Source organism: Centruroides sculpturatus, unplaced genomic scaffold, assembly GCF_000671375.1.
Source record: "Centruroides sculpturatus isolate CEXI.00-Female unplaced genomic scaffold, Cexi_2.0 scaffold728, whole genome shotgun sequence".
Taxonomy (NCBI): domain Eukaryota; kingdom Metazoa; phylum Arthropoda; class Arachnida; order Scorpiones; family Buthidae; genus Centruroides; species Centruroides sculpturatus.
In genome coordinates, this window is record NW_019384847.1 from 1 (window position 1) to 72,089 (window position 72,089).

The window sequence follows — 72,089 nt, forward strand, 5'->3', positions numbered from 1 at the left end:
CTGAGTAGACTTCCTGATGAGACGGCACCTGGTGGCGAACGTTTGAAGTATCACCACATTTCTAACGGTCAAACAATAGTAGCAGTATCACCTGTACAGTAGACCCCCCTATAACACGGTAAATACGTTCCGTGTTTTATGAAATTCATGTTGTACGAGTCCTTAAATACACGAGCCAATAACAGCCCGTCACGTGTGCAGTTTATGAACTACGGCTGTTTGAAAGGTTTTCTTCCATAAAATTAATCGATTCTAGACTAATTTGGCTCATCGTTTCCAAAACACGTATAATTTTTTTTGGGGAATAATTCGTATAAACGATGCTATAAACAAAAAATTATAGAATTACTTACCGAGTGTGCATCGTTCGGCGACGCCATTGCTTAAGCTTGTTTTCGTCGTGGAGCGTCGCATCGAACGGCGGGTGCGTGTTTTTCTGCAAAAAATTTGTTGNGATTCGTGGCATTTTCGTCTAAATGGAAATTATTGTATATTTCTAAGCCTTTTTCTCCGATAATATGGAGCAGGATAGCTCTCTGCTGCGGAATACTTTTTGCAGGTAAATCTATAGCCGTTGCATAAATACCAAATCGTTGCTTCCATAGACTCCAATTTTCTGGATTCGACGTGTCCATGGAAAATGGTTCCGGAGGAGTTAAACTATTCATCTCGCTTTCTTTCTTTTTTTTTTTTTCTGGTACTTTAAAGTAATCGTTATATTACTATATAAAGGAGACTGTCTGTCTGCCGCAGCGTCAACCTTTGAACGAAGTTTCTAATTACTTGTATAGTTAAGCAGGCGCATGTTCGTTAAGCCTCGTTTCCTTTACTGGCTTAATTATCCGCTGCCACCATGTTTTATATGGTTTTCTTTGTGTTTCCACGCCGTCCGTGACGCACTTAAGACCCCCAGTAAGACAGGAACGCAAACACTTACTCTGAATACTTTATTCAGGGTTTATTCGGAACGGACGATCTACACTCGCATACATTAAACATGGCCGTCTGTCTTGCACGTGCCGCGCTCTCTCTGGTGTTGCCAGATCTTACCGTAACAAACTCAACGGTTTGTGCAATATCTGCTATTGGTCTAGATTCGAACAATCCTGTCGCGTCACGAGTCGACGATGTCGTTTTACCGAATTATAGGAGTTTTTTAGCATGTTTGTACGAATACTGTCGCAATTTTTTCGCCGTTATATACGAATCCATATTATATAAAGACGTTTTATAGGGGGCCTACTGTACATTTTCTCCCTAAATTTCCCTCCGTCTTGATGATTTCCCTCCAAATTTAGGAGGAAAACCCTTAAGTTATCATTATGTTAAGGGATAATAAATTTTAAATATCTAAATTAAATTAATTATTTATTATTTATTAATAAAATATTTAAATTATTATTAACCTGAATCATTATATATCTTGAAATTTCTTAACGTCACTACCTGATAATAATTGTTTATCTGGCAACACTTGAGAGTTTGTTTATGAAATTTATATGCCATGCTGTCTCCGAGATTCCCGAAAATGAGTTGATCATGCCTCTGCCAATTCACAATACTCTCCATTTGGATTGTAAACAAGGAGCTGTTCGGGCTGTTAGATTTAATGGTATGTTTGTTTATTCGTTAGATCTAAATGATATTTAAAAATCAGCTTCAACCAATTGATCTTGCTAACCTATCCTATTAAAATGCATATCGCACCGTAATAGCCACAAATACTAATGAGTATAGGCTCATTCATTCACTATTTACCAAGAGGCTGTATGTTACAAGTAATGAGCTTATGTAGATGACAGAATGAGCAGAAAGATGCATTATGTATCTACTTTCATTATACAGTAGGATGCAAACTGTAGACTGTTTTTATATTATATAGTAAATATATGTAAATTTTTCATTTCATTGTAATAGATAGATATAGAACTGTGAATAACGGTAAGATGTGAACTCTGGATGAGAGATTTACCATTCCCAGAGTTATAGTCTCCCTGTACGAACAAAACGTCAATGGAACCATACCTGTAAGTGCGACCCTTTGCGAGATATTTTCTTCCAAAAGTCAGTTTTTACCAAGAACTGGAACTACTGCTCATTTCCCGTGTGCCATGTCGGTCAAAGCAAATGTTAGCAGTCCTGGAATGATGCCCTGTATGTAGTTGTGCATTTTGGTGCTCGCTGACACTCGCACCTCAGTGCTGCATGAGGGTGAGCCCCCACACCCCCTAAAACTATATAATATCAAGTACTTCACAAACATTCGAGTGGGCTACTAAAGCTGCCGTAATCATGTGAGCTAAATAGTTAAACGTGATAGTCTGATTGGAGTGATGCAACTCCTGATCAGACTATCAGATTACTCCCAACCCAGAAGTAGGCTGCTTTGTGGGGCTATATCTGGCTAAGGGTCACCTGTATGGTTCCTTTGACTTTTTGCTCCTATGGGTATGGTCTACAGCTCTGATAAGGACTCGACTGTTTCATTCAGAGATGTAATTGTACCAATTTATTGATACCCTTCCCATTTTAAAACTGTGAGCTGCATTCAAGATGGCAGCTGCAAAAGTCACCCTCGTCGAAAAGTAGATCCCACCCAATTACTGTCATTGCTCAAGATAAAAGGATTTGCCTCACCCTGTATATAAGAAGTATATGTTAATAAATTAATCAATTGGCTGCAGTTTAATGACATAAAAAAATTAATATACAGTTATTTGAAATATTTATTGTCTGAAATATATTAGATTTCAATGAAAAATGAATAGTTAATTTATAATAAATCTTAAAAAGAATTGAAAATTATACTCTTATAATTTAAAAGTTTTCTCTTTTTAGTTGACGGCAATTATTCTTTGACTTGCGGTAGCGATAAGACGCTTAAATTATGGAATCCCTTTACGGGAACTCTTCTGCAGTCGTATTCGGGTCACGGATATGAAGTTTTAGATGCCCAAGGATCATGTGACAATGCACAGATTGCCTCCGGGGGAATGGACAAATTGATATTTTTATGGGACGTTGCAAAATCGGTAGCAGTCAGAAAATTCCGAGGCCATGCAGGTAAGATCTAGTCTGAGAATAACTTCAAATTAATTTTGTTCTAAAACCAGTTTACAAATAGACAAATAAACAATGTTTAATGTAAATATTTTCCAAATACAACAGCGATTCAACTTCTGTCTGGAATTTCAATAATAGCAATTGAACCATGTTACATAATCTTAATTTATGTTTATTTCTCTAGGTACTTTCCTTCCACACATTGACATTTCCATCATTTCGGCAATGATACTATGCCTGGAGAATGATACTATGTCTTTTAGCAAATGTCATAGCATGGTCCTGGGCATGGTGGGGCAATTAATGGATTTGATTGGAAAATTCTGGATCACCCAGCTTACAGTCTTGATCTGTCACCATGTGATTGTCATCATTTGGGATACAAAACATTAATCCAGAAACTGTCAAGTCAGAGTTTGTCATGCAGTGAATCCAAAAGAATTTCTATCATTGCTAAAACAATGGGAGAAATTTTATCATGTGGAGAAGGAGTATCGAGAAAAAGAAGCCTAAATTAGGACCAGGTAACACATACAGTTCCATACTGAAATCCCAGACATAAGTCGAACAGTTCTTGTATAATTTAGATATTTTTTTGGGGGGAAAGTGTGAATTTGTATTACAGAAAAAGTATACTTATACAGCTTTATTTCTGTTACTAATTAAGGATTTATAATGAAACAAATCCTCAAAAATTCATTACTTCCCTTATTATATCCTAAAATTCATTATTAATTTTATATATGAGTTTTGTACCAGTACAATTTTAAAAAGTTTTGAAAGGTCTTAATTATTTAAGTTGTACCTAAAGTTAGGTAAAATACACATTAGAAAATTTTATCTCCTTAAATGAAAGAAACTGAATAATTGTTTGATGGGAGTATAAGAGCATATGTTAAAGGAGTATGAGCAATGGAAAAAGGGCAGTAAGAATCATCGATTTATCGTTAATCATAAATGTAAGATGAACATAATTAGTCTGATTATGTTCAGTTTTAAATTAGAATTCCAATCTGAAGATAATCAGATAAATTTATATAGTTCAAAATGTTTGTGTTTATAGATATAAAGGCTTTCTGTCTTATAAGTATTAAAAGAGTCTATTTTTAGACTTGTTATGGGTACTACTATTAAAATGTATGAACTCGTGCATCACAATATTTTCTCTTTCTCTATATAATTATATTACTAAATGGGTAATTAATTTAGGTCAAGTAAATGCAGTTAAATTCAATGAAGAATCGAGTGTCATTCTGTCGGCTTCGTTGGACTGTACAGTTCGAGCTTGGGATTGTAGAAGTCATAGCAGAGATCCAATACAGGTTATATTTGTTACAATAATTAAATCGACGATTATATTAAAATATTTGTTTATATCAAAAGTAATATTTTTAGATAATGGATGAAGCGAAAGATAACGTTACTTCTTTACATGTGTCTGATCACGAAATATTAACGGGCTCTCTGGATCAACACGTACGAAGATACGATCTACGTAAAGGAGAAATGTATAGCGATCATTTAGGAAGTAAGTAAAATAAAATACTGTAATGTAGATAGAGTTATTATAAAAGAATGTTAATGTTTAACATTCTTTTATAATAACTCCACTTGTTGTAATCACTTTTTTAATCCACTTGTTGTAATCACTTTAGGACTTACCTAAAATGATAGCATTAAGTAGGGTAAATAAGGATATAATCAGTGGAAATTCTGTTTTCATTGAATCCGACATTAAAAGGGTTAAAATCTTAAAATAACTCAAAATATATAATTTTAAGCTTTATTAATTAATTAAAATTATTAGTAATTCATACAGTGTTATTTGCCTGCTGATTTTTTTCAGTATCATCTTTAACAATGGCTAACATATAACTGAAGTAAGAAATGCTAGAAATTTAATTATAATACTGCAAGCAAATTATTACAATGATTAACTTTTGAATGTTTAAATCAACAGTTAAAACTGATGATAATTGCATGTTATCAACTACACATTGAGCAAGTAAAGACAGCTTAAAATTGTCTATTTTTCTGAAGATAGTAACTGGAACTGAATTCTGATCACGCTAAGCAAAGTTATATAAATGTGTTTTAAATTATGTTTTCAAGGTTTGTTATTTCTGATAACATTAAACTAGGTTTGCTCATGTGGGCCAGATACCTTGCCTGTAGACTTAACATTTTAAACTTTGACATTTTATATCTCTAGTTACAGATCAACTTTTAAAATTCTATTTGTGTCAGGATGTAGACCAAGATAGATTCTATTTGTATCCATGGTGGCTAAACTGTGGCTTGCAAGCCACATGTGGCTCTTCTAGTCCCTTACTGCATTATATATCATAGCCAAACCAGTGTTTTATAACTTATATTAAATACAGTTTTAATAGTGAATGTGCTGCTTGTATTTTTCATAGGCAATATATGGTTCCTGTCATGGCAACATTTGGCCAGCCTTGGTATATGTATATAATTATAGTACACACACTTAATTATCTGCTAATGTGATTGCCTATTCTCCTATACATTTTCATTTCCAAGAAAATGATAGTCATGTTTTACTTTATATGTCTCATTTTCTGTTTACTCACATTTCATTTCTGTATATATCAGGTATATATTATTTATTGCATATCAGTAACACTGTATTGTTTTCTCCTGCCTCCAAAAGGAATAGGTACTGTACCACAGGGCAACAGATTATTTCATTCATTGCCTTTAGGAAGGTTATACACTTTCAATAATCCAGCACTCTTGCTAATCTGGTGCCTCTCCATGCAAGGAACAGACAGATTAGCAAGAGTCTAGTGTTTTAAGAAGTAATAAAGTCATGTTGATAAATTTTGAATGAATTTGAAGTTTTTAGATTAATAAAACACGAATTTAATGTATGCAATGATATCAAAATACACTAATCCCTAATCCGTTGTATTCAATTTACACTATATCAAGTGTATAAATAGTATTTTAATCAAAAATATATTAATCAAAACATAATGATTCATAAATTATTTATATACAATTTCAGAATCTGTCACTTGTGTTAATTTTACTAAGGACGGTCAGTGCATTTTGGTCAGTTGTTTAGATAATACATTGAAACTTCTTGATAAAGAAACTGGAGAAATGCTAGCGGAGTAAGTAAAATATTTTATCTTAATTTCTTAAAATATAAAATGTATCTAAACTATAATAGATGTGTGAGAAACAATATGGATACGTTCTTAAATTTGACTTAGGAAATTTCAAATTAATTAAGTGTTTAAATGGATTACCAGATGGCTAAGCAGTTTAGGCAGAAGCTTATCCAGAATTGAATCCAAATGAGTCACAAACTCCAGGAATTTTTGAGGGGGTGGCTGTCTGACCCCATTCCTGCCTCATTGATGACCTAACCAAACTCATAATGGGCTTGTTGAAAAGGCCATCTTAGTGCCCACAGAGAGTTAAAAGCAATAAATAAAAGTAAAAAGGGAGAGAACACCCTCAGTTACCAAAAATAGAATATTAAATATAGAACTTAAAATGAAATAAATATAAAAAAATAAAAATTAACGGAAAATGCCCTAGTGGACGAATTAAAGAAAAATTAATAAACAAACAAAATAAATAGTAAAAAATTAATAATTGTAAAAGGACCTCCATGCAGTAGACAATGAGTCTACATCTCTTTGGTTTACACAACCGGTTCCCATTTGCACCTTATAGATTTCCAATCTCTCAAGATGTTTGATTGTTTGCCTATTAGTTGTCTTTTTTTAATTGTCGTCTGATCCCATTGCATGTTAACATCCTGTTACCTTGCATATGATGTTAACGCAGTGTTATCAAGGTTCCTATTGATTGTATATTTGTGTTCCTTGCGCCTTTGTTTTAAACTGCGCATCATCACACCCACGTAAACCAGCTTGGAATTGAAATGTTGGTCATGTAAAGGCACCAAATATATACCGGTTGTTGAATTCTGATCCTCTTTCTTTTTATTGTTTGTTAAAAGTTTGAAAATAGTGGGATTACGTTGGTATACAATGCGAAAGTTATTAGACCTGGCAGTAGATCTATGTATCTTTTTAAAAAATGGGATGTAATTAAGCACTATTTGTTTATTACAGTCAACCCTGGGAGAATGCCGTGCTATGGATTGGAAGGATGAAATAAGGCCCTCTATCTCTTTCTTTTGGTAACCGTGTAGTTGGGCTATCTTAAGAATGTACTCTAGCTCTCTTATCGTGTCATAGAAGCTTGTACAATATGTATAAGCATGTTTAATCCATGCTCTGAAAACTGCCAACTTGATGTGCTTGGGATCGACTGATTGGCGTGGGATGAGAATGGGTTGAAAGCAGGGTTTACGGTAAATATCAGTCCAGATCTCTCCTTGTTTGCACATAATGGAAATGTCCAGGAAGTTAACGTTGGAGTTGCTCTTTTGGTCAAGCTGTAATGTTAAACCATAAGGGTTATTGTTGATCTTGTTTAAAAAATATTGCAGGTTAGATTCCTCATGCCAAAGTATGAAAATGTCATCAACGTATCTAGCATACGAAACGATTTGTTGTTGAAATTTGGGTAGGACGGCATTTTCAAGTTGACGCAAAACCAATTCACAAAGGATTTCAGATGTAGGACTACCCATAGGTACGCCTCTTCCTTGTAAGAAGACATTTCTTTCAAACTCAAAGAAAGATGTATAACAAATCAAATGTGCTAATTCCAGGATATGAGCATGAGCATAAGATGGTGCATTTTCTATATTGGTAAATAAAAAATCCCTTATGGCACAAAAACAAGGAGATAATTTTATCAAAGGGTACAAGGATTTGTAGTCCAATACAGTCATATATTCCTTGTCCATAAGAGAAATGTCTCTGAGACTCTCCACAAGCTGCAGTGAGTTGGAAATAGAAAATGGATGCAGGTGATCTCTAGCACGGAAGAAGTTGACTAACTGCTTTTCAATCAAGAATGCTGGGGAGCAACATTTTTCAATGACAGGACATAGTTGGTTACCCGGTTTATGCGTCTTCGCAAACGCAAATAATCTAGGAGTTCTTGGAGCAAGGATCGTGGAATTCTGTATGTGTAAATGTCGTGCTAAAGCGGTGGAGGTGAATCTCTTAACTCTATGTTATAAAGTATTCAAGAAATTGACGGGTGCAGATTGGCACTCTGTGCCTGTAACATATTCATTTAGCTTATCGTCGTAAGTAGAACGTTTTAGTAGTACCACCACTTATCAGCCCTCATGAGCATCACATTATTGTGTTGTAACAATTGGTGCGATTTCTTCATGCTAAGGTGAAAACGTCTTGTATCTAAGTTATTGCTCTTCTCTTGCGCTGTGCGGAATTTGGTTTTCCAATGAATAAAGTCTTGATTTGTGCTATTCATATCCTTAATGATGAGCGTGATATCTGGAATGAGGATCTCCGGTTGTGGTAATGGAGCTGGATTATAAAGAGGATTGAAACTTAGAGTATCCAAAAGACATATCCAAAAGAGTATCATTGACATATGCTAGCAGATGTCAATGAGAGGGTAGTAAATTTATCACAGGCTTATGAAAGAAATTTAAAGCGTATGTACATCAAAAAGATTAAATGGATAGTCTGTTGCCAAAATGTTAGACTATAAAACACGAGAGGATTAAATATCTCAGCATGGGATAACATTGTACCTCCACAATGTCTTTTGGATACTGTAAGTTTCGGTAATATATAATATACACAGAAACAGCTAACAAACAATATTTTTTCTGTTTAAATAGTGCTGTATAAATTATAATACAGTAGAAGACTATGTAAATATATGGCCTGTTGCATGAGTTGGTAATGTCATCATAGAGTGGATGATCATTAGCCAGAAATAGTTTGAATAAGTGTTACTTGATGGTATTTTTTTAAGGTGTTGATGCGGAAAGTTCATATGATGTGCAAAACTCCATATTGTTTAAATAAAGTAACAAAGCTCCATATTAAATTTATAAAATAAGGATGATACGTAATGTCTAAATTTATGTTAATACATAACTATTTTAACAAACAAATTATTTGGGTATTATATTTATTAATCAAAATTGAAACACATCCACATTTATGTTCGGTTTGTACTTAGTATAATGAATTATAATCCTTATAAAAATTAAGAAAAAATCTCTCAAAATCAGGTTTTATTCATTTTTGGTCTTGGGAATTATATTAATTGAAGATTAGTATCATTGTATGTAATTCTAAGAACTGAAAATAATAAAAGATTGATTTTGATGGATTTTGTTTTGTTCTTAATTAATATCCTTTAAATTTTTATTAAATATAATCTTTATTTTAAAAGTACCTTGGAATTTTTATTTTTATATGTATAATTTGCTTATATTTTATTTAAAATTATAGAAAAATACAAAATAATAATTACAAGTACTACCATTGTACTTAAGTACAAATGATAGCAAGCCAAGCTAATTTAATAACTTGAAGAGCCATATTTTCCAAAATTTTGCCATACCGAGTTAATATACATAAATGAGGATGGCATAGCTATCATTTGTGTAATTTCCTAGTTAATTAAGAAAAAAGTTTAAGTAAATAATTAAAACATTGTTATTTTAGATATACAGGCCACAAAAATGAAGAATATCGAATAGACAGTTGTCTAAATGAAAATGACGACCATTTGTTTTCGGGATCTGAAGATGGAATAATTTATTGCTGGGACTTAGTCGAAGTAAGTTTTAATTATAAAATGTGTTGCGAAATATTGAATACTCGACCTTGTTACTTAATAACAAGGTCGAGTCGAGTACAAATACAAGTTTATGTATAATTATGCTTGTAATTTTGTACAATTTTTGTTTGTTAATTAAATTACTGCAACAATAAATAATTTAAGAATTCCTTGTGATAATTGAATGAATTAGCATAGTAATCAGTTTTATTTGAAAAATTTTTAATATATTATAATTGTTTAAATATTTTTGCTTCTTGTAGTTAACTAAGGGAATTTCTTTATTGCTGCAATACTTTATTAACATGTTAAATTGAATTTCAAGTACAGTTGACCCTCCTATAAGATGGTAGATACGTTCCATTTTTTATGAAATTGATGTTTTAGGAGACCTTGCCAATCACTGCCCGACATGTGTGAAGTTTACGGACTACGGCTGTTTGAAAGGTTTTCTTCCATAAAATTAATCGATTCCTAGACTAATTTGACTCAACATTTCTAAAACACGTATATTTTTTTGGGAATAATCTGTATAAACTATGCTATAAACAAAAAATTGTAGGATTACTTACTTACCTGTGCACCGTTCGATGTCGCCACTGCTAAAGCTGGTTTTCGTCGCGGAGCAGTGCACCAAATGGCAGGCGCGATTTCTGATGTTATTTTTCTGCGAAAACTTCGTTGAACTTTGGAGACATCATTAATATAAATAATTTTTATGGCCATTGAATAAGAAATGTTTCTTTCACAAGAAATGTATAAAATTAGTGCTGTATTAGACTTATGGTACCTAATTTACATACTGTACAGACGATAGTAAACTCAACTTACTCGCCTAAACTCTCCGTAGCGTGGCGCTGGACGGCGGAAAGTATATATATAATTATAATAAAGTTACAATAAATTAAGTTAATATATAATTATATATACAGTACCTAATTTATATATAATACTGTACAGATGATAGTAAACTCAATTTACCCACCTAAACTCTCCTTAGCGTGGCACGGGATGGCAGAAAGTAGTTCGGCTGCCCGATGATGTTTTGCCGAATTATAGGAGTTTTTTTACTATGTTTGTATGGATACCATCTTAATTTTTTCGCCGTCATATAGGAATCTGAACTATAGGAACCCGTGTTATAGGGGGGGTCGACTGTAATTTATCGCTTGGCAGTGACAAAATAATAATATCCTTAAATCTTTTATGGTGTTGAATTGATAGAAAATATGCATGATACATTATATTATTTAACACTCAATACAATAAGATAACAGGGGAAGCATTGATCCAATAATATAAGTGTCCATTATTTGTATTCAAAGATTTCTTTGTCAACTGCAAGTCTTTACATGGGATATAACTGACAAACAAACACCTCACTTTAAATAATAACTTTCTGTATGTTGTCTACTGGACAGTCCACAAATTAACAGTTAAAGTCTGATCTTAAATAATGTATTTCCGATTTAGAATTAATTGGAAATATACAAGGGTAGGCTGAAAAGTAATGCACACATGCTTGTAGAGTGTGGACAAAATGATTTTCAGAAGCGCGCCAGGTGGTATATGGAAGTAACATTGCCCCTCTATGTGCATGCACAGTTTGAGGTTGTTGCGTTCATTCAGTATATTTTGAGAAGTAGAAATATGGAGACATGTTCTAGTGCTACGTCAATGCGAGTTAAACAGCATGCTGTTATCGAATTTTTAACTGCTGAAAAAGTGACTCCTACTGAGATTCATTGTCATTTAAAGGCTGTTTATGGTTTTGATGATATGGTCAACTAAATAAAGATGAGAAAACCCGCCAAGTGTCTTAATTTATAGCACTTTATTGTGTTGGAAGCATAAGCTGTTTATGGTGACGATGCTGTTGATAGGTCTACTGCAAATCGATGGATGATAAAATTTTGTGGTTGCGAGCTTGGAAAAGCCATATTTATTGATGAAACATGCAGCGGACATCCGATAACTGCCACAGACAATTACCATTGCCTCTTGTTGCAATGTTTAATTCTTCTCAGTACATACTGACTCTAAAACACTCCGACGTTGAGTTTTTCATGTTAGAAGTAGCCTGGCGCCAATAATCTTGCAATATGACAATGCTCATCCACATACCTCGCACGCAACTGGAGAGGCTCTGCGAAACCTGAAGTTTGAACTGATTCCACACCCTCCTTATTCCCCCTATCTTGTGCCTTGCGATTTTTAGTTTTTTCCTCTACTCAAGAGAGACCTCAAGGGTGATCATTACATCTTGGATGATGAGGTGAAGGCAGCTGTCAAGTCCTGGATTTGAGAAAAGTCGGAAGAATTTTTCAGTGATAGAATGAAAAAACTTGTTACATGTTGGGAGAAATATGTTAGCCTTAACAGTGACTGTTGAAAAATAAATATATGATTTTGAAGCTTAAGAATTGTACTTTAATGTACTTTTTGCCTGATCTTGCTATTTGTTTTTGTTTGTGTTCTACAAGCACATGTGCATTACTTTTTATCCTACCCATGTATTATTTAAGATGCCTGAACAAAATGCCTGGTTGCAAGGCATTTGTTTCTGAAATTCGTTATGTAAGGGTCTGTAAAATTGATGGTCAGCAGTAAATGTGGAACATGAGGCTACATGTATTATGGCAAGTAATGATTGTAATGTATCATATGATTTCAAAATAAAGAGGACAAGTTTAAATTGCACTACACTTTATAATTTTATTTATAGGATTGAATAAAGAGAGAATCTTTTGGCTCCTTAAATTTAACTAGAAAAAAAATTATTTGCTAGTTGCTAGTAATATTCAGCATTTTATAGAAATTTGTAGACTTTAACACTTGATTTCTAACAGTTGACAAAATTTCTCTAAAATTTCAGAGAATGCAAAGTTAAAAAAACTGGCTTTTCTACAGGGTGTTTTTTTAGAGGTATACAAATTTAAAATGAAATAAAACATGTAAAAATAATGTTAATGGCCATGGTGTTGGCTTTATTTAAAAGATGATTTTATGCCATTAGTGTTTAAACATGATTTCGAGCATATGGGTGCCATGGCTGGCTTGAATGAAGCGCAATCGGGAAGAACAATTTTCGATTACTTTATTGAGCAACTGGGGCTGTATATCGGCAATAGCGCGGCAAATGTTGCCTTCCAAGTGGTCCAACGTCTGTGGTTTATCGGCGTAGACTAGTGACTTCACATATCCTCAAAGAAAGTAATCCATAGGTGTGAGATCACACGATTGTGGAGGTCAGTTCACAGGTCCATTATGCGAAATTATGCACTCATCGGATGTTTCTTGCAATAAATTGATGGTGCCGTGCACTATGTGGCATGTGGCGCCATCTTGTTGAAACGAAAGCTCTGCCACATCAATACCATTCAACTGAGGAATAAAAAGTCAGCAATCATGGCTCCAAAAGCGCTCTCCATTGATGGTAACATTCTGGCCAGCATCATCTTTAAAGAAATATGGACCTATGATTCCACCTGCCCATAAAGCACACCAGTGACTTTTAATGGATATAAGTTACTCAACATTCGCCACGTTGTTGCTGATATACGGCCCCAGTTGCTCAATAAAGTGGTCGAAAATTGTTCTTCATAATTGCGCTTCATTCAAGCCAGCCATGGCGCCCATATGCCCGAAATCATGTTTAAACACTAATGGCATAAAATTATCTTTTAAATAAAGCCAACACCATGGCCATTAACATTATTTTTACGTGTTTTATTTCATTTTAAATTCGTATACCTCTAAAAAAACACCCTATACTTTGCATTGAGTGAATTTACTGTGTTTAAAATTAATTTTTGATAGTTATCAATAAATTATGCAATAGTATTGAAATTATTGGTAAACATATTGAAAGCATAATATTTTATTTATGATATTCCTCAAATCAAACAAGACTGGCAGTTGCATTAGATGCAGAGATGTGGATAGGTTATCTGCCACATAAAAATCATATTTACCTTCTGTATTATGATTTTCAATTAAAGCTTGATGCTGTATTTGAATAAATATCAGAAAATTCAAACAAAAATTTTAATATTTACAGTTAGAAAATAAGCTTTTTGTTTAATAATTTTGTTATCAAACAATGTAATTTAAGTAATTATTCTTTTCCAAACTTCAATTGTACAAATACCTCCTCTAAAAACCATTTAATGCAGTAATGTGAAGATTTTAAATGCATTCTGTAAATTCAGATAACATTCTAACATATTTTTCCTGAATATCATTGTCACATTTATGATTATTTTCAATCAAGAAATATTACTGCATTAAATGCTTTTTAGAGTGAGTATTGTAACAATTTATTGCTCAAACATTAAATTTGCAAATAATTATTTTTGAAATTTAAATATATAATTATATATTATATAAAATAGTATTAATATTCTCAATTTTGTAAAGATGCATATATCCAAAAGAATTACAAGTAGATTTTTATATCTATAAGAAGGTTCAGTTACAAAAATCAGTTACAAGTAATTAAAACCAATTCGAACCTAATTATTATTCATCATTCAATCTAATTTGTTGGAAGAAACGGAGTTGCAAATAACAACATGCAGCCACTCCAAACTGCTTGTTATTGTTATGTTTATGCTGATGTGTAGGAGAGGTTCAAGCTGACTTTCCAACTGCTCTTTATATCATTTAGATTCAAATTTCAAATTACAAAATACAGATCTTGTATTTAGGTATAATAAATACAACAAACTTTATTGTGATATTTAACTTCATCTGTCGATGAATATATATTGATGAAAAATTTTTTAAAATTGTTTTATGTTCATTCAAAAAAAGTTAATTTGCTGTTTGTCAAGCTGCTTTTTATTAAAATAAAGAAGAATTTAAACAATTAAAATCACATTAATTCTGTTGAGTTAAATGTATTATAATAGAAAAATTCCAACCGGTTTTAATGCACTCGTGCATTTTTCTGTCGGAGATAATCAAATAATAAGAGCACAAACAGTCGTGTCAATGACAGCTTTCATTGTGTAGTGATGGCTCATTGTCTCTGATAACTGCATTGTGAACAGCTAAGACAATTGAATAAAGGATAATTATCTATTGAAAAGTTGACTTCCTGTAAGCTTGAAAAATACCAATAAATGTTTTATAGGTAGAAATGGAATTTAAAAAACGTCAAGAATTGGCAGTTTTCTTATAATTATATGTAAATTTAGTATTAAGAAATTTTTGAATTGTTAATTAGCTGAATAGTGAAGTATTATTACACATAATTAAGTAAAAGAAATTCAAGAAAATGTTGCAGTCTTTTATAAAATTTACAAAATAACTTGCTTTATTGGATTCCAAAATCAATAAATAACATGTTTCTATGTTGATTTCCAAGATTTTTTTATGTTAAATTCTCGTGAAAGTGATTGGAAAGATGTTATAATTTTTGACTCCAATAAAGTTAACATCCAGATGACCAAGATATTAAAGGTATCTGTCACATTGTGACTGGGAACCATGGGTTTGAGTTAGATGTGTCGCACTCTATCCCTGATCACCTGGTTTTCCATTTGTAAGCATGACTACTGTGACAGGCACAATTAAAAAGCACTCTTACTGCTTGCAAGAATTATCAAACAAAAAAGACTACAATAAAGTATTTTTGTGATATAAAAAAAGCTTAAGTATTTTTATACTATTTATTTTCAGAGTAACATCAAAGCAAAATTGAGTCACGTCGGCAAAGTGGTACACTCCGTCTCGTCTCATCCTTCCAAACCTTGTTTGATCTCGGCAACAAAGAACTTAGTGTACGTATGGGAGGATACGCCTCGAGAAGAAGAGAAGGACGACTCTTAATTTTTACAACAAATGGTATTAATTTATAAATTATTAAACAAACCGAATTTTTTTGTTTAAATTCTCTTATGAAGACTGTATTATAATAATAAATAACAATCTTTGTTACAGTATCATTCAAATATTTTTATGAAATAAAATTTTAATAACTTTGTACTTTGTCATTTGTCACTTTGACAGTTTAATTATTAAAATTGCATTCATGGAATAGGATAATGAGTTGCGAATACAATTATTTTTAACTGTAATTTACTAACAAAAGTTTTAATACTTTGAACAATTGCTTACAAATTTAACATAATGTAATGTAATTATTTTGGTTAAACAAAATGTAGTTATTATATTAGAATAATTTATTTTTGGAGAATTTAAATTGATTATTATTAATTTAATTTAATTGTAAGAATTGGATTGGATGGATGATGAAGCAGTAAAGACAATCATCATGCTGTTCTTTTCAAGTTTGAATCTGGTATTTGGGTTTGCCCCACACCACTTGACTGCTTTTTTGCAGATCTGTCATACCCATGATGAGCATGAAACAAGGCCTATCTTCTATAGGCATCTTAGTGCCTATGGGAGGAGAACCTTTAGACACTATAATCTATGCTCTCCACTCTTATTGCCTGCAAGGAGGATGAAGCTTTAAAAAGTTGTCAAGTATAATAATATAATTTTGAAAATAAAGAAAGTATTTTAACAAATTATCTTGCCAATTTTTAATTTTCTATGTAAATATCATTGTAACTTTACTTTTAAGAATATGTTCTTAACTCTATGGTGAAATAATGGAAATTTTTAATTTACTTCATTTTTTAACTTTTAATAATTAAAAATATACAATTTCATACTTTGTTGCCACATTTAAAAGCAATAAAAAAATCTAAAAAGAAAATGTTTAGAGACTTTTAAAATTTCTGTTAAAAAGTTTTTTAAAATATATATTTATATATTAAATAATTTATTGATAAAAACTTATTAAAGATGCTATCCTTTTCTTTTTGTAATTTATTTTTAAAAAATATAATACACATCAAAGAAAGGTAGATGTAATAAAGTTACATTCTTTCTCTTGATATCATCAAAATCCTTAAATATGTAATTTGGTTTTTATTTTTATGTAGCTGTAAAATAACAATTAGAAAATTTAAGATGTAGAAATTATTATTTATTCAAAAGCAATATATTGTTTTGTTTAATGTGATTGTATTAATGAAAAAAAAAAACTTTCTGACAAGAATTTACTCCTATTTAATTGTATATTAACAGGTTTTCCTTATGATGACAAAGTTAAAATAACATTTAGAAAGATCTTTACTAATTAGAATAACAGCTACATATTATTTATTAAGAAACACAAGAGGTTAGAGATTGAAATTGTAAATTATCGTCATCCATTTTTAAATATTAAACTGCGTAAAACGTGTCTTGTGTTCCAATTCACATATTCTGGTTTCTTTATCTTCCCGAAGATGTTATTTTGAAATATTGTACACTTTATTAAAAATATAATTTATTTGACACCAAAAAACTGAATTATCTTCTTTTTCAAGTTCAAAATTTGTAGTTTATGACTTGTTTTTCCTATTTTATAAGCAAGCATCCTGCACAACTTAGAAATTAATGATCAATATCCCTTACAACGCAACTTCTTTTAATTATTTAGTCACTCCTCATCATAAATTATTCACATTTACATTAATTATGCACGAAAACTGTTCAAGTTGTGTATTAAAAACACAAATACAAAGAGAAAATTAACTACTTTTGACAAATAGAATTTATACAGGACATCTTATCAATACTCTTGTTATCTAAATTACTTTTGTCAAATTAATTTCTCACAGTTATAACAGAAATTATCAATTCATCAGGACATAATAAATTAATTTATGATAAGAAAAATGATAATAAAAATATTATTGCTGTCACATGTTTTAACTGATAAATGATGAGATTTCAAGTGATATTTATGTTAGTATTTTAATTCCTTGTAATTTAGGATTAAATTTCAGGTGATAATTCAGATTATAAATTAACAAGAACGTTATATATAAAGAAATTGTATATAAAATATATTAACCAGTTGATTCCTTCTATAGATTGCTTTAATGAATTTCAACTATTGATGCAAGATGATATCCAGTAAAGCATGGGAAAAAAATGTGTGGAGAATGAAAGAGCATATTGATAAATTTCTAATTAACATGCATAGGGAACTTTATGCCTGTTTTGTATAATCTTATCTATACAATTCATCAGAGATTTATTTGTTATAACATTTAAAAAAAGCACACTTCATTTGTAATATAAGACCATATAGAATATTGCTAGAGAATTTTATCATTTGAAAATGATTGTGATAATATTTTATTTATTTATTCGATTTTATTATAATTTCTTAGAAATTAAATGGATATTTTATGCAATTAAAGTAGATATATTCAATTAATTTAAAGCATTGCATAAGAATGACAATTGTATTAATTGAATCTGAGAAAGAGTAATTAAAAATTAAAAGTTCAAGAACATTGGTAATTACGTCTTTCATTATATTAATTACTAAATATATACATTAAAACATTCTATATTTGGATAGAATTCTGTTTTGTAGAACTAAGATCATAAAATATAATTGATGAAATGAACAAACACTATGCTTAAAGAAAGATTTAGTACAAAAAATATCCTATAATTCAATTACATCACTTATCAAAATATAAAATATATTAATGTTGTGTCTATCAGATTATAATGGAGTGGAAAAATTTGTAGCTGTCCATACTTTTTTTATGTTTTATGAGATAAATACTCTTATTGCATTTAGGTTGTCCATGCATTGGTATTTGCTAAATGCCTAGCAAACATTTGGCACCAACACTGAGTAGTGTGGATGATTTACTTGAAAAATATTTGGTATTCGCCGTTTCTCACTCCTTGTCAATATATTGTGGCAAATCAAAGAACAATTATACAAACAAACATTTGTAATTTCCACAATGAACCAATGCTCGACAAATAACTGTGTGCGAGTACATTTGTATTCGTCGTGTGACAAACCCTTTGGAAAAAGGCAATTATCTGGCACTCAAAATATACTGAATGTGTGAAGCTGCCTTTACATAGACAAATCTAAGCTTATATGGTACTGGTATAAGTATGCTATATGATGTTTGCTTAAAAATGTATTTCTTGGAACATATCTTTGGTTTTAAATGGCATAGACCTGTACTTTTAATTCTAATAATTATTAATGCATTCATTCTGAGCAATTAAAATAAATTATGTGCAAGTAATTGAAGCAATAACTAGATAAATATGAAAAATTATACCATTCTATTTTAGTTTTACAATACCAACAGAAGAACTGTTTCTTTATATATTTTTAATTATAAAATCATATGTTACATCTATAACAGATACAATGATACTGTTGCATTACATATTCAGGACTGTGTAATCCAGAATATATATGATAGAGTGATTCAGAGTATACAGTCTGAGTACAGCAGTATATGTAGCATGTAGTACATACACTGTTGTTCAGACATGTAGTATATATAGATTAAATTACATACTCTTGCAATACAATACAAAATATGTAATGCAAACAGTATACATTCTAGAATATATATTATGATAGTAACTCAACTTGTATACAGTCCAGAATATATATAACATGATATTAATACAAAGAGTGTATACAGAATTGCATTAGTAACAAACTGTATAGAGTCTAGAATATGTAACAAACTATTAATATATACAGTCTAGAATGTGTAGCACAATAGTCATAAATACTGTATGCAATTCAGAATATGCAACATGCAGGACCATTTTAAGCACTTTCGAGGCCTCAAATTTCTTTAGAGCAAAGAGACGAGGCCCCTAAGAAGGTAATGCTCCCACCCGTCATAATAAGCTCGTGTTAATGTAGCCCCAGTAACACAATAATTACACAAAATGCATAACATGGTAGATATTTTGGATTATAACAGGCTACATATTGCAAACATATGACTAGTGCTACATATCCAGAATACATAATGAACATTTATAAAATTTATATACACAGAAACAATCTTGTTTTACAAAATCTATGTTAATACTAATATATTAATGCAACAAGAGATGTTAACAGATTTATTTATAATAATATAAATATATAATAATGAATTTTATATTAAATTAATGTATTGTTTTTATACTTTTTTTTAACTCTGTCCTATGGGCACTAAGTATTCTGTATCTGTTGTGGGTTTGACCGAGCCCACAATGGTGGTGACTGGATGATGAAGGATGGGGCCCAATGTATCCCAGACTTACTGATCACAAAGAATTTCAGGGGTTTCCCGGATTCAAACCCGGTCTCCCAGTAGGCTGACACCTTAATCTCTTGCTATCCTCAATTTTATACAATGAAAGTTTTCAAAAGTAATCTAATTTTTAAAATAATTTAGAAGAATTAATTCCAAGTTTGATATTTCAACTTTAAGCTTGGTTCATTACTTTTTACTCTGTTTTTTCTGATTTGATTTAATAATAATTTAATAGATAAAATTCAAGGATTTATGTTAGTGTATGGAGTGAAATGAAACTTTTTAAAATCTGCACTAAAATATTGACTTTTTATCAAACTGATTGGATCTGTTTCAAGAAATATGATCATCAATTTAAAGATATTTAATATTTTGAATGTCAGACAGACTTCTTTGGTCATTTGAAGGATGAAAACATCCATAAGAAAGTAAATTTCTAAATGATAAAATATATTTTCATTCTAATAATGATCCATCAAAATAGATAAAAGTACAGTAAAATATAAATACAGGGTCTTCCAAAAAGAATGCTATCTCTTTAAAGGATTATAATTATGTTAATTACCATCTGAAAGCGTTGTTATGTCCACATTTCACGTTTGCCCATTACAATTTCTTAATATGCACCTTGTGTCACATGGCACACATCCAACTAATAATCAAATTCTTCCTATGCTCACTATGACACATCCATTGTTACTCCTCCCGCAGCAGCCACAATTCTGTGGCTCCTGCAGATTACTCACATTGTGCAGAGATGAACAATTCCAATCTTGTGAACTGCAGAACAAAACACCTCTATTGCCAGTTGCCATTTTTGTTTATAGTGCTTCCTAGTGGTAATGGATAACAAGATGTTTGAATGCAGACTGGAGGTGAAACTCAGATGGTTACTCTATCGATTAGGTATAGTTACAGACTTCTCAGATAATAATTAACATAATTATTATAATTTAAAACTGTAACATTAATTTTGGAAGACACTGTATTATAACGTAACAAAATTGCAGTTACTGGTGCCATGGTCTTCAAGGTTCAGTCTTAACATGCAGCAGTTCTCTTTATAGCATTATGAAGGAGAAACTTTCTTCACTAGGTCTTTACATTTATGATGTACAGTTAAAGAATTAATCAATTGGTTATCAGGTCTATTGATGTGGAAGATCATTTTTTTTCTACATTCTTCTAAAGATCAAGATTTGTGTAGAGAATAGAGGGGAACATACAAGTAACTTCTTGTGCATAGGGACTTTTTGAGCATTCTTTACATGCAAATTCTTAAAAGTTGCCAAATTTAAAACATTTAAAAGTAAATTCACTAAAAGATATATTCAAATTAAATTTTGAATTTTATAGATATTAGATTTTAAAGTAATAAATTTTTTTTTGTTGCTGCAATTAAAAGTTTCATATTCTTTTCTGTCAGAAATGCACAAAAAATTTATTTAGTAAATAAAATAATTAGGATTTAATACAATATTTAATTTATTTAAATATTTATATTTTTTAAATTCATTTAACTAGAATTTACTTCAGGTTCAGTTGGCATGTATTTAATATTCAAAATATTTTTGTTTACATCCTATTCCTGGATATGCATGAGCAATGACACTGTTCCACACTATCCATTTTCTATGTTTACTTATTCACAAAAGCATTACAACTTGATAAAGCGAATTATTCATCTTATATTATTTAAAGTATGGTTTTACAGATAAAATATCTACAAAATTACCAGGCATTAATTAAAATTGACTTTATCCCTGTACTATGTATAGCACTTAAGTAGTCTCTGTAAGGTTTGATACATCTAGCTGCATCAAAAATTAACATTAATATAATTTTCTGATTTTTCTATGGCAAAAGTAAAAAATATGTCTGATTGTTTATCAGAAAATCAAAATTATGGGCAATTTTTACACTGTTTTAAAAATATTGTATACCTTCAGCACATCAATCAGTGTCAAGGGCTTATAATTTTACCTGGAATTTGCTATAAATTTTGCTCTTTTGAAATTCTCTTTACATGCAAATATCAAATTAAGATAAGTTCCTGCATTAAACTCCTCATTTGAATTTATAAATGCCAATTTTTAATGTTTTAATCAACTTTCTATTCCTCTATTAAATGTTTAAAAAAATGCAAACTTCTGTAACATTTAATGATTACCTCAGAAATGGCCCTAGAATAAAAAATTGTAAGATGCTAGCTCATTCCCTCTTCCACGTCTTTGTCGCACGAATTGTAATTAGATAACTGGGTACTGCTGGGCGATGATAATGGATACTTTTCGTAAGCAAATAGCTTTATAGGTAGATTAGACACGTATTTGATCTAAATAGAGAAAAATAAATTAATTATTTAACACCCTAATTACCTGACTTAGTTCATTTTAATAAATTTTATTAAATTAACTTAATGCAAATTATTATTTAATGATTTTTTTTCATAACATAACCTATTAATTAATCATTTGCGCCGAATACAAAATGACTGAAATTTGTCACTGTCACATAAATGGGTTGCCTTTAAACTGCTCTATTCATAGTAAATTAATATTTAATTTTATTAAAATAAATTCAAAGAACTTACTACGATAATTGCAACAGAAGTGCCTAAAATTCCTCCGACTAGGACGTCACTCCAGTGATGTTTATAGTCGGATATCCGCGACAGGCTGATGAACCAAGTAGTTGCAAGTGCTAGAAACTGGAGAAATGGCTTCAGTAGTTTATTATATTCAAACTTCATTCTGTGTTGTAGATATATCTGAAATTAAAAAATAAGAATAAAAGTTTTATTAGTATTCATTTTTATGACATATTAACCAAAACACAGCAAGATACCTACTATAATATATACCATGGCATATGAAGAGAATGATGCATGACCGGAAGGGAAAGATAACCTAAAACATTAAAAGTTATTTTGTTTATACATAAAAAGAAATTATATTTAATTACTTTCTTGACTTATCGATCTTACAAAATAAGAAAAATATCTAAATTTACCATGATGAATCAGTATTTAAACATGCTTTATCTATAGAGAGACCATGAAATGCATGCTTCTCTCCATATTCTATAGGAATCTTTCTATCATTCTGCATATATTCATCAACACAGAGTTGAAATTCATTAAAACAGTTTCTAAAAGCTAGTTGTATGTCTTCACTTGTTTTAAAGGAGCCTTTCCTAATCTTTCTTAATCTTTCACTTTATTTTTAAAATTTTGTCTTGCATCCCCATAAATACAAAGTGTTTTTGTTTAAGAGGATTGAGTTATCCCATTTCTCACACATTTTAGCATAACTTTCAGTACAGCTTGAGTCATTCCGAATTTGTACTGATATGAAACAAATACTTATTTATATTCTGTATAAGTAAAATAGGCATTTTAAGGGTATAGTAAGATAAATAATGACATGTATCAAGAAATGTTTATTTCTGTAACTAATTACATGTATATTATTTAAAAATATACCTAATACCGCCAAAGGTGTATACTCTTCAGATTAAGTCAGTCTCTTTTAAAGTATACTGTCACATGTTAAGTCTGGACTATAAGGATACATTATTGCAGCATTCTCAAGCTTTTGTAGCTTACGTCAGACTAAAAACCAAGTAGTAAAATTCTACAGCACTGCTATTCAACTATTAAGAATATATCAACTGTTACAAAAAAGACAAAACCTATCAAAACCCTCTTTTCAAATTATCTCTTTGAAGTTCCATTTATTTATGACACTTTTTAATGAAATTCTAAAGAATAAATCAAAGTTATTATGAGATATTTTATATTCTTTGTATCAAAAGCTTGTTGCACATTGCTGCATTATTGAATTCATATTGTTTCGTCACTCACTAAATTTGTCATCTAGATATTCTATAACCAGGATATCCAAGAGACAGTCTCGTGTATAGGAAATTTGCAACTGATGTATACATAATCCACATTTTAAAATATAATCGCCAGTCTTTGAATTTTCGGTAAACAAGTTTAATCTTTCGACAGTTTAATCCTTTGCGATGATTACACTACTTCAATGCAGTTGACAAAAGATACTTTGCAATCTTAGAATAGAGAATTTAAATTCAAAATGTTAAATAATGCTAAAATATTCAGCTTTACAGGTTCTTAGAAATTCATTATGCAGTCGGAAAGTGTCGAGATCCTTCGAGACGGAGTATGTTTACAGATGACTAAAATGGTGTTTTTAGATTAAATTTAATATTTTTAAGCTCAAAAGATATAAATAAAGTATTAANTCCAAAAGAATTACAAGTAGATTTTTATATCTATAAGAAGGTTCAGTTACAAAAATCAGTTACAAGTAATTAAAACCAATTCGAACCTAATTATTATTCATCATTCAATCTAATTTGTTGGAAGAAACGGAGTTGCAAATAACAACATGCAGCCACTCCAAACTGCTTGTTATTGTTATGTTTATGCTGATGTGTAGGAGAGGTTCAAGCTGACTTTCCAACTGCTCTTTATATCATTTAGATTCAAATTTCAAATTACAAAATACAGATCTTGTATTTAGGTATAATAAATACAACAAACTTTATTGTGATATTTAACTTCATCTGTCGATGAATATATATTGATGAAAAATTTTTTAAAATTGTTTTATGTTCATTCAAAAAAAGTTAATTTGCTGTTTGTCAAGCTGCTTTTTATTAAAATAAAGAAGAATTTAAACAATTAAAATCACATTAATTCTGTTGAGTTAAATGTATTATAATAGAAAAATTCCAACCGGTTTTAATGCACTCGTGCATTTTTCTGTCGGAGATAATCAAATAATAAGAGCACAAACAGTCGTGTCAATGACAGCTTTCATTGTGTAGTGATGGCTCATTGTCTCTGATAACTGCATTGTGAACAGCTAAGACAATTGAATAAAGGATAATTATCTATTGAAAAGTTGACTTCCTGTAAGCTTGAAAAATACCAATAAATGTTTTATAGGTAGAAATGGAATTTAAAAAACGTCAAGAATTGGCAGTTTTCTTATAATTATATGTAAATTTAGTATTAAGAAATTTTTGAATTGTTAATTAGCTGAATAGTGAAGTATTATTACACATAATTAAGTAAAAGAAATTCAAGAAAATGTTGCAGTCTTTTATAAAATTTACAAAATAACTTGCTTTATTGGATTCCAAAATCAATAAATAACATGTTTCTATGTTGATTTCCAAGATTTTTTTATGTTAAATTCTCGTGAAAGTGATTGGAAAGATGTTATAATTTTTGACTCCAATAAAGTTAACATCCAGATGACCAAGATATTAAAGGTATCTGTCACATTGTGACTGGGAACCATGGGTTTGAGTTAGATGTGTCGCACTCTATCCCTGATCACCTGGTTTTCCATTTGTAAGCATGACTACTGTGACAGGCACAATTAAAAAGCACTCTTACTGCTTGCAAGAATTATCAAACAAAAAAGACTACAATAAAGTATTTTTGTGATATAAAAAAAGCTTAAGTATTTTTATACTATTTATTTTCAGAGTAACATCAAAGCAAAATTGAGTCACGTCGGCAAAGTGGTACACTCCGTCTCGTCTCATCCTTCCAAACCTTGTTTGATCTCGGCAACAAAGAACTTAGTGTACGTATGGGAGGATACGCCTCGAGAAGAAGAGAAGGACGACTCTTAATTTTTACAACAAATGGTATTAATTTATAAATTATTAAACAAACCGAATTTTTTTGTTTAAATTCTCTTTCAGCAATATTTACATAAAAGTAAAATCATAACATTTCGAAACAAATCGGGGAATATTGAAATTTCAAACAGTAGCTATCATTTAAAGTTATAAAATTTTAGAAGTTTGGATATTTTGGTTGTATTCTCGATATTAGAAACTATAAAATTCTAANAAGCGAATTATTCATCTTATATTATTTAAAGTATGGTTTTACAGATAAAATATCTACAAAATTACCAGGCATTAATTAAAATTGACTTTATCCCTGTACTATGTATAGCACTTAAGTAGTCTCTGTAAGGTTTGATACATCTAGCTGCATCAAAAATTAACATTAATATAATTTTCTGATTTTTCTATGGCAAAAGTAAAAAATATGTCTGATTGTTTATCAGAAAATCAAAATTATGGGCAATTTTTACACTGTTTTAAAAATATTGTATACCTTCAGCACATCAATCAGTGTCAAGGGCTTATAATTTTACCTGGAATTTGCTATAAATTTTGCTCTTTTGAAATTCTCTTTACATGCAAATATCAAATTAAGATAAGTTCCTGCATTAAACTCCTCATTTGAATTTATAAATGCCAATTTTTAATGTTTTAATCAACTTTCTATTCCTCTATTAAATGTTTAAAAAAATGCAAACTTCTGTAACATTTAATGATTACCTCAGAAATGGCCCTAGAATAAAAAATTGTAAGATGCTAGCTCATTCCCTCTTCCACGTCTTTGTCGCACGAATTGTAATTAGATAACTGGGTACTGCTGGGCAATGATAATGGATACTTTTCATAAGCAAATAGCTTTATAGGTAGATTAGACACGTATTTGATCTAAATAGAGAAAAATAAATTAATTATTTAACACCCTAATTACCTGACTTAGTTCATTTTAATAAATTTTATTAAATTAACTTAATGCAAATTATTATTTAATGATTTTTTTTCATAACATAACCTATTAATTAATCATTTGCGCCGAATACAAAATGACTGAAATTTGTCACTGTCACATAAATGGGTTGCCTTTAAACTGCTCTATTCATAGTAAATTAATATTTAATTTTATTAAAATAAATTCAAAGAACTTACTACGATAATTGCAACAGAAGTGCCTAAAATTCCTCCGACTAGGACGTCACTCCAGTGATGTTTATAGTCGGATATCCGCGACAGGCTGATGAACCAAGTAGTTGCAAGTGCTAGAAACTGGAGAAATGGCTTCAGTAGTTTATTATATTCAAACTTCATTCTGTGTTGTAGATATATCTGAAATTAAAAAATAAGAATAAAAGTTTTATTAGTATTCATTTTTATGACATATTAACCAAAACACAGCAAGATACCTACTATAATATATACCATGGCATATGAAGAGAATGATGCATGACCGGAAGGGAAAGATAACCTAAAACATTAAAAGTTATTTTGTTTATACATAAAAAGAAATTATATTTAATTACTTTCTTGACTTATCGATCTTACAAAATAAGAAAAATATCTAAATTTACCATGATGAATCAGTATTTAAACATGCTTTATCTATAGAGAGACCATGAAATGCATGCTTCTCTCCATATTCTATAGGAATCTTTCTATCATTCTGCATATATTCATCAACACAGAGTTGAAATTCATTAAAACAGTTTCTAAAAGCTAGTTGTATGTCTTCACTTGTTTTAAAGGAGCCTTTCCTAATCTTTCTTAATCTTTCACTTTATTTTTAAAATTTTGTCTTGCATCCCCATAAATACAAAGTGTTTTTGTTTAAGAGGATTGAGTTATCCCATTTCTCACACATTTTAGCATAACTTTCAGTACAGCTTGAGTCATTCCGAATTTGTACTGATATGAAACAAATACTTATTTATATTCTGTATAAGTAAAATAGGCATTTTAAGGGTATAGTAAGATAAATAATGACATGTATCAAGAAATGTTTATTTCTGTAACTAATTACATGTATATTATTTAAAAATATACCTAATACCGCCAAAGGTGTATACTCTTCAGATTAAGTCAGTCTCTTTTAAAGTATACTGTCACATGTTAAGTCTGGACTATAAGGATACATTATTGCAGCATTCTCAAGCTTTTGTAGCTTACGTCAGACTAAAAACCAAGTAGTAAAATTCTACAGCACTGCTATTCAACTATTAAGAATATATCAACTGTTACAAAAAAGACAAAACCTATCAAAACCCTCTTTTCAAATTATCTCTTTGAAGTTCCATTTATTTATGACACTTTTTAATGAAATTCTAAAGAATAAATCAAAGTTATTATGAGATATTTTATATTCTTTGTATCAAAAGCTTGTTGCACATTGCTGCATTATTGAATTCATATTGTTTCGTCACTCACTAAATTTGTCATCTAGATATTCTATAACCAGGATATCCAAGAGACAGTCTCGTGTATAGGAAATTTGCAACTGATGTATACATAATCCACATTTTAAAATATAATCGCCAGTCTTTGAATTTTCGGTAAACAAGTTTAATCTTTCGACAGTTTAATCCTTTGCGATGATTACACTACTTCAATGCAGTTGACAAAAGATACTTTGCAATCTTAGAATAGAGAATTTAAATTCAAAATGTTAAATAATGCTAAAATATTCAGCTTTACAGGTTCTTAGAAATTCATTATGCAGTCGGAAAGTGTCGAGATCCTTCGAGACGGAGTATGTTTACAGATGACTAAAATGGTGTTTTTAGATTAAATTTAATATTTTTAAGCTCAAAAGATATAAATAAAGTATTAAATTTAATATGATTTTTATTAAAAATGTATAAATATGCATGTAAACAAATTGTTCACAAGTTAAAATAAATAAAAAGTACATAAAATATTCAACATTGTTTAACTATGTTATTTTGGCTGGTAGGTGAATTAATAATTTTTTAATGCTGAAATTAATAAAAAATGTATATTTCTAACAATTATTTAGAATAAAATTAATTGTAATTTTTATATAATTATAGATTTATTAGATTATAATCAAAGTTTCCTCTGTTGAAGGAAGTTTAACAAGTTATAATAGTTATTTAATGTTATTTATAAAACAGAATTATACTGTTTACAGTTATAAATTGAGCTTAAAATAATAATTAAATTACATTTATTTTACTAATACTCAGTATATTTTAACTGTTTCCACTTCAAATTTGATAAACTTTGAACTGGTAATGAATCAAAACTGATAAACTGACATAAAAAAACCACTTATGAAGTTTTATCTTATCTTTTGAATGGTTATGACCTTCTTTCAAGCATTAATCAATTAAAAATATAATTTTTGTGTCTACATAATTGAAGATACGACTGACGAGACTTATAATTTATGTTTTGTAGAGTAAGATATTAGTTTTATTGCACTTACCTGGCTTCCCTGACCGTGAATAAATCCGGGTTTGTACAGTTAAAATTTTCTATGTAACGATATCCATACTGCAAACAGCTCGTGAGATTCACGTCGGGCCTGCACACCGCTATAAAGTGAGGCCTTAGCCTCCCCGTAGTATATTTAGCTATGTCGGTGAGTATCTGAGAGACACACGCTCCGAAGAGGAAGACTCCTATCTGTTTGTACAGCAGAATGGCCAGAGGAGGGATCTGAAACTTGTGTATCAAAAACTGATTTTTGTTCTGGCACTCAATCTTCTTTACACAGATTATACTTTCAGTGATGCTTATCTTAAATAGAGAAGAATGCAAATTTTAGAACTGGCAAGATAACAGTATTATTCATTCAATTAAGTAACACTTACCACAATAACTGGGGAAGTTATACCTATAACATACAGCCACATATTGGATATGGTATCCTTAACAAAAGGATAACGGATTGAATCGTCATCACAGTAGAACCCTCTAATGGAAGGTTTTCCAGCAACATAGAATATTAACAGAGGGAAACCAACTGAAAACAGTTACAGACAGACATATATATATATTAGAATTAAACTGATATTTACATTCTTTCTTAACAGGCTATTATTCTATTTAGCTTATAAGATAGTGTATGTTAGAGTAATTACTTTCCTTATTTTGTGATCAAAACAAAGTGAATACATCCTGCAAATTTACTTAAATTACATTTAAGCAAATATGCACGTGAGTAATTGAGTATTTATTTTAAAATTACATTTTAAAAAATACTCCATTACGCACGTGTAGCGTATAGAAGAGTGCACTCACCTATTGCACAGAACACAACGTCCAAGCACACCTTGATCAAGCGACTGTTTTGCTTTGCCATCAACACTACTCGACTGCTATTCCAACAACACTAGCTTGACACACTACCTATCGTCCTTGCGCCCTTTTAACGACTTTCAGAGGAAGTTGGGAATCAACATCCTGGTCAGTAGATGAGTTGTGATTGGTTGTTCCCTCTCTTTCTTTTGTATCTTAATTACACCAAGTCGCGTGGAAGTTAAACTTTTCCAGCATTTAATACCACTTAATTATAATAATTCCTCGCTTAATCGTTGGTTTAAACTCGCGAGCATATTTAAAAAACAAATACATTTTCACAGTTAGCTTTTTTTTGCGTGTGGAACTTTAGTTATTTTTTTACGTTAGTCACTCGGGATTTCTATACAAGTCACGGTTATGTTGCGCTTGTACAGGTATTCTGCTGGCCCCAATGTCACAGATGATAACATATCCTGAGAGATAATTAATATAACTATATAACAGATAATAGAAACGACCTTCAAAGTCAATTCAGTTAGTTGGATTACATTCATAACTCCTAACTGCTCCAGTTATTGTTGCTTAATTCGTATACACAGATTGAATTTTAAAGTAGTTTTATTGAAGTAAATATCATCTAAAACACTGCAAAACAAATTTTTTTCATCATTACTAAGTCTAGACCATGTTTATTTATAGTTTAAAATCTCATTCCGTTCGGTGGCTAAAAATAAATTTCTCCAAAATAGAAGCTATTAAGTTCATCGCTCTTTTATATCAATTTATTATTAAAATATTAATATATATATCTTTATATTTTGCATATTTTAAAGATTAATTTTGATATTTGTATATATTTATTAGGTATTTAGAAGTTCCGGTACCTGTTTTCAACGCGTAGAAAGATGATGATGATGATGATGATGATGATACGCATGATAAACCGGTGAGAATTCTTGATCATTAAATTGTTTAAGTTGCAAAACATTCACTAAAATCGGAAATTGTTTAGTTTAAAGACTAACGGACGAGTTAATTAAGTTAATTGATGCATAATTGGGATTATTAAAGAGTTCCTCACATCCAAATGTTTATATCGTTTTAAACCTCTTCCATGAAAATTTTAACGTTAAAATAATACAAAATTATGCCACATATTGACATTAGAAGAGCTAGGATGCTAAATTTTCCAGTCACGTTTATGTAATTATAACCTTAGTCAGGCAGTAGTCATGTTTCTATAAAGAAACTGCGTGTTTGAGATTAGTTAATTAACAGGAACCTCCCTCGTTTGTGCCTCTGAGGTCATATGGCTTCGTGTGGTTATCATTCTTATTTTGGGTTGTGATGTGTTGCGATCATATTCGAGTTAATGAGTAACAGCAGTTTTTTTTTTTTTAATTTAATACAGGTTTTTGGGGCTCCCTATTAAATTTTCGTAAGTATTTTTCTTAGTTAAGCTATGATAACATTGCAGCTTTTATCTATGAATTAGTGTATTTTTAATAATAAATGCTTTGGTAAAGTTAGTATGATGGTGCATAAATTGACTATAGATAACATAGAAAAATGAATAAATTATTTATGGTTACAAACCAATAGCAGAAAGTCTCTGTTCAGTGCAAAAATGCGAATAAAGAATCCTCTGGAGGAATTTACTTTAAAGAAGTTTGAGGAGAGCCCTCTAAAGAACCTTCTCGGTTCATTGTTCATAATCTTTGTATTGCTGAAATTCGCTGTGTTCCTTAATTAAAGGGTTCTTCAGAACTTTCTAAACCCTGTAAACTCCTCTAGAACCCTGTAAGGCCTGTCCACATATGTACAGTTTTTCTGCTACTTCTGACCTTCCTCCTGTAGTGTACAATGATATACTTTTGGCAAACATCCCCCTTTTTAATTGCCTGTACAATACAGTAGTTCAAGGATCCCGACATTGAAAAGTTGAGTTCTGCAAATATTTTCTGATAGATTATTCACACGAGTATTAAGTAAGCTTTTAAGAACAAATTCGTATGTCACTAACACTACTGAAACACCTCCATCCCCTCATTTTTCTATTATAATCTTTTATTTATTACGTAAATTAATAATGTCTCAGTTCATGGTTACGAAGCAACATTGAAATGTACTTTATGTAATCGTACTTATGCTACCGAGGTTTATTCATTGTAGATCTAAATTAAATACAGTAATTAATTCAAATATACTTTACTATAAAATCCTTATTTAAATAATTATATTATTTCATAGTAGCGATGAGAATTTTACATTTGTTTCTATTATTAAAAATTCGTGTTCAGATGGCATATTAATTTACTTGCTAGCAGGAAAGTGAGATGAGAGGGAGGGAATTTTTGTAATTACTTCGATATTAATCTTTACTACTTCTTCGCCTAAATAATTTTAATGAAATGTTCGCCACGGGTATGCAAACACAAGCTGTTGAAACCAGGCTAGAAGTTCGCTAATCCGGTACCTATGGCACCGGATAATCGAAAATGCTAACTTATCTGGTGCCTACTTAAACAGTACAGTAGTATTTAAGAAAATATTTAAATAAATACTGATTAAAAATGTAATAGTTAACAATAGCTTAATACAAGATGCGAAAACTGACAGCATTTAAAAAATCTTCAGCAATAACTGTTAAGAATACCAGAAAAAAATAATAGTAAGTAATTTATTGGGAAGTAAACAAATTGTCTGGAAACCATAAACTGGTCGTAAATAATATAGATGTATACGAATTACAAACTGTTTATACGAGGAAATCTAGAAAGCAAAGAAACGAGAGGTTTTTCTGTCAGATATTCTAGTAAAAATCCCGTTTAAAATTTAAGCAAATTATTCTCCTATATCCTTTGATTGAGGGAATTATAACATTAAGAAAACGTTAAAAATTTGAAGGATTTTCTTGCAGTTTTGCAAAATTAGGGAAAAACATTTTCCCCAAAATTTCTTAATGTTTTACAGAATTTTCTCTATATTAATCCTGCTAAATTGAGAAGAAATATTTCCAAAAAAATTTTTTTAATGTTTTAGAAAATTTTCATTATACCAATTTTAGAAAATTAGAGAAAAAAATTTTCCTCTAACATGTAGGGAATTTTCCCTACATTAATCCTGCAAAAATATCGTAGAAATATTTCTCCCCAGATTTTCCCTCTCAAGTTTAGAATATTTAAGAAAAATCTTTATTTTTCAAAATTTTTTAATGTAGGGAATTTCCCCAATATTGATAGCTAAATTTTCCTCGATGTAATTATTAAACATCCCAAACTTTCTTCTGTTTACATTTCCTTTTTTTCCCCTTTTTTTTAGTGACAACATACGATTAAACTAATATTTATTTATCGTAAGGTTAAACTGTGTGAAGTTTAACGTTTAAAAAATATTACTAACGATAAGAATTTTTTAGAATTTCTTATCGTGTTATCACGATATCTGATATGCGAGATGGAGTTATTCTAAATCGATATTGTCAACAGACTGAAAACTTTCAAAGGTCAGCTACCCATCAATTTAAAAGTTTCTTTGACCTTTTCAAATATTATTGCCCATTTACTGTAAATTTAAGGGATATTTCCTATAGAGAAGGGAAATTTCCGACAAATTTTCTTTCCTAATTTTAAATTTAGGGAAATTTCCGCAATTTTCCCTTCTCGATGTATAATTTTATGAAAATAAAATTCAGTTTTTCGAAAATTAAAAAAGTAGAGGGAAAACTTTAATTGAAATTTTCGTTGATTTTCTCCCTCACAATTTTAATGTAAATTCTTTCTTTTTAATTTGGAGAATTTAATTTACAATTTTTTTCCACTCGTGAAAACAGAGAAAACTATAGAATTAAGATTTCCAAAAGTTTTAGGGATTTTTCTTCTGTTCACAATTTTATATAAATACAGTCAAACCTCTACCATTAACGGGAACAGCGGCCATTTTTATATTCGCATCAGTGATCATTGTTCGGAGATTATTTTCTATACATTTTTTGTTCAAAATGGCTACTGGTTTAGAGTTAACCATTATTGGAAATTGGACAGTGTGAACACTAACCGGATGACTGAGGCGATTAAGGGACCATCTGGGATCTAATGAGGATCCGTATCTAATCCGGAGAGTAACCCCAGGAATTTTTCATGAGCAGTTGGTAAGTACCAGATATGTGGAACCCGTCTTTCACCACATAGTTGCCCCATTGTGGACCTGGTCGAACCCACGATGGATTGAAAAAAATGCCCTCTAGTGCCCACAATAAATAAATATATATATATATTGTGATAGTTTCCTCTTTATCACGTTGTGCAGCTGCTCTTTGTTCGCAAACAATCAGTTTAGATCAGCTGTTATACTGTTTATTTTATTATTTCGTTTCTCTAGTTAACACGAAAGTTCACTCCCATTTCGTGCTTTATTTAACAAAGAAAAAAAAATACGAACAATTGTTAGCCAAGTCGTTTAACTGTCGATAAAATACAAACATAATAGGAGAAAATAAATAAATAAATAAATAAAATTCTGTAGTTACTGTTCCTTTCTATAAAATTTAGTCAGGATTTTAGGGAAAAATCATGTAAGCTGGTTTAAGTATCTCATATTATCAGATGGAATTTTTACAGGAAATTTCTACTAAATTTATCATAAAGAGTTGTAGTCTCTGCCAGAAACTCATTTATTTTTTACTACATCGATAACGAGAAAGGTTAAATTTTATGTAACTTTTAGCAGAGTATTTTTCTTTGGCCAAGTTTGGCTCCCTCGTTTAGTCGTTTCATAATTTTTCAGAATAGAATAAAAAATCCTTACTTTCTTTAAACAGATATGCAAAGCGCTGATGAGGTTTTTTAAATGGTTATTTCCGCCCTGTGGGCATTAAGAAGGCCTTATTTTTAGCAAACCCGCAATCCGGACGCCCCATTGTAGGCCTGGCCCACAGTTGGGAGGCGGGATGGTGAGGGATTGTACGGACGGACATTGGCGCGTTGTAGCTTCCTGGGGCCCAGGTAAATTTAAATTTTGCTCACAGGATAACGTGCCACTGCAGACGGGCCACCTTTCGAAAAAATCCTGGGGTTTATTTGGCTATCTGGTCGTCTCGCTGATGAGGTTTAATAAGCCTAATACTAATCCTGAAAATTTGTACTGAATTTAACGAAATTCTATAGAAAACTAAGGAATATTTCTGTAAGAAATGTTTTATAAGGTTTACGTAATATTTTCATATAGGAAATTTCTTTGAGATTGGATTTTTCTACTTTACAATTTCAGAGAGATATTCAATTTGGTTAAATATTTCCCCAAAAATTCCGTAATGTCGTGGGTAATTTCCCTATACAATAACGAATTTTTCTTTAAAATTAGGGAAAATTTTTTGGTATATTATTAACGATTTATCTAGAATATTAGCGAAGTTCCCTCTGAAACATTAACTTTTGTAGGGAAAATTACCTATAATATTTCCCCAATCAAGTTAATTCTCAATAGAAAGGGAAATTTATTATAATGATTATTATATGAGTAAAATGCTATTAGTTTTATCTTTAGTTGAGTTAAAGTAAAATACCGAAAAATTAAATTTAACGTTTGCACAAGAAAAAGTAATATATATATTATTTTTATTGCATTTTCTCCAACGAATAAAATTGTGTCACGCATTATAAATCCTCAGTTTAACGTCGTGATCTGTATAAAATCTTTTCTGAATCGATACTGTTTTTCTCTTTCTACATTTCTAGATATCTCTACTGCTACTAAGCTATAAATACCTGAAAACTATTAAATTTATAATTAAATTACACGAAGAAGATAAATCATGATAAATACAGGAAAATGTACATTTAAGAATTTTTCTCCTTACTAATACTACTACTTTTCTCTAGCTTTTAGAATTTTTATACGGGATGGTCCATTTATAATGCCCCTGGTCTAGCTTCTAAAACGTGCACCCTGTTTAAAAATTCAACAGAATAAAAGTTACTTATTTTCTAGGGGCCTCGGAGATAATCCAAAAAATAGGAGGTCTCATTTGAAATATTAAAGTTGCCCCTGCTTCATATAAGGGGGCAAGGCGACTTTAGGATAAGGAAATAAAATAAAACAACCCCATAGAATAAGCCATTAAAGCCTGCTTTTGCCCCCTTATAGGAAAAAGGGGTTGGCTTTAATTTTTACGAAATTGAAAAGGCCCCTCGAAAATAAATAACTTTTATACCGATCAATTTTTTTTTTTTTAAATTGGACTTATATTTTTTATGAGACGTCTGTCAGTGACATTATACCACCCGGTATAGTTGCATCTGCAAAAATTAATAGTTTATGTAGCAATGAAATATTCAATATATCAAAAGGTACTTAAAAGTTATCTTTATAACTACGTATTCCACTCATGTCTTGATTCAATAAAAGATTTCTCCATTTGTCTACATAATTTATTTGATGATTCTTATTTCCCCCTTGTTTTGCTATTTTTAGATGAATTCTGCTATATTCCACATGATTTTTTACCTTTAGCATTGCTTATTAAATATTTTTACATTTTAAGGAAATAATTTACAAAATTTTCTCCTCACAATTTTGAAGAGAATACAAAATTCAGAAAAGAAAATCTTTTCTCGAATATATGTAAAATTTCCCTGACGTGGGGAAATTCCCCTCAGAGGGAAAATTTTTATATAAAATTGGAAGAAAATTTATCTAATTTCCCTAGATTTTTCAGTCATAGGGATATTTTCTTTTCGTGGGGACATTTACAGGGAAATTTCCTGTAATAGAGTGAAAAATTTCGTAAGAAACTAATAACTCTGAAAGGGAAAAAATTAAATTCTAAAACGTAATTATGGAAAAAAAAAATATTTAACATAGTTTTCTTTTATTTATTATTAAATATAAATGTACAACATTTATAAATTATTCTGAATATGATAATGGATGTGTTTAAAACATATTTCATAAAATAACCCTTCCATAAGGTTATTCCAGTATATTTATATACATAATTTTTTTTTATTGTAAACTCTGTTAAAGTTTCATAGCATAAAATTAAAGATATAAAATCTTGTTATATATATATATACACACACACATGTACATCACGCAAGTCCACGAGACAAATTTATTGCCGAGATATTATACATACAAACACACAGACTGACAAATACACACACACATACACACATATATTCACAGTTTATTTATATATAAAATTAAACGTTTTAAAATAAAAATCACAGAAAATTGTCAATAGGAGCAATATTTCTGTTGATATTATTAATATTTTATTATTGTTATTCGTTGATTTCATGAAATTTTCTCAACATCTCGTACATCTCACGATAATCACAGCAACAAGATTAATTTATAATTGGCAGTTATTGAAGATTATTATTATTATTATATATATATATTTTTTTTTTTTGAATAAGAAAATAGCTTAAACAATTCTTGGCAACTCGAACTTCGCCTCCATTCTTCAGTCGTCGTTGTTGTTATTTGGTCCCCATTATTTCCGATTTTTTACTATTATTTCTGAATAAAGTGGCACGCTCCACCCCTTTAGATGGCAACACTAGCGTTGGTGATCTTTATCCGTTGTTGCCAGATAATTGATAGACCCGTATTTAACCTGCGGATAAATTCGTGTTTAGTTTAGTGCTTAATGTTGTTGGTGTTAGAAAATCACTTTTGTCAACTATGGCATCGCCTCGTTTTAATTTCCTCCTCGCGTGAGCTAAGCGGGATTACGTAAAGAGGAGAAGACTTCAGTTCGCGTCACGAAACCGGACCCCCCCATGAGAGGGCGTCTCGCTTCACACACTGCCACCACCCTATTGTTGATTAATACTTTTTTTCGGTACACGAAATATAAATATATCACAAAAATTCGGCCAAAAATATTACAAAGTCGCCATTTTTAAAACAAAATGGCGTATGACAAGGAATTATAGATTAAAATTATAGGTAGACAATTACGACAATGTGAGGCACCAGAATCGATTCTAGGATTTTTTCATGAGCGGTCTATCCCGGATATGTCACCTCATCTCTCACCACACAGCCGCCCCATTGTGGGCCTGGCCAAACTACGAATACTGGCATGATTAATAGGCTTTCATAGTGCCCACAGGGCAGTTATAATTATAATAGTGGCCCCCGATAGTTATCAATAGAAAACACTGAAAGTCACAATTGAATCTCTGCGATAGCGATAGGGACAAAAGCGATTTTCCTCGAATACCCCTTAACAAAGCACATTACTCACAGTTAAAATTGCACCTATCACCCCGAGTAAAGCTCCTAAAACCACATCCCACCAATGGTGCCGAAAATCAGTCACTCTAGTCACACAGCAAGTTATTGCCCAAGAGAAGAAGAAAAACTGGACAACGTTCGATAAATATGACATTTGACTCGATTCTTCACGAAATTTACTTCTAGTATATAACTGAAAATAAAAATAAAAACACATTTAGTTATTTGCCGAAAAGTATTTTTCTGTTCTTTGAGTTGATTGTAAACACTTACAAAAACAAAGACAAATGTGTAGAAAGATACAGAAGCGTGTCCCGAAGGGAATGATTGATAAATATCCTTGTCAACGAGCCATTTGGGACCATTACCGGTACAATTGTATTTAGTCACCAACCTGGAATAAAAGTAAATTTTTATATAACACGAATTTGCAACTGAGTAAAGTATTAAAAAGCATGCAAACCTCTGAATCAATATCGTACCTAACTTACAGGTGTTAGTGTTGATAGAAATTGAGGAAGTTAATAATGCATAACGGGGTAAAGAAATTGTTAGGGGGCCATCAATAAATCACGTGTTCTAAATTGAGAATTTTAAAGTTGCTCTCCTTTTTTTTATTTTTATATATTTATTTTTACATTTTTTGAAACTGCCCCGTGGGCACTAGAGAGAGCCTACTTTTTAGCAAGCTTATTATGGGTTCAGCCAGGATACAATGGGACGGGTCTGAACNAAGTTGCTCTCCTTTTTTTTATTTTTATATATTTATTTTTACATTTTTTGAAACTGCCCCGTGGGCACTAGAGAGAGCCTACTTTTTAGCAAGCTTATTATGGGTTCAGCCAGGATACAATGGGACGGGTCTGAACATATCCTGACGGATCACTAACAAAAATTCGTGGGTTTATTTTTACCTTTCTTGATTTGATTCCAGTTCCCCCAAGAGGTAGGCTGCCATTTTAACCGCTCGGCCTACTAAAGACATGAGGATTTTTTTTAGTAGAGATATCACCAGATACTAAAAACCTCATGTTCTTTCTCTCCTCCTTGAAAATAAACACTATAAAAATGATCTAAAAAATGGGGCATATGTATAAATCAAATCTATTCTCCCTATGGTGTCCAAGCTTATACCAGTTCGACCCTCACCCGATCCCTTTTCAGGGATCGTGATTTATGGATGGCCTCTTATTATTTTTTAACTTATAACTTTCATTAAGATCTATTAAAAAAATACGCAAGCAAGACTTTAGACGAAACAAAATCAGCATCCATTATTAAGTTACAAAAAAGTAAGATAAGTCGTTTGTACTTTATAATGGAAGAGTAAAGGTTTAAAATTTCAGAGAGAATTCTTAAGATATTAAAAATAAATTAAGACATTCCTCGTTTATTGTCTTTATTTCTATATTGTACGAAGGTCTATTGCTAAAGGTTTGTGTATTATACTCAAGTACGTTTCCGCATTAATTTAATTGATTAAGTAAGTTAATAACCTTTATGTCACGCTCTATAACGTAGATTTTACAAGCGAATCACAGGTCATGTCACCCATAAAAGTGATAAATTCTGTTGTAGAGATTACAATAAAACACGGCGAGTGCATTATGTAGAAAATGCCAATTCAGCTTATGCAATACTCGATTACACATAAAGTGGATCCTATTGTTGAAGCATCGTCAAACGGATGTAACGCATGAATTACTCGATTGTAAACACTGCGCGGATGACAATGTTTTAAGTATAAGACACCAGACAGCATTCCCAGATTTAACTCAAGCAGTACATAAAATATTTATATCTCTCACCCCTCATAAGAGAATTAATTGTTAAATAAATTGTAAGATACAAAATGGCGGAAGGAATTATAAAAAAATAAATGTAATTTCTTTTACAATTTTAATTAACTTTTATTCTCTAGATTGTTTGGAGTTGTATTGTATGGGCGTGATGAGAAAACTGGAGTAAGTTTGGTGATACAACTTGATTTAGGTTGCCTTAGGGGATCAGATAATGTTTGCTTTGTTGAAAGTAGTGACTTTCGCCAAGTGTACTAGTACTAAGAAGTGGTAAGACATTCAAATTGATTAATCTCGAGAATGGCCCGAGTTTTACTATTAAATTAACAGAAAATACTCAAAAAAATCGATATTTATAAACTTCGTATGCATTTTTATGGGTTTGAAGCAAGCAATAGCGTCGAGGTCATTCAGGAATCTTTCTTTCTACTGTGTAAGTCCTTTGTTTAAACGTGGGAGTGTGCACGTTACGCTGTTACGGTTGGTTACAGGCGATTGCAGCATTGTTACTGAGCACAGATATTTTTGAAAATACATAAAAATGTTACTGGTATCGTGTTACGTATCGAACTAGAGAACACGATCCACAAAATTACAGTTCGTTAGAAAGAATTATCTTTTTTGTAGACGATTTATAAACTGGAAAAAATTCTTCTTTTCGCGTGACTCATTTATCACCTTCGCCATTTTTTTTTCCTACCAGTTGAGGGGGCGATAATCTTAATGATGACGTCAGACATGTCTAGATTTTGCAGACTGTGACGTCAGTTGACAACCTGTTATCAATTCAACTAGAGGATTATTTTTTTATTATTATTAGGCTTTCATNTATTCTAATTTCTTTATTTTACTTACACACGCGTGTATTTATAGAAAATTAAGTGTAAAAATTATCACAACAATCTAGAAATTCTTTAAAAAAGAAAAACAAAAATCCTATCAGCTGTACAGATTTATAGAGACTTTAAAATTTAAGATTGAAGGATTTTTTTATTGATAGAAACGTTTTTTATGTTCTAAAAGTAGATCGATATACACCCTTAGAGAATAGAAATTTGTTCGAGTATATACATATATAGGTTAATTCAGTAGGAAACTGGTTTAAATATCCAGTAAACAGCAGGATTTCTTTGCAAAATTAAACTTGAGATCCTTCAATTTCTGGTGATTTTCTTTTGCAAATAGTTACTTCACTAGATAATTCTCCTTTCTACTTTTTTTCAACACTCCAAGACGATTGTGATGGATGATATAATATTTAAAAGTTCGTGTTGAGAATGAGTAACAAGCCATTGTAGAAGGTGTAAAATTTACCAAAGGAACTAACCAGGGTAAATAGTATTTTTTGATAAATATCGATTCGTTATCTTGAAGATTGAATTTAAAAAAAATTATTACACTAGAAAATTTAATTTTCACATTCTAAAATTAAAAATCCGTTGATGAGACTTGTCATATTTAAATGCATTAAAATATTCCGTCTAATTCATTTAAATTTAATTAAAATTAACTTGATCATTATTAATTTCGCTAATATAAACATAATTTTTTTTTTATAGAATTAAATTAAGAACGGGGTCGCGATCTTTCGCAACTATCTACAACAATGTATTTATTATGTGCGAGGAAACTTATGAAGTTTAATTACCCTTGCGAACAATTAATGTTCGACCAATCAGGACGGCAAGAATCTATAAAATGTGGCCTCAGTTCTCTGACGAAGAACTTTAAAATATTAGTGATTGCACCAACGTACGTTAGACCCAAAGAATAAGTCTTATAATAATTCTTGAATCTCCAAATGAAGCTTTTTCCTCCATGTTTACTCGACGATAACAGCTCTTTGATGAAAATCTGAAAGGAAATTTCACTTGATCACAATTAAATTTAAGGCTTATTAGGTTAGAAAAAGCTTTAAAAAGTTAATTTTTTTAAATAAAACAACACAACAAAATTGTTCTGTCACGTATTAGGACACAAAAACGTTTCCTGTAGCAGATTACTCTTCATTGTCCTCCTTTCAACTTTACTATAGAAGGTAGAATTCCAGGAAACTAGGATGCTGTAACCAGCAATCTTAACAACAATCGATTGTTGTAGACACAATATATAAGATCCTAACATTAATTTTACTCTAAATAATAGCAGTTGATAGTTAACAGCGTGAATCACTCACCAGTATGACAGTTGAAGTTAAGGACACAATGATGAGAGTTCGAAATGATATGGTATCACCACGAAACGGTTTCTGGATATAAATATCATCACAATAGAAACCTTTAACCGGTTTCGAGAACAAAACCCCGATATTAAAAATAAATTAAGACATTCCTCGTTTATTGTCTTTATTTNTTCCGTGTAAAAAAAAAATCAGTAAGAAAATTGAGACGTAAAATATTTTATTATAAAACCATCAAGAAAAATCTGTAATTTTTTTCTGTTTAAAGTAAAATTTACAAAATTAGAAGATAAAAGTAAGAATTTTTGTAATTATATTTTTATTGTTGCCAATTGGCATTTCATCAAGAACCAATATCGAGTAACATATTCAATATCGACATGAGTTATTTTAGTAAATCGTGGAGATGCCTACAGCAAATTGGATTTACTTCAGGTCGAGATGAAAATCTATGAGTGGGGGGGCAAAAATGATTAATGGGGAAAGTTGCGCCATTTATTGAGTCACTCGGATTATATAAACACAGTTTATGCAACCGACTTAATTATGCAGTTTGAATCTTCTTAGAAATCTCATTTGATACGTTAATTTTTTCAGTTATTTTAAGCAATATAGTAGTAGAATATTAACTTTTTTAGAATAAATTTTAAATTTGCTTTTGCTTTTCATTTTTTTTTTTTAATGATGAGAATATTTGTAATTTGAGTATGTAAAATTGTAGATATGTAAAAGAAGTAGGAAACTGTAAATTATAAATTCCGCGATAGAAATTGCAGTTGCATTTTTTTGTAATTTTGCAATAGAAAATTGTTAATTGCACTTTTTTTCTTTGTAATTTGACAACATAAAATTGTAAATTACATTTTTTTCTTTTAATTCCACAGCACAAAATTGTCAATTGCATTTTTTTCTTTTAATTCCACAGCACAAAATTGTCAATTGCATTTTTTTCTTTTAATTCCACAGCACAAAATTGTCAATTGCATTTTTTTCTTTTAATTCCACAGCACAAAATTGTCAATTGCATTTTTTTCTTTTAATTCCACAGCACAAGTTATAGATAATTTTTCTTTAAATTAATGACGTAATAACGTCTATAACGTAATAATGCTATGAAATGTGCACGAATAAGGTCTATGACGTAATAATGCTATGAAATGTGCACGAATAATGTCTATGACGTAATAATGCTATGAAATGTGCCCGAATAAGGTCTATGACGTAATAATGCTATGAAATGTGCCCGAATAATGTCTATAACGTAATAATGCTATGAAATGTGCATGAATAATGTCTATGACGTAATAATGCTATGAAATGTGCACGAATAATGTCTATGACGTAATAATGCTATGAAATGTGCATGAATAATGCCTGTGCCTTAATAATGAAGCATATGAAAGCTATATAGAAACATTATGAAATATACATATAAATAAATTCAGAATATTCTGTCATGAAATTTACAAGAAAATATTCTAGATTTTGTTGTAAATTTCAAAACAAAAAAAGGTGAAATTTACAATTTTCTCTTGTTAAATTCACAATAAAAAGGATGAAATCGAAAATTAATTCCGCTAGAATCTTCAAGAAATCTGTTAAAATAGCAAATTTTACATCAGACAATTATAATTTCTTTTAAATAGATTTACACGAAATTCTATATTTAAGAAAATAAAGAACATTCTACAATTTTCTACAATTTTAGAAACAAAACCTTTTTTTTGGATTTGGATATATATTTCATATGAAAGTGCTACCTAAGCATGAAGAAACAATTCCAAAATTATAGTAATGATTAAACAAAAATAATTTTTTCTTAAAATACAGATTGTCTAATTGCAAGGGAAAAATTGAATAAGTCATTGCAGTGATTAAAAAATGTAAATATTAATTCACTTTCTTGCTTACCAGAGTGATTAAGTGCCTTAATTAGGTAAAGATACTAAATATTTTAATTATATTTGCCATTTGATGCATTGGAAATAAGCATTTAGGAAATATTCAACCTCAGCTGTCTTTTTATACTTAATTTTAAAAAACATCTTCAGTTAGATTAGAATAGCTGAAATTAAATATAAATTTATCTACATTGTAATAGATTTGGTTACCATATTAAATTATCAAACATATCTAAAGTTTGATGATGGTTAATTAAATCTGATTGGTGGACCATTGTTAATTTGAAGTTTAACCAAAGAAATATTCAACCTACACATGAATGTACTGTACTATAAATTTCAAAATTTTAAAACAAACAGTTATAAAAAAATTTTTATTCAAAATGAAAATGTTTATAAAAATAACATTTCTCTTAACATTTATCATTGATACAAAGCTTTCAGATATCACAGTAACTATCACAATTTAAGTTGTTCCTTTGACATCAAATCAAATGAACTCGAGGTAACGAATGCATTAGAAGATACGGTCGTGGTACTGGCCATCCGTGGACGAAGTCTGTACCGGTTTAAGGTGTGGCACCTGACTAGGACAAAATTTTTGAACCATTCTTTTTTTGATGGAATATTCAAACATTGAATGTGTATGCTTAGATAACATTTTGCCTAAATCACAAGGCATGGGGTCATTCCAGAAAAAATCATGATTTAATGCACTGTCACTGTCAATTCTCTTGCTCGGATCCAAAATTAATAACCGGTCGAGGAGGTCCAGAGCGTGAGGATCTTTTATGTAAAATTTCAATCTTTCTTTGACTCTTCTTTTTTGACCTTTCAGTAATTCTAACTTATTGTATAATTCCAATTTTTCTACACCGGGCCATACTTCGGGTGTTATGGAACCACATAAATTACCGATCAAAGTCAGTTGATGCTGCTCGCTGTGTCCCTGCATGATCGGACTTCTGGTCCACATTTCTGCCATGATGCAACCCGNCAGCACAAAATTGTCAATTGCATTTTTTTCTTTTAATTCCACAGCACAAAATTGTCAATTGCATTTTTTTCTTTTAATTCCACAGCACAAAATTGTCAATTGCATTTTTTTCTTTTAATTCCACAGCACAAAATTGTCAATTGCATTTTTTTCTTTTAATTCCACAGCACAAAATTGTCAATTACATTTTTTTCTTTTAATTCCACAGCACAAAATTGTCAATTGCATTTTTTTTTTGTAATTTGACAACATAAAATTGTAAATTACATGTTTTCTTTTAATTTCACAGCACAAAATTGTCAATTGCATTTTTTCTTTTAATTTCACAGCACAAAATTGTCAATTGCATTTTTTCTTTTAATTCCACAGCACAAAATTGTCAATTGCATTTTTTCTTTTAATTTCACAGCACAAAATTGTCAATTGCATTTTTTTCTTTGTAATTTGACAACATAAAATTGTAAATTACATTTTTCCTCCTTTCATTTTCGCAACGGAAAATTGTTGATTACGTTGTTTCTCTGGCAATTTTTCAGTATTATTGCGTCATTAATTGTAGAAAATGATTTATTTCAGTATTCTAGAATAAAAATCATTGTGTAACAATTTATTTTCAAGGATTTTCTTCAATGATTCGCAAACAATTCGATAAGATTTCGACGCTTGTAGAGTAGCAAACTGAATCTAAATTTTCAATAATTAATTAATTAATATCGTGATGCTGTTGTAGTAAATAAAATATATCGCATTTGATAGGATATTTTTCTTAGAAAACTTATTTAAAAAATGTTAAAAGGGAAACGTGATAATATCAAACACGCAAACTTTCATTCCCTTAAACAATAATTTGCTTACTTCCTGCAAATTATTAATCATAACTTCATTCCCTCTTTTTTTTTGTAATTTTAATGAATAAAATAAGTTTCGTAGTTGCAAGAAAAATTAAATTGGGAAAGTTAAAACATTATTTAACACGAAATTTATTATTTAATGGGGACAAATTAAGGAGTTTAAGTGCTTTAAATGTCAAGGAATGTTATTGATACGTGCATGAAATTCGATTTGCTAGATATTAAAGGAGGTAACTTAACTTTGAAGATGATTTAGTGCATGCTGAAGTGAATGCAATTACTACAATTTATGATTTATTAGCTACTTATTTAGATTTAATAATTGTTCAAATTGTTAATTTATTAGTTAAATTAGAAGATGATACTGAAGGTTATGATTTATTATGGTAAATAATTCATTATATAACGTATTTTTTTAAAAATAATTAGTAGCTTAGTTTATATTATTCTTTGTTTAATTAAAATTATTATTACTTATTACTTACCCTGCTGTATATGTAACAGAGGGAAAGTATGGCGAGTGGTTCCCTTAAGATTTTCACCCAAGAAGAAAATGACTTCCAAGATTTTTGCATTTTTGAACTCGGGGGACCTTAAAATGTCTAGAAATGAAAAAAAAAAAGTTGGGGATTTTGCTGTATGTATGGTTGTTTGTGTATAGGTTTAGTAGGTAGAGAATTCTAAGAGGAGCGAGCATCACTTATTCAATTATTCTTGCTGGTAATATAAATATGGGCATCTCTTCCTAATTGGCATCTCTTTGCTGTACGTGCTACAACATTAATTATGCAGAAACTGTTGAAATATATTATAATTTACCTGTATTAGTAAGCCAACAAATTTATTTATTATACAGATAATTGTTGACTATATTATTGCAAATGATCGAATTGTTACTACGGAACAGAGTTTAACGATTCAATATTAAAATGGAGCAATAGAAAGAATAAAAACCCATCACTAATCACAATTAACTACTAAATTTTGTTGTTAGTTACTATTAAAATTATTTAACTGATAATTTAGATGAGAATCTATCATTTAATGGAGAGTTTGATGTATATTTTACATGCGGGGTGGTCCAAAAGTCAGTTAACCACCGTGAAAATTAAATTTATTCCTCATTTACTTTCAGATGAGTTCTTTCCTGTTTAATGCAAGAATTAAAACAGTCCGCGTGATAAACTGACTTTTGGGCCGCAGATATTATCATATTTTTAATAAAATTCTAACTACATTAAGTGTTAAATAAATGGTTTTAAATGAAAAAAAAATTAGCAATTAATAAATCAATTTTTCTTCGAATTTTATTAATTATTATTTTAACTAAGTTCTTTTCAATAGTAATGAATGACTCATAAATTCAATAATAATAATAATATATCTGTCTATAGCAATCAATAATGTTCAGTAGTAAATAAATGGTAAATTATCCACTACAGCAATGAGGATAATTTATCAGTTACTATAGCAGATAATTATCAAATGCTATAGTTTATCATCAAGTTATAATAGTTACAGCAGTTATTACCCAAAAAAGGTAACTGCTATTCTAATTTATTAAATAGAATTTAATAGTAATTCGAGAAAATGTAACAGCTGTGCTACTTATAAGGCTCGTGTTTAAAGTACAGTTGTATTGTTATTATTGAAAATTACATACAGAAAATTGTACTTAATGACTTGGATACTTAAAACAAATACATTGGTAACCATGAGAAAATTTGTAGGAGTTTCAGAGGTGTTCCTACTGATTTCTAACTAATTTTCCTACTAATAGTCACATTGATGTCTGCCCTTCTCACTAATATCACTTCCATTTTTTTTAAATTAATTACTAGGAATATCAGAGTTATTCTCATTAATATTTTCTACAATTTCTTACCAGAGGACATTCTACTATTAATAAGAATACCCCGATACAGTAATTACTACTAAATTAAATATTGCAGTAACCGTTTCATTGCCCGAATTAACTTAAGGATGATTAACTTACTAATGAGAATTTACTATTTATTAACCTATTTACTGTAGTAGCAGTTATAGGAAGTTATAACAATCATCAACTGCAACAACAATACCATTTAGTACAGTACATACGTAAAGACTGCAGTTACTACTAAAAAAAGTGCATTTTCTAAGGAAAATTCCGAAGAGAAATTACAATTTTAATACGTGTTTACTCGGAAGCAATCGATATAATTAATAGGTGAAAATTTTAATTAAAATTATACATAATTGACAAATATACTTAATACCATTTTACATTAAGACCTCTCTCATCTAGGGGAGTTAATTAAGCTTCTAAGTAAATACTTAACGTAATTCTTAATGAGATAAAGTAACGCAGAGTCTCATAAAGTCGTTTCCTTAGATTAATATTCAAAACATTTCGGCAATTTATCAAACTCTAACCTATTTCTACAACTTGATAAATCGTGTATTAAATCAATTAATTAATTATATAATTTTCATTATTCTCTTCCAATTGCCTTTAAGTTAGAGCGTGAATTTTTAGAGAGTAAAATTAGAATATTTATTTGTCCTTCTATTCTAAATTTATACACTTGTACACAAATATTTTATGAGAAAATTCTTGTAGATAAAAGTAAACGTAGTATGCTAACACTTGGAGAAACTACCTGGACATTGCATTTTCTTCCATCTGTATCATTTATGGACACGTATAATCGAATTTATGTCATAAAAATATTTTATAAATATCGTTAAATTCTTCTATAATGCATTCTAAGTGCCCCTTTCTATGTTTTATATACGAGAGAATGATTAAAAAAAATAATAATAAAAACCATAGAAAAATATCATACTTACAGCTAAATTCTCGATATTTATTACAGTTTTATGATAAATTTACACGTGTACAGGGTGGTCCAAAAGTCAGTTAACAACGAGACATTGGTTGACTGACTTTTGGACCACCCTGTAGGAATGTTTTTTTTCTTTAAAGAAGAGTGTATTTTAGTTAAATTATATTTAAAATTATTATAAAATACCTCTATATTTAGAGATAAACAAGGGGGGGAATGTATTTAGTAAAGTAGTTTTGGTAAATGAACAATCATCTACACCAAAGTATTTTTTAAAAATCTTTTTTATGTAGCAAACATAGTCCTGTACATATATATATAAAACACGCAATGTTTGCTTGATCATTATTCATTTTTGTCATTCATTGAATTATACAGCAAAACGGAGAAAAATAATTTCTAAATTTTTTATTGTTTTTTTTGGCAATTTCATTACAGCTCGCATCCATTAAAGGTCGACATTAGTGCGCATTATACGTGGGTCGACCGGCATTTATATGTAAATAAAAACACCGGGCGTACATACACGTTTTCTATTTTTATAAATCAAACAAACGGATAAAAATACACTATTTTAAAATAACATAAAAAAATATTAAGTGTAATTTATAAGAGAGAAACATGAAATTCTAAAATGGCCGGATCCGTACCAAGAGACATCTGCCACTGACAGCGAAACGGCTTAAAAGAATGAAGAAATACATTAGCCTATATCACATGCAGGTGTTTCTGACAATGTTAAGACTCATTTTTAACAATATTACGATGGAAATATATATATATATATATTTATTTATTTATTTAAATACAATAATCATAATAATAGAAAATCGGGCTTGAATTCCTTTTCAATATTTATCCTCCTTTGTTTATTATATTTTTTTAATCCCTACCTATACCGATTATTAATAATTAAAATAGAAAAACAGTATACAGTATTAATGTAGTGGTATACAACTCTCTAGTCAATTTTCGCTTATATCAACGAGACATCTCGTTACGGAACACATGGCATATTTCACATGCAAGCGCTCTTTCTACTCGTGTTTACAAAATTTGATTTCGAATTCCCCGATCGATTTCGCAAAATTTAAACAGTAAAAATGACGAAAATATAGATTTTAATTGGTCGAAAATATAATAAACACGTCACATCTATTAAAATCTAATTGAAAATGGCGCCTGAATAAAAAATATGGATGCGAATAAAACTCACACGTCTTCACCTGACACCGAATTCTTTTGTGTAAAAAGAAAAAAATAATAATAATTAATTAAAAAATATTTTGGCAGATTTTTATTTGATAAAATGATAAATATCTCTATTAAATTTAAGATAATTTCATAAAATTTAATTATATTTAAATGTAACTATAGCAACCGGACAGTTTGTGTATTCAAGGTATACACTCTTAGCATTGTTAATAATTCCCATAACAGTAGTGTTGATTAGTTATGTTTAAAAGCTTATTTATCTTTACTTTTATATGAATAAATATTAAGCAATATTTATATACTGTTAACGCATTTTATATATATTTAGTAACATGTTAATTTACTTTAATCATTCGAGTGCTTTTTTAAAACTGTTATATTAAAATGACACGCATTTAAAATAAATTCTTTACTGTCTTTTCTTTAAAAAAAAATATTCTACTGTTTATTAATTTTTTTTTAAATTTATTTATTCTCATTAAAATATATTTTAAATTAAATTATTTAAAGGATAATTTATACCGATCTCGCTCGTGTTTTGACTATAGAATATGCTAATTTAATTTTTCCAGACCATAAAAAATCGATTTTTATGCGTATTTTGCTTATAATATTTGTTATATTTTTAAATAATTCTTTACAAATTATTTATTTATTTCTTTGTTTTAATGGTAGTGTGGTAAAGATTTTACTTTCTTGTCTGTTACCTACAATAGAAGAAAAGTATGGTGATCGATCCCCCTCCCAAGATTTTGACCCGAGAAAAATTACCCACCCCCAAAATTTTTACATTTTTAGACTCGGTAAACGTCGAGAAATGAAAGAAAATCGGAGGGTTCTGTACGTATGGATGTTAGTGTGTGGGGGACACTATTTTGTTCGTCCAATTTGAAGCTTAAGGGGAGTTAATTAAGCTTCTAAGTAAATACTTAACGTAATTNGAGATACAGAGAGTCATGTGTCATATCTCGAGTGGGATCGAACTTATTTATTAGCATTCCTATTCCCAAACGTCAGCTTTTTTTGCCGTCTTATAATAATTAATAATTTAAAATGTTTGTTAAAATAAAATCTAGTAAAAGATGGCTTCAAGCGCAATTTTAAAATTTGGCCGGGAAAGTTAGGCAACTCGTTTCTGCTGTAACTTTAAAAATTTTAATATTTTTAAATAACGATTTTTAAAAGATATATAATTTTTTCTTTCTTTTCTTTATAGAAATAAAATATTTTATTTTAATTTATTTCTTTTACCTTTTATAAAAGAACTTTTAAAGTAATTTTTATGTGAATAAAATGTATTTTATCATTTGTAACTGTCATCTTTTTTTTTTTTTTACTTATAATTTGTTTAAACATCTAAGAAAAATTTCAATTACGTGTAATTTACATTTATTTTACATTTTCTTTATTTATTTTTTCGTATAAAATTGTCTTTATCACTGTAAACGACATTTATTTTTCCATTGTTATATTGTAAAAGATTAAAAATATATATATTTCTGTTACGTGTAATTTACATTTTATTCAGTAGAAATTAACAAATAAATTGTTAATACAGTCGAACCTGCTATAACGACCACCTCTAAACGGCGGACATTTTTAGGGAGGTTTTTCTTTAAATGCATAAGATAATCTCCTAACTATGCCCATTTTTTACGTTATAATCATTGTCCGTTATTAACAGGTTAGCTTAGATATATAATCACACATTTTTATTTATTTTTATACAGAAATTTATCATCATCATTGCAAAGAATATTTACTTTTTTACTGTTATATTTTCGTTACACGTACTTTAATTTTTTTTTAAATAATTTTTTATTCAAAATCAAATTGTCTTTTTTTATATTTTCAATCGATATTTTTTAAAATAAAAATATAAATTATGTATAAAATAATTTTTAATATAAAAAGTACACGTACCCTTATCACTAGGAATTTTTATTTTTATAATTTTACAAACAAAATACATTTAATTTGCATGTTTTTATTGTTAATTTTTTTATTTATTTATTTAAAAAAATTGCTTTTTTCCATTTGCAAATGACATTTATTTTATTTATAAAAAAATCAATCAATTTCTGGTACACGTGGTTAATAATTTTTTAAATTGTTTTTTTATTAAAAAGTAGTCAATATCACTGTAAAGGACATTTTTTTTAGTAAAGAAAATAACAATAAAAAATAAATGTTCTGTTACACGTAATATACAATTTCTTTTTTAATTTAAAAATCCTCTTTTATCATGTGTAATATACATTTATTTCGTATTTCAATTGTTACGTTTATTTGTTAAAAAATAATCATCATCATCGAAATGGATTTATTTATTTACTCTGCTCATTATTATTATTATTGTTACTTTCCCTGCTGTTGTATGTAACAGAGGGAAAGTATGGCCATTGGGCAAAAAATGACCCCCCGAAGAGTTTTATATTTTTGGACTCCGGACCTTGAAACGTCCAGAAATGGAAAAAAATTGGGGGATTTTCTGTATTTATCGATGTTATTGTGTGTTTGTGTGGGAGCGCGATTGTGTTCTTCTGCTTTGAAGCTTAATAACTCTTGTTCCGTTTGTCGAAAATGTATGACATTTTGGACACAGGTTTGTGTGTTAGGGTTGTTGATGCTGTTAAATTTTGATGGTTAAAGGTCGAAGGGATGGGGAGATAGAGGGGGATCACGTGTCATCTCGAGTGGCGACACGATTTTGTTCACCCAGTTTTGAAGCTTAATAACTCTTGTTCCTTTTGTCGAAAATTTATGAAATTTTGGACACAGATTTGTGTGTTAGAGGTACTGAGGCTGTCAAATTTTCATGATTAAAGGTCGAGGGGGAGGGAAGATACGTGTTGTATTTCGAACGGGATCGGACTTAATGAAGATTTTACTCGTCATTAGCATTTTAAAAAAATATAATAGCAGATGGCGCCAGCAAATGTTGCCGGGAAAGTTAAGCAACTCGTTGCTAAATTTTTTTTAAAATTATTTATAAATTTTTGCTTAAAAATCAACTTAGTTTTATATAATTAATGTAGTTTTATGAACTTTTTTTTGTATATGGATGTATCTATTAACTTTTATAATGGACATTTATCATTTTAAATGTAACTAATCACATTCTACGCTTTAATATTGTCAACCGGAATGTTCTTGAGTTGTAATATATTTTGTACATTGTTCAAAATAATTTGGAAGGGAGCCAAATTCGTGGAAAAAAGGGAGGAGAGGAATGATTTTCTTAACCTTAATCACGTGTCAGTTCAATCTAACAACGATCTAATTGGTTTTCATTCATGTTTTTCTTCGTTTTGTCTCCTCCAACAAGGAATTAACTAGGATATTTAACAACTGATGTTATGTTAAACCAATTATTTTAAAATAATTTTAAATGTAATTACTAAATTTCTGGAATTTTCATTAAATGTAACTCCATTACAATGCGTGTAACAAGATCAGCATAGAAAAAAAAATTCATACAAAATAACCTGTAAATAATAGCAATTTCTTTTTATGTTTTCGTCTTTGGCCGTTGTTCAGAGGTTTAACTGTAGACTAATATAATATAAATATAAAATAAATATTTGTAAATCGTTGTAAGATAGTGAATATATTATATTTTAACCTTCTATCAATAACAACTTGAACATTGTTATCGATTTTTTCAGCATTAACTTAAATGAGACAATCAGAAGAGATTCAAGTAAATGTAATTCTTCAAAGTGAAATTTTAAAAAAATGCATTATTTATATAAAAAACGCTTGTTTATGATCGCTTCTAAATCTTCTTTAATGGTTGTTGAGATGAAAGAACGTATAATAAATTATACTTTACTATGTTACTTCCCCGGCTGTTATGTATATAACACAGGGAAAGTATGGCCATCGGTCAAGAAATGATCCCCCTAAAAATTGTTTTACATTTTTGGACTCGGGGACCTCCAAACGTCGAAAAATTTTTTAAAAAATTTGGGGTTTTTTTTCGGTATGTGTGGATGTTTTTGTGTGAGGGCACGATTTTGTTCATCAACTTTAAAGCTTAATAAATTCTGGTCCTTTTGTCGAAAATTTATAAAATTTTGGACATAGGTTTGTGCATTAGGGGTGTTGATGGTGTTAAATTTTGGTGGTTAAAGGTCGAGCGGTTGGGGAGATAGAGAGGGTCGCGTGTCGTATGTCGAGTGGGGCACGGTTTCGTTCATCCTGTTTGAAGCTTAATAACTCCTTGTCCTTTTATCGAAAATTTATGAAATTTTAGAGATAGGTTTGTGCATTAGGGGTGTTGATGGTGTTAACTTTTGGTGGTTAAAGGTCGAAGGTTAGTGAGATAGAAGGGGTCACGTGTCGTATCTCGAGTGGGATCGGATTTAATGAGTTTTACTAGTTATTAGCATTTACATTTTACAAAACTCCTCTCTATCCTTAAAATTAAATATTTTTGCCATTTTATAACAATTAATAATACAAAAAGTTTTTGAATAAAATCTGGTACAAGATGGAGCTACACACAATTTTAACTCTTGCCCGGAAAGTTATGCAACTCGGTATTGGATTTATTTATTTATACTTATACAGTTTGAGAAAGCATTGTATAAAGTTCTTTTAAGTTTAGCTATTATTATTATTATTATTATTGTATAGAATTTCAAATTTTTTGAAAAATATAGAAAATAAATCTGTGGAAGATTTCAGAAAAATCTTTTCTAGAATCTCGTTAAAAATGAAAGAAGATTTATAGCTTATTTTTCTACTTCTTANATATATATAGATTATTATTATTTATATTATAATAAAGAAATTAATTAAATCTTGTATTATGTAAAAGACTCGAATGACATATATACAGGTCGAACCTCCGATACTCCCACCAGTGTCCGTCGTTTGGAGGTTTTCCTGTTTTTAACTTTCAGATTTACGTGTATTCACGAACAACATAAATAATTTAATAAAGAAGCTTTTGTTAAGCGTTTTCCATTATTTTTACTTAGAAAATATACGACAAATAAATAAATTCCAATCATAAATTTCTACACACGACATCTTTAAAATATGATATTTTCTGATTGATTTATTATTCTATTAAAATGTTAAATACATTTACGTTATCCTCGTTAAAAGTTTTCTCACGATTTTTAAATCTTTTGTCCCGTGTTGGATTTTTTTTTTAAATGATGAGTTGGATTTTTTGGTGATGAATGTTGGGTTTTTTAACGTTGCGTGTTGTATTCCCTAATGAAAAATTTTGGATTTTTTAACGACAAATCTTTCATTATTATTAAAGGAAAAAACCAATTAAAACTTGACACTTATGATAACCATCTTTAGGTTAGGAGCTTGTTACGGTGGTTAAATCTTTGGAGTGCCAGCTGATACAACTTTCGATTATCAATATATGTAAATGAGTGTTTATATCCCTTCTACCGCTTGTCATATTTAATGTCACTAAGTAAATAACTAATACAGTTAGTCGAGTAACAGAATACTGTATACGCCATTATCTATCGTTACCGTAATAGCTTCTGTGCCAAAAAAGTAAAGAAAAAACCAATAAAAAAAAAATATGGAGTTACAACTTACACCGGGCTATAAAACTGTACAAAGTTTGGGAAGTTTATCTGAACAATAAAAATTATTTGTGTGAATGGTATAGAAAAATTCGTGAAAGAATGAAACTAATTTCAAAAAATTGAAGCTTTTTTTTTTTAGTTTCCTGGCTGTTATATAGATACTTGTATGTGTATTGTGTGTTGTGTTACAGTATGTTATGTGTATCACACATATGATACATAATACGTGTGTGTTGTATGGGAGAACACAATTTTATTCACCCACTTTGAAGCTCAATAACCCTTGTTCTTTTTGTCAAAAATTTCTGAAATTCTGCCGAGAATTAGGGGCATTTTGCTATTAAATTTTGCTAGATTCCCTCTATTTCCCCACCTCCTAAAAGTCGAGGGGTGGAGAAATATTGGGGTTACGTATCATATCTCGACTGGGGTCGAACTTAATGAAGATTTTACTCGTTATTAAGCATTTACAATTTTTTTTTCCTTATAAAACTCGTCTCTACCGTGAAAATAAAGGGGTGTTTTTCCTTAAAAATAATGAAAATCTTAATGCAATATTTGAAAAATTTCCAAAAAATCCAATCCTTCATCTATTCAACATCATTTATACCTCATTAAATTAATCATAAAGTATAAATTTAAATGAATAAATATATATATATTTTTTATTTAGTATCACAAAATAGGATTAAAAATTTAATAAAAATTATACGTAAAATAAATTAATTACATCTTGTATATTATTTTAAGGCTGGAATAATCTTATGTACAGTCGAACCTCCAATAACGACCATTTTCTCGGAACTTTTTAAAACAGAAAACAACCTCTAAACAGCGATCACGTTATAAGGATACAAAAATACATACAAAATAACCTCTAAACAACTGCCACCTCCGAATAACGGACCCTTTTTTTTCTATGTTTTCACCATGAATTAAAAATTTATAAATCGAATTTGAATATTACAGCGAAACCTGTCTAAAACGGAATTTGAATAAAAAGAAAATCTGTGTAAACGGAAAAAATTCTTCGGAACGGAGCGATTTTTTTTCTGTTAACAAAAAATAGAACCTGTTCAAAGCGAAAACCTGCCAAAGTACAACGTGATTCCAGTTTACACAGGTTTTACTGTAAAAATTTTTCTTAAATTTGTTTGTTTTATACATTTTTAAATATTAATTAATGATTTAANATATACTATATCTGCATTAAGCCTGAAATTTGGATTGAAAGTATTACTATTTTTTTTTTTTTAAATTACTTTTTTTTTATCTCTGAAAATTACAGGTTTATTTTTCTTAATGCTGTTTTCAATGATAAAATTGATCAAGCCTACAAATTCTAGATCACAACATTTAGAACAAACAAGGCAAAGACTTTACAGTTCTTACAGATTTTAAAAGTACCTTTTGTTTGTGAATTTTCTTTTGGTCTGTTTTGAAAAGTTATAAATTAAATGTTTTATTTTTTTTAAATTTAATTTAATATTATTTTATTAAAAAAATCTTCTAAAGATTATTAAGTTTCCTTTTTTTTTTACTTTTTATTTAATAGAAAATAAATTTTTTTCCCCTTAAAACTAAGTGAAAATAGCTCATTTAATTAATTTCTTCTGGCTAACTCCTGTAATTTTATACATAAGAGAGTTTAAAAAATATTTTTTTAAATTATTATAATCTTATTAAGGAATAAGAAATTTAGATATATATTCTACACCCTTTCTTCTATAATATATTAATAATAAATTGCTATTTTAACTGAAAAATAATTTTTAAAAAAATAAAAGAAAATGGTAAATTGAAGTGTGTGGGGTAAGCTTCAACCTGCTCATGAATACATAGTACTTTTATATAAACAACTGAATAAAAAAAGTAAAATTTTTTACTGTTTTATGAATTAGAAAAAGACCTTATTTTAATATATATTTTAAAATTTTTCTATTATTAAGCTGTATAAAATAATTGAAAAAATATTCATATATATGTATACATTAATGTGTGTAAATTTTAAAAGTTTAATAACAATTTATTAAAATTTTATTTAATATAAATTTTATAACTTTATATTAAATTTTTCACTCTTCTGTTTATAGATTTTTTTCTCTTCAATTTTCCAATTGAAACTGGAAAATTGAAGTTGGAATTTTGTATACATGCACACATACATATACACACACAATTCCAATTGTTAGGATCTCAATTTATAATCCTGTATATTATATTTTTATTATTGATTTTTTGTTTTAAAATATACATAAATTATTGAAGTTTTATGTAGCTTTTATCATGAATTAAGAAGTATTTAGTATATATTAAATTTTTCATTGTTTGAACTGCATTATCTTATTTATCTGTGTATTACCTAAGCCAATAAGATTAATTTCCTGTTAAAATTCTAAAAATTCAACATAATTTCCTATTATTTATTACTTTTTTTCAATTATTCTGTTTTATTTTTTATATTAAATTCAATTTTCCAATGTCTAAGTTGGAATTTTGTATACATGCACACACAAGTATACACACAATTCCAATTGTTCTGCTCTTTATAATCCCATAAATCATGTTTTATTATAGTTTTTTTTTGTTTAAAAAATACATAAAGATACATAAAATTTCAATAATTTATCACGAATTAAGAAGTATTAAGTGCTTATTAATTTTTTTTTCACTGTTTGACTGCATTATCTTATTTATCTATCTATTACTTAAGCTAATAAAATTAATTGTCCTGTTAAAAATTCAGAATATTCAGCACAATTTCTTATTATTTTTTCAATTATTCTGATAATATAGAATATTTTTATTGTTTTTTTTAATATATATATATTAAACATCTCACACTTTATTTTTACAATACAGTATTTAAGTTGGAATTTTGTATACATGCACACACACATATATATACACACAATTCCAATTGTTCTGCTCTCAATTTATAATACTATTAATCATGTTTTATTATAGATTTATTGTTTAAAAAACACATAAATTATTGAATTTCATGTAAATTTTATCATTAATTAGGCAGGATTAGGTACAAATTAACTTTTTCACTGTTTGAAGTGGCATTATCTTAATCTCATCAATGTACCAGGACAATAAAATTAATTGTCCTGTTAAAAATTCAGAATATTCAGCACAATTTCTCAATTATTCTGAATATATAGAATATTTTTTATTACTATTATTATTATTATTTTCTTTATACATCTAACACACGGCATAATTCTAAATTTAAATGTTACTGGGGGTATTGTGATTGATGATTTTAAATTACAATAATATACCTTTTATGTTAAACTTTATTAAAGTTTATATTTTAATCAATATAATCTATATTTATTGATTTTTTTTACATTTTTTTGAGTGGGATAAATCAAAAAATATTGCTTTTTTTGTAACAAAAAAACAATAAAAGTAATGTCTAAAATAGTGTGCTCTTGATTAAAAATCATTACAGGACTTTGATTTTATAACAAAAATTAATTAATTTTTTAAAATTTATATATTTAATTACAGTAAAACCTGTGTAAAACGGAATGATACCGTACAAATACTTTTTCCGCTTTTGCAGGTTTCCGTTTTGAACAGATTTTATTTCTTTAAACACAAATATCGCTCCGTTTCGAAGAATTTTTCCCGTTTAGTCACGTTTCCGTTTTATTCAGGTTCCGTCTTTGGCAGGTTTTACTGTATAAATACATAGAAACCTGTGTAAACTGTATATACACAGTACGGAATATCTATTTCGATTTTGCATATTTCCGTTTTAAGCTGGTTTTTTAATAACATAAGAAAGTCGCTTTTAGACAGGTTTCCGTTTTACTCAGGTTCTGTTTTGGGCAAGTTTTCCTGTTAATTTTGTGAAAATAAATAACATTTCTAAAACTTTTTTTTTTTTAATATAATTTACAGTAAAACCTGTACAAAACGGAACCTGATTAAATCAGAAACCTGCCTAAAAGGGGAAAATTCTTCAGAACGTTGCGGTTTTCTGTTTTTTTTTAACCTGTTTAAAACGGAAACCTGTCAAGCCGGGAAAATATTCGGTACAGTGCGAGTCCGGTTAATACAGGTTTTATTGAATTTTGCTAATATTTTACTTAGTTTTAAATGTTTTAAAATGCTTCTGAAGCATTTTATATTTTTAAACATAAACAAAAATAAATTTCTGACTTTTTTCCTCTTGCCAGGTAAATGAACTTTGTAAATATAAAATAAATATTTAACGAAAAATATTAACCTTTTTCTTTATTTTATCGTTAATAATTTATTATTTTATATATACATATATACAGTAAAACCTGTAAACAACGACCACTGACGTTAACAAAAATAAAGCGGTCTTTGTTAAGAGGTTTTCTTTGTTTGGAAGTTACTTTTTTAATAAATTTCCAAAAAAAATTGTCCGGTGTCCCCTTTTGGGAGATTATTTCTATTGCAGGTTCCACTGTATAATATTCTATATACATTTTAAAACTGTTTATTGTAAATATATAAAGAAAGAAAAGAAAATCCTCAAAATTTTTATAAAAATTAAAAGCAATTTCTAAAATATTTTCTAATTTTTATTACAGCAAAACCTGTCTAAAACGGAAACTGTCTAAATCGGGAAAAATCGTTCGTAACGGAGCGATTTTTTATGTTAGAAAAAACGATGTGTAAAACGGAAACCTGTCAAAACCGGTGCCGTGAGATACCGGTTTACACAGGTTTTCACGTACAGGCGACCCTCTATAACATTGTTGATTTTTCCGTTTTATATGAATTCCGTTTTATACGAGTCACTAAATACGTGTGCTAGGCTGTGAACGGCTCACGTATTTGTAAAATCTAAGTGACTCGTACAACATGGAATTCATATAAAACGGAAAAATCAACAGTGTTATAGAGTGTTATAGAGGGGTCGACTGTGTATATTAAAAATATAAATTTAAAAAATGCGATTTAAAATTATGGCATTAACCTGTAAAATATTCATAAACGCGTGAAAAGTGGGTCGAAATTTTAAATTAACAATTAACAACATAATTTAAATTATTCAAGTTGTAACAATTGGCACGAATTTTACAAAAGGTACAAAAGTTTGATGCCGAATGAATACAGATTTTAGCGTGCACAAAAGTAGAAATTCTTCGTCAAAATTTCAATTGTGTTTTCTCACACCAAACACATAAAAGTAACAAAACAGGAGGGCATAAAAGAATAACTTTTTTTCCGCCTTTAAATAAAACGTTAATGCATAATATTGATTCATTTTTAATCCTTTAAACCTTAACAATTGTTGTATGTTTCAGTAATGTTGAAATTAATCATTTATTGTTTCGTCATTGTTACGTTTTGTTCGGTCGTCCAGTCTATAAACTTAATCTTTAAGCAAATAAACCTTATATATTTCGATAAATAAACACTGTTAACGTCAATTAGTTACTTTCTATAACTCGTATGAGTGTTTTAAACTGTTAACAATGCAAGACCTGCCTAAAACGGAACCCGTATAGAACGAAAACCTGTATAAACGGTAAAAAAAATTCTTCGGAACGGAGCGATTTTCTACGTTAAAAACATAAAAACTTGTTCTAAATGGAAACTCGCCATTCCGGTTTACACAGGTTTTACTACATACGAAGTTTGTTTAAGGAAGTAAAGCTTTAGTGTTTAGTGTATTTAAGTAATTCGCTGTATAAATTTAAAATAAAGCTTCGCAATTAATGTATTTTAATTTAGTGTAAGGGGTTTAACACGGCTTACACGACGCACCTAATTTTTTGTGTTTCGCGTCCCAGGAAACATCCCACAGGCAACTCTTTCAACCTTGATCTTATTAACTGTCCCAATAGATAAACTGCAGCGATCGTAGCGCCAAATAATCCCCTCTTATGATTTATATATTAAACCTATAACATACCTGCGATCCAGAAGAACTCCACGATCTTTCTGATGAGCGAAGAATCGCCATTCATTCTGCTAAAAAACGTCCACAGGTCAAAAGCAAACGAATCTTTCCGACGTCGGCGACTCTTCTGTGCGATCTTCCCCCCACGTGACTAGGTGACGTCAGGACGGGTGGAGTAACCGCGGTGACGTCGCTTCAATCTACCAATAAACGACAACAGTTCGAGTTGAATGAAGTTGATAATCACATGTTCTTCTTTTTATTTTTAATTATTATTTTTGTTTCTCGTCATAAAAAAAAAGTTACGCGACGAACGGTTAAAAATATATAGGTTATATTGTTTTTTTTTTCATTGGTTAATAAATTGTAAATTTCGAAATAGACAAGTAATGTGATTGGTTTATTTTAAAATTTTAAAATTTAAAAAAAAAATTGTACGTTTCATTTCCAGTATGATTGATTGGTTATTTGCTATTGTTACGTCAGTCGAAGTGTTGAAATTGACGAAAAAAATGCGTTTTTCTTTTAACAATGGGAGAAATTGACGTTTAACAATGAAAACGAATGACCTTGAAAACGATTTTTATTTTGTTTTATTTTATTTTTAAGACAGAGAAAATAAAAGAATTTTCGCTAACACTAAAGGAGGAAACAATCGATCAATAAATAAGAATTACTTTCAGAATAATTACGTGGCTTGCCAAGAATACTTTTATTGTAAGACTTTGCTAATATATATTTTTATCACTTAAAAAAAAAGTTCTAAGTGTTTTTAAAACTTTTTAAACGAAGAAATTTAATTTTTAAATCCTTCTTCTACACTGGAAATTGTTTTTTAATCCCCCTTTTCAATTATAACTTGAATAATAGGTGGATAGTAGCCAATATAATTTGAAGAATTTCTGGTGTTATCTGCGAGAGAAATTTGAAATGTTTTCAAACTTTCTTCTGTATTTTAAGAAGATTTGTTGGATTCTTGAAATATTTTTTTTTTTTTTTTTTTGCGTCATCATCGTTGAGTGCTTCCTGAGGGTTTACAAGTGCTTTAATCTCGAGATTTTCAACGTTTCTCCTGTTCTCTCGACTTTCTACGGTTTCTTATTAACGTCAGATCTTAAGTGATAAGGGATGATTCCAGAATAAAATGGCATTAAGTGATGATAAGCGATGATTCCAGAGTAAAATGGCATTAAGAGATGATAGGGATGATTCCAGAACAAGATTACATTAAGAGATGATAAGGGATGATCTGAACAAAATGCATTCTTATAAAGAAAAATCAAGTAGAAACTGTTACATATTAAGCAGGTTATTTTCGTTAAAGGAAAGTAAAAATTTTAAATACCAGTCGACCCCCCTATAACACTGTTGATTATTCCGTTTTATATGAATTCCATGCTGTACGAGTCACTTAGATTTTATAAATATGTGTGCCAGGCTCTGAACGGCTCACGTATTTGTAAAATCTAAGTGACTCGTACAACACGGAATTCATATAAAACGGAATAATCAACAGTGTTATAGGGGGTCCACTGTATTTAAAAATTTAATTCAAGCGGATACCTAATTATGGAATATTTAATAATAGCGTATGGTCGAATCTCCAATGACGGCCACCTCCCAACAACGGTCATCACCTCTAAACAGCGGCCATTTTCTCTTAACAGAAATTCTTAAAAAAATAATCTCCGAGCAACCGCAGTTTTTTTTGTCAGTGGCCGCTCTGTACAGGTTTGACTTATTTTAATTAAAATTTTTACAGTAAAAAATAACGGCTTAGCCCAAAAGTCGGGAGACTGTGTTTTACTAGTGTGTTTCACATACACTCGTGAATATAAATGATAAACTGCTGCGGTTAACTGACTTTTGGGCTAACCTGTACGTAAGGACGAAAAATATATTAATTTAGGCTATATTTCGCTTATGAACATGATTGTAAATGCAGGGTGGCCCAGAAATCAGTTAACTGTGCTTCGTTTATTTTATTTCGGTTACAATTGAACGTATGAATCGTAAACCGAGTTTAGAACAAGGGAAATGCGTTAAGAATAAGACGAGGTTAAGCGACTTTTAGGCCATTCTGCTGCCCAAAAATCGCTTAACATAGCAGGAACTAAGCTATAACATATAATAGGACTGTTATCAAATGCATGTAAAAATGCGAGGCATTAAGCTAGAGGACCTACGACATAGCTTGTTTATCTTATTTCGGATAAAGGACAGACAATCTTCGTGCAATGTTTTTTTCTCGCTTTAAATACGGTAAAACCTGTTCAAAATGGAACCTGAATACAAAGGAAACCTGCCTGAACGGAAGAAACGAAGCGATTTTTTTTGTGTTATGAAAAGAATCGGTTTAAAACGGACCGTGCAATTCCGGTTTAGGCAGGTTTTACTGTATTTTTTCATTAAAAATGATTTATTTTATCTTAAAAAATTACTAAAAGTCAACACTTTATCTTACATCCTTATCGATTTATAGGGCTGATTAGGAGACCACTTTTTTTTAATTTTAATCATTAATTATCGAATTTTTACTTTAATTAATTGTTAATTTATAAAATTTAATTTAAATTTTATTTGTCTTAATAAATTTTAATAAATTAAAATAAGATTTACCCTTTATTTTTCATACATTCTTACAGGACGTTTAGGGTGTAAGCTTGTGTAATTTACATACAAGGGCGTAGATTTGAATGTTTTAAATGCAAATTTTTATAATTTTTAATATAAATTTTCGTTTAAAACATTTAAATTTCTATAATTTATCAATCGGAGGTTCATTTTAAATAGAATTAACAGCTTAACTTTATTTATCTACGCGTGTTTTATCTATAAAGATCCACAAATCTATTTGATAATGAAGAATTTTTAATTATTTTAATTAAAAAAGTAATTACTTAATACTTAAAAATCGACTGTAAACATTTAAAATTAAACTTTTAATTATTTTAAATTTAATAATTTAGATAATTAAATTTTAAAATTGATCAGGAATGTGCTAATTAGGTAGGAATTAGGCAAGTTTATCCCATTGATTAACGTGTAAATATTAGTTAAATTATTAAAAAATTAAGTAAAATTAATTAAAAAAAAGTAAATTAATTTATTAATTATTATTATTTTTACTTATTTATTAAGTTTTTTTAGTTAAAAACATTAAATAAATCGTTTTAAAAGTGTATTTAAGTTAATGAGGAATTAATAAAGTAATTAAAGTTTATATTTTTAATATTGATTATTTAATTAAATAATGATAAAAATCTAAATTTACTTTAAACGTTTTTGGAGGAAATTATGTATTATTTTCTACAATTTTTCTGATTTTTTCCCTTCATTTTTTAAAGTAAGAAGTGAGAATATTAAGAAAAATCGATTTAAAAATATTACTAAAGCATATGTTACTGATGGCTTTCTTTAAATGATCGTTAATTATACATTAAATCAATGTCATAATTTTATCATTTTAAACGTAATTCCCTTTAAAAGTGTATTTAAACGTAATTAACAACGTAATTTTCTTACAAATAGAGTCGTTAAACGGGTGTTAAAATCTCAATTTTTACAAATAATCCCATCGATTATCGACGTTATCTGATACTTTGAACGCAGTAAAAGTTTGACCTTTAACCTGTGATTACAAGAAGATGGTCACGTGAAAATTGAAAGTAACGGCTTATATTTTACTTAAACATGGCGGAGAAACGTTACAAATTGATATTTTTTAAAGCTTACAGTTACTTGAAACGTGTGCTAACTTCTTACTTATGGTGTTTTGGTAAGTGTGTAAGTTTAATTGGACCCTATATTAAGTTACGATCCTCGTGAGGGTGATGGAAACAATAATTTACTAACTCTAAGTGTAGTTTAGTGTTACGTTACTAACGCTAACTCCCTAATTCCTTTGCATTCTGCAGCTTTATCCTTCTTGTTACTCAGCATAACCGGAGTGATACCTCCCTACAAACGTTCCTTCGTATGTAACGACGAAAAGATTGATAAACCATTTCGTGGAGACACCGTAACGCCATTGTTATTCACTTTAAACACGTTACTCCTCCCCAGTTTAGTGGTAAGTGTGTTCCAGTTTTGTGTACTCAACCCCTTTAATTCTGTATCCTTATTTTAGTAGATCTTCTTAACAGATCGTTCCACACTTAAGAATGGTGTAAGAGGTTGGCGTACAGATGTACGACGGTATTTACGAGGATTATTGTACGTGCTGACCGTCACAGAACTGTTGAAAATTTCTGTAGGAGAATTAAGGCCTCACTTTTTACATTCCTGCTTACCTGATGTTAAATGTGTCGCTGGGTATGTAGGGCTATGTCAATCTATAAATTATAATATGTTTTTTTTTAAATATTATATTGACATTTTTAGCATAGTTTCGTCGTACAACTGTACGGATACTCGAAGCTCTTGGTTGAGGAAACTGGATGTTTATAAATCCTTCCCTTCTGGCCATGCATCTTTATCATCGTATATGTTTCTTTACATCTACGTGAGTGATACACACGTTTTTAAAGTGTTTACTCGTCATTTTGGGGATGAAAAGTCCCCAAAATTCTCCAAATTTTTCACTTTAGTTGTGTCATTAAATAGTTATTTTTTTATCGTGGATTATGCGCATCTTTAGACGATATTTTCTTTAGATTCTGCTTTAATAAGTCATTTCTAAATCCCTTATTCAGTATTTATAAGTGTTAAAATGTATCTTGCATAATTTAAGAAGATAAATGATGCAGAATTTGCATAAAGTTAATGCTCCAGATCCGACCCTGTTATGAACATTGCGCTGGGAAAATCGGATTTGAAGTTTATGAGCATGAAGATATTGCATAATTTACTTGGCATGTTTTATTTTGGGATGATAAATGACTGAATTTAAGCGTAAAATATTGCATAAGTGGAGACATAATCGCTACTATGCATGAGTGAACTCCATACAAATACACTGTTAAAGTAATTAGATTTGAATCTTAGTCCTTATATTTTATGTTTAAATGCTTTTTAGCACTTAAACATAAAATATAAAAGCTTAGAAACATCAAAAATAAAATATTTGATGCTTTTTAGCTCAGAAACTTCAAAATGGTGTCAGATGTGGGATCATATACAAATTTAGTTTTCTCCTCTTTACTTGAGTACTTATTACTTTTTTTTAAATGTAATTCCAGTTCTACAGCGAAGAAAGAATTAGAAAAGGATCCGTTCGTTTGTTCATCCGGATAATGTTTTTAGTATGGAGCTTCGTCTGCTGCATCACCAGAATCACGGATGATCGGCATTTTTGGTGGGACGTCCTCTTTGGAGCCATTCTAGGAATCGTTCAGGGATTCGTAATGGTATATATAATTATCCTTTACGTAATTTATTTCTAAATATAATTTTAAAAATTAATATTTTTTTATAAAAAAAAAAAACAGATTACTTACAATCGCACGCAAGAAGAATCGCTCCAAAAATTATGAATCTTATAAAGATTTAGTGAATTCTGTGTATAAATTCAACGTGCTTCAGATCCACTGGTTGGCCCGGAATTCAGTTAACCGCTTTTCGTTTCGTTTGTTTCAATCAGAGTTGGAAAACAGCACAAAAACACGTAGAACTGTTAATTGACTTTTGGGCCACCCCATATATAAAAATTTGTTTCTGTGGCTATTTAAAATGTTATATTAACGATAATTTAATAAATTATTCTGATTTTTATTGTTATTAAAATAATTATTTTCTAAAATGCTTGGCGCTGTTAATATTCTCTGCTCCAACAAACAGTTTAATCAAGCGTTTTAGTTAAATGTCTTAAGCCGAAATTAACTGGATAATGACGTAATAACGATGATTACAACAGGGAAAACCAAAATAGTCGCAGGTATTTAAGTATTTATGAGGGAAATATCGAACGTCCGGGTTCAATTTTCGTTAGAGGAAAACACAGAGGAAAAAGGACAATACAGAAATTGATATGATTTATGACTCTCAACAAAATCTATCCTGCATTAAAAGTCTATCGAGCGGAAGAAAATGGCATCCATAAAATCATTCAGTAAATTTTATAACCAAGGAAAAAAGTAAAATTTATCAATGAGTTGCTTAACTTTCCCGGCAACATTTAAAACTGCGTGTGTGGCTTCGTATGTTACGATATTTTATTTTTATACTTTTAATTATTATAAAATGGCAAAAAGCTTAATTTTCAGAAAAGGAATGGGTTTTATAAAAAAAAAAAAAAAAAAAAAAAACTAAATGCTAACAAGTAAATTCGTCATTAAGTCCGACTCTATTGGAGATTTCGATGCCCTTTATCTCCCTACTTCTTCCACCTTTACCCACCAAAATTTAACAACATTGATCGTCCTAATTCAGAAACCTCCCACCAAAATTTCAGAAATTTTTGACGAAAGGAACGAGAGTTATTGATCTTCAAAATGGGCAACAAAATCATCCTCCACAACACTAACATTCATACATAGTGAAAAACTCCTGAATTTTTTTGCATTTATCGACCTTTCGAGACCCCTTGCCATCGGTCAAAAGTGACCCCTGGCCTAGATTTTTACATTTTTGAATTCTGGAAACCTCGAAACTTTGAGAAAAGCCAAAAAATTTGGGGTCTTTTCTGTATTTATGGACGTTTGTGTAAGTATCTATACATGTGGAGGGGTGCGATTTCATTCACCTAATTTAAAGTTTAAACTGCGAAATTCATAATAATATTGGTGTTTTAAATAGAATTAGTTATAGTTAGAGTTATATTTAAATGGCAGACAGAACGAAATACAGAAGCTTAACAGTAGTAGTGTGAAAGTTTCAAATAAAAGTACAAATAAATTCAGACATTATAAAAAACGTTTCAAATACTCCACTTGTGTGATAAGTATTCGTGAGAGTAGCAGGAAATTTAAATGAGAAATTCTTGTGTAAATAACACTGGATGTTTTTAAGACAATACATTAAATTTTATAATTGTTATTTATTATTCTTATTGTTAAAACATAAAAGAGAAAACACGTTAATGTAAGTCACGTGTGTATAAGTCAATATTCTCGTGACCTCTGCATTCAATATGAGCCCAAAATTTGACTCTTTTCACGGTCAAAATTAAGTACTTTTGGGTAGCAGTTTTCAAATTGTAGAAATATGCATTCCCATTGTCTTGTCTGTCGATCTGTTCTTCGTTAAAAACAGAACGGTGTTTGATTGGTGAAAACCGAGACCAGATATGGAAAACTTAGGGCCGGAAGTTTCGATTAACTATATACGAACTTCCGGTGTGTCTGAAAGTGACGTGGAAATGTATCAATATATGTCTACAATTTGAAAATTTGAATATTCATATATATATAATTTTAATATTTTAAAGTAGATACGTAAGTGCTTATCGTAATTAGCATTTTTTTTAATTAATTAAATTTAGTTTTCCGTTAATTTGCATAAAACTGTAATTACGATCGTGTGACTTAGATTTTCGGTATAATAAATGTTTGCATACAGAAATGATTTAATCTTATTTCCTGTTAAGTTGCTATTTATAAGTACGTGACTGGTAATTTATTGGAGTATTTTAACAATCAGACATTTAACTGAAGGACGAAGCCGTAAAATTGATGAAGCCAGGCTGTGCCAGGCCCTACATAATACAGAACCTGCGGCACCCTTCTATAAAGTAAATAACTGACGAATCACGCGCTGCAACCCTTTGCCTTTACCAAATAACAATTTACGTTAAAATGTAAAGTTTTAAGCTACAGGTCGGTAATGGGTGCTCTGAGCTTCAGCCTGTGTGCCAATCTTGCTCCGATCACACGACAATGTCTAGGGCCCTATTTAGTATTGGATTTGAAACTCAATAACTCCAGTGCCTTTTGTCGAAAATTTTTAAAATTTTGCAGGGAGGTTTGGGTGTTAGGACCATTGATGCTATTAAATTTTGGTGGTTGAAGATCGAGGGGTAGGGAGATACGGGTCACGTGTCATATCTCTAATCGGGTTGGAGTTAATGAAGATTTTTACTCGGTATTAGCATTTACAAATTTTTTTATTCTAAAACTCATCTGTGGCTTCAAAATTAAGTTTTTTTACCATTTTATAATAATTTATAATATGAAAAACTTTTAATTAAATATCATAACAGATGGCGCTACAGTTCTATATTTACTTTATTGGAACTAACATGTTTATTTTAATTAATAACCTAATTTTATCGTTATTATACTTTTTAATTTTCGAACACACTTCTTCTGATAATTACATAAAAATTTAATTTTATATTTTAATTTTATTCTTTTAATTTATGAAATTGTTATAAAATTTCTTTGATAATAGATGGCGCCATATTAATGTTATTATAATTAAATATAATTATAAATTATACAAGGAATGTCTATAATTTTTCCCCAATTATAAATAAAATATAATTTTTAAAATATTTGTTACAGAATTAAATGAAAAATTTATAAATTTTTTAAAATATTTTTTAATTTAGTAAATATATAAATTTTTTGGGGTTGGGAAACGTGTGGTTAAGTGCCTAAACAATCCATTTATTAACAAGAAATTTACAATTCCTCTTAAGTAATTAAAGAATTTATATTATTTTATATTATATAAATATTTTATTCTTTTATATTTTTATTCTAAAAAATGTATTTTTTAGTGTAGAATGCGAGTGACATTTTTCAGGGTCAAAACACATAAAGTTAGTGTTAAACCACTCTCTTTATTAAAGAGGATATTTATGATTTGACAATACAATAGATGCATTTACATTCTTCTAATTGTGAACTTTTTTTCTACACGTGATTAGGAAACAGGGCATTAATTTTTTTAAATGTATGCTTTATCCTGGTGCAATATTTTAAACTGGATAAACACTCAAACCACTAAAGAAGATATGGAAAAAAAATTTTATTCATATGAAAATTGCTCTTTATTTTAAAATTCTATTGATTATTGTCTTGAGAATCCTTCATTTTTTTATAATTTATTGTTAGAAAATTCCATTCTTTTGTTGTTTTTTTTTCTTGCATTTAAATGATGTTGCTTGTATTATATTAAATGCATTCAATGGAAGTTCCTTCTTGCATTTTTATGTAATGAGTATTTATTTAGCATTTAAATAATTTAATTATCGAATCAGGAAATTTCTTTTTTTACTTTTTTGGGTGTTCTACATAACAGAGGAAAAGTATGGCAATCGGTCAAAAAATAACTCCCATTTTTGTACTCAATGGACCTTGAAACGTCGAAAAAATGCCAAAAAAATTGGGAGTCTTTTCATGTTAGTGTGTGGGGGGCACGATTTTGTTCACCTTCTTCAAAGGTTAAAAACTCCTGCGCTTTTAGTCGAAAATTTCTAAAATTTTGCAGGATGGTCCGCGTGTTAGGAAGATCGATGCTATTAAATTTTGGTGCTTAAAGGTCGTGGGAATGGGGAGATAATAGGGGGTCGTGTGTATCTCCAGTAGGATAGGACTTAATGAAGATTTTACTCGTTCTTAGCATTTACAATTTTTTTTTACAAAACCCATCCCTGTTTTCAAAATTAAGCTTTTTGTCATTTTATAATAGTTAAAAATATAATTAAAAAAAATAACAATAAAATATTGTAACAGATGGCGCCACAAAATGTTGCCGGGAAAGTTAAGCGACTTGTTGCTGGAATTTATTATTATTATTTTTTTAAATAATTTAGAAAATCTGTTCAACTTTCCGGTCGATTGATTTGCAGATCGATCTGAGTCGAGTCGAAAGTTAACATCGACTTCATCTTTAATATGATTTCTGAAGGCAAATTTACTTAAAATATTTAAAAATAGATTTTATTTTATGTTTTACAACTATAAAATATATCTTTATATTAAAAAATTGTTAAATATTCTGTAAAGTTTTGAAAAATATACGAGTTTTTGTCAAATTTATAGGAAGAAATTTCGTCAAAGATTTGTAACGTATCTTGAATGGAAAACTGGTTTTATTGTAAATATTTAGCTTTATTGTAAATTTATTTACTAATTATACGTTAATCTATCACGTTGTATAAACTGTTAATGAATGAACTTTCACATACAACGTACTGTCATTTAAAATTGAAGTATCTTTCAACTTATACTTTTTTTTTAATTAAACAATTATTTAGAATATAAATATTTAAATCCTTCAGAAAAGTCACACTAAGTATACAATTGTATCGAATTTTGTAATTTATCAATTATTACTATTCTTATTAGAACAGCACTTTAAGTTACTACAACACAGAGATACACCCTTTCATTAAACATTGTACACACTGTTTTGAATTAATAAAATAATTTATTAAAAAATTAAATAAAATTAATTATAATATCTGCTCGCGCTTAGTTTACTGACTTGTATAGTTTTTACTTATATTATTTTATATATAGGCCTAATACAATACTAAAACTGTTAAAATAAAAAAAAAATATGTTTCTTGCCAAACGTTTGACATCTTCAAAATAGTGAAGCAGGAAAAATTGCTCAATGGAGCAAACTAATTCAAGAAAATGATAGATCTCTGTCAAAAAATTATGTATGACCCTCATTCTAAAGAAGATTTACGGTGCCACGTGCATCAAAAAAGCAGAATCAATAAATATAGATACCGTTCAATATCCAAGAAAACAAACGTTTGTTTACTTATTTAAATAACAGTACAGTCAATTTACGGTTTTAATTACAGTATTAAATAGTGAAAAACAGAAAAAAAACAC

At 29.5% G+C, this 72,089-nt stretch overlaps 4 protein-coding genes, 1 long non-coding RNA gene and 1 pseudogene across 6 annotated transcripts; 2 read left to right on the plus strand and 4 right to left on the minus strand.

Annotated features, from left to right (window-relative positions):
• The first annotated feature begins 1,486 nt into the window (after positions 1-1,486).
• On the plus strand, positions 1,487-17,908 carry LOC111630405 (WD repeat domain-containing protein 83-like). 2 transcript variants are annotated; one of them, XM_023374497.1, is made up of 8 exons: positions 1,487-1,612; positions 2,839-3,063; positions 4,273-4,385; positions 4,459-4,591; positions 6,095-6,203; positions 9,672-9,786; positions 15,472-15,636; positions 17,724-17,908. In XM_023374497.1, exons 1-7 carry the CDS (start codon positions 1,489-1,491, stop codon positions 15,619-15,621), a joined length of 969 nt encoding a protein of 322 aa, XP_023230265.1. In that variant the 5' UTR covers positions 1,487-1,488; the 3' UTR covers positions 15,622-15,636; positions 17,724-17,908. The 2 variants fall into 2 exon arrangements, with proteins under 2 accessions (XP_023230265.1, XP_023230264.1); XM_023374496.1 differs by lacking the exon at positions 17,724-17,908 and adding an exon at positions 16,026-16,388.
• A 1,052-nt stretch (positions 17,909-18,960) lies between these two features.
• Positions 18,961-30,560, minus strand: LOC111630393 (putative phosphatidate phosphatase). The gene is made up of 10 exons (XM_023374486.1): positions 29,874-30,560; positions 29,444-29,595; positions 29,056-29,369; positions 27,021-27,078; positions 26,763-26,939; positions 26,377-26,504; positions 22,953-23,156; positions 22,792-22,849; positions 22,534-22,710; positions 18,961-22,275 (listed from the first exon to the last, which is right to left on the minus strand). Exons 1-10 carry the CDS (start codon positions 29,932-29,934, stop codon positions 22,147-22,149), a joined length of 1,458 nt encoding a protein of 485 aa, XP_023230254.1. The 5' UTR covers positions 29,935-30,560; the 3' UTR covers positions 18,961-22,146.
• A 6,835-nt stretch (positions 30,561-37,395) lies between these two features.
• LOC111630409 (phospholipid phosphatase 1-like) lies at positions 37,396-42,218 on the minus strand (the record flags this gene model as incomplete). The annotated part of the gene is made up of 5 exons (XM_023374500.1): positions 37,396-37,494; positions 38,131-38,313; positions 38,394-38,514; positions 41,568-41,773; positions 42,096-42,218. Coding segments are annotated over 5 exons (690 nt in total), but the record flags the coding sequence as incomplete, so codon positions are not given.
• A 2,223-nt stretch (positions 42,219-44,441) lies between these two features.
• Positions 44,442-45,005, minus strand: LOC111630394 (annotated as a pseudogene).
• Positions 45,006-45,273: 268 nt separating this feature from the next.
• On the minus strand, positions 45,274-64,030 carry LOC111630412. The gene is made up of 3 exons (XR_002757521.1): positions 63,976-64,030; positions 61,369-61,556; positions 45,274-45,680 (listed from the first exon to the last, which is right to left on the minus strand). It is a non-coding gene; the product is annotated as an uncharacterized LOC111630412 (long non-coding RNA).
• Positions 64,031-64,921: 891 nt separating this feature from the next.
• Positions 64,922-67,484, plus strand: LOC111630408 (phospholipid phosphatase 3-like). Its single transcript, XM_023374499.1, has 6 exons — positions 64,922-65,134; positions 65,274-65,428; positions 65,489-65,670; positions 65,740-65,860; positions 66,537-66,704; positions 66,786-67,484. Exons 1-6 carry the CDS (start codon positions 65,050-65,052, stop codon positions 66,828-66,830), a joined length of 756 nt encoding a protein of 251 aa, XP_023230267.1. The 5' UTR covers positions 64,922-65,049; the 3' UTR covers positions 66,831-67,484.
• Positions 67,485-72,089: the final 4,605 nt, after the last annotated feature.

Excerpts from the sequence above, each read along its gene's own strand:
- LOC111630405 (XM_023374497.1), top strand. The coding sequence starts at position 1,489 with ATGAAATTTATATGCCATGCTGTCTCCGAGATTCCCGAAAATGAGTTG. Across the intron at positions 3,064-4,272 it reads AAAATTCCGAGGCCATGCAG|GTCAAGTAAATGCAGTTAAA; the intron begins GTAAGATCTAGT and ends TAATTAATTTAG. Across the intron at positions 9,787-15,471 it reads ATTGCTGGGACTTAGTCGAA|AGTAACATCAAAGCAAAATT; the intron begins GTAAGTTTTAAT and ends ATTTATTTTCAG.
- LOC111630393 (XM_023374486.1), bottom strand. The coding sequence starts at position 29,934 with ATGGCAAAGCAAAACAGTCGCTTGATCAAGGTGTGCTTGGACGTTGTG. Across the intron at positions 26,940-27,020 it reads ATGCCATGGTATATATTATA|ATATATCTACAACACAGAAT; the intron begins GTAGGTATCTTG and ends TTTTAATTTCAG. Across the intron at positions 23,157-26,376 it reads GTGGAAGAGGGAATGAGCTA|TGAAAGATTAAGAAAGATTA; the intron begins GCATCTTACAAT and ends TTAAAAATAAAG.
- LOC111630408 (XM_023374499.1), top strand. The coding sequence starts at position 65,050 with ATGGCGGAGAAACGTTACAAATTGATATTTTTTAAAGCTTACAGTTAC. Across the intron at positions 65,135-65,273 it reads TTCTTACTTATGGTGTTTTG|CTTTATCCTTCTTGTTACTC; the intron begins GTAAGTGTGTAA and ends TGCATTCTGCAG. Across the intron at positions 65,671-65,739 it reads GATGTTAAATGTGTCGCTGG|CATAGTTTCGTCGTACAACT; the intron begins GTATGTAGGGCT and ends TGACATTTTTAG.